The 72,089-nt window shown below is 44.1% G+C and overlaps 1 long non-coding RNA gene across 1 annotated transcript; it reads left to right on the top strand.

Annotated features, from left to right (window-relative positions):
* Positions 1–37,855: 37,855 nt before the first annotated feature.
* Positions 37,856–59,267, top strand: LOC103891395 (uncharacterized). The gene is made up of 4 exons (XR_002916049.2): positions 37,856–37,953; positions 38,634–38,712; positions 58,047–58,320; positions 59,094–59,267. It is a non-coding gene; the product is annotated as an uncharacterized LOC103891395 (long non-coding RNA).
* Positions 59,268–72,089: the final 12,822 nt, after the last annotated feature.

The following is a 72,089-nucleotide window of genomic DNA, read 5'->3' as shown; positions in this document are numbered from 1 at the left end:
TCTGATGGCACTTTCCCCTGCAGACATTCCACTGCCTGGCCGGCAAGTGTATTAGTCTGCTCTCATGCTGCTCATAAAGACATACTTGACACTGGGTAATTTATAAAGGAAAGAGGTTTAATGGACTCATGTTTCCACATGGCTAGGGAGGCCTCACAATCATGGCAGAAGATGAGGGAAGAGCAAAGTCACATCTTACATGGTGGCAGGCAAGAGAGCTTATGCAAGGGAACTCCCCTTTATAAAACCATCAGATCTCATGAGACTTATTCACGATCACGAGAACAGCATGGGGAAGACCTGCTCCCATAATTCAATTACCTCTCACCGGGCTCCTCCCATGACACATGGGAACTGTGGGAGCTACGATTCAAGATGAGATTTGGGTGGGGATGCAGCCAAACCATATCAGCAAGCAACTGCACAGTGCTGAAGGGAAAGAAAACAATGAAAACAGGAAAAAGAGAGGGGAAAATAAACAGGGTGGGGGGTAGTTTAAGTTATGGCTGCCCACCTCTTCCTTTCCCATAAAACTCCAAGATTGTCAAAATTAAGGTTATAATAAACTTTGGTTTCATGCGAAATGGCCTGGGGACAGAATAAATCTATCTTTCCTGCCCCCGCACCCATCGCTCCTCCTCAGCGAGAATCCCTGAATGCTCCAACAAAAAGAGACTTATATTTGATATCAAGCCCAGTAGTTAACAGTCACAATTCTGGGATCAGGTATGATTCGGCTCAGGAGACAGAAGCCTGGGTTTCAGGGCCAGCTCTGCTCTGATTAACCTTGTGACCTCGAATGAGACCCTCGGAATCACTGAGAATCAGTTGTTCCACGTAAAAGGGGCTCAATTGAGGCAGTGAACATGTCCTTATTCTATTTCATTGATTCTCTGACAGACTTTTACTGTTTTGAACACTTTAACATCTCCAAAAATAGGATGAGTCATACAATCCCCAGAGTCTCAGAATAATTAAAATTCAGTATTAAAGAAACAATTCATGCTCAGGACACATGGGTGATGCAGAGCCCCCGGCTCTAGAGCTTATGAGCTGGTTGATAACTGACTTAGAAATCCCAGAAGGTGTTTTATATCACACCTGATAAAATCTCTGTAAAAGTCTATTGGGAAAAAATTGTAAAACAGAATAAAGATTTGGCAAAGAATCATGCTGTGAGAACACAGGCTATGGGGTGACTCTTGAAGTCAGAGATCTGGGCTGTAGTCAGGGCCAGGACTGGGGTGAGGCTTAAGTGCTGCAGCCACAATTTAAATCCCAGTGTCTCATGGCCAAAGGTAAAAAGTTAAGGAGGCACTTGTTCTCAGAGTTGCACAAGTGCATGGGCAGCACCTGCAGCGGGGGGAGCCTCCTTTCCTTCAGCCCTCTACGCTCCTCTCTTGACTCAGCCTTGTCCCATCCTCAGATGTAGCTTGGCCCTTTTGGGACCCACCAACTGTGGGTCTTGGGCAGCTTGGCTCCTCCTTCTTGGCTGCAGGTACCTGACCTATAAAATGAGGAGGTGTTTTGATTATGTTTTTACGTTGTCTGTCTTTGCCACTAGACAGAAAAATTCCTGGGAACCCTAACCACTGCTGGTTCACCTGAGGTGTCTGCCATACTCACAGTGAGTAATAATAATAATAATAAAAGAAAAAAAAATAAAAAAAAATAAATGCTAATGACCATATTTGTTGAGTGGTTGTAGTGATGACTGGTATCAGCTTGGTTACCTATGGCATAACCAACAGTGTCTTCGAACTGGCTTTGGAATTAAAGACACCTAAGTTCATATCTCAGCTTCCTAACTTACCAGCTAAAAAACTTTAAGTTACTGAACCTCTCCATATGCTTCAATTTCCTCATCTCTAAAGTGGGAACAATACGAGTCCCTACTTCAAAGCATTGTTGTAAGGATTCTATAAGGTCATGGAAGGAAAGTTCTTAGAAAGGCACTTACTGTGGAGTAAACGCACAATCAAGTTTAGTTGTGGCTTTAATTATTAGTGTCACTGTCACCTCTCTCAGCCTCAGTGTCCTACTCCATGAAGAACACAGAATATTTTGGATAATGCAGTCTGAACAATGCTATATCCTCAGTTCCAAAGTATTTTTCAAGAAAAATGTTTTGTTTTTTTTTCTATCTGGGATTCTGGACCAGTTTTCATAAAGCCTCCCCTTAAAGCCTTCTTAATTCCTTGCTAAACATTCTCCTCTAATCCTGAAGAAACAAAAGCCTTGGAGAGACATCTTTCAAGAGCCACAGGGACCAGATCCACTTCAGCCCACTTCTCTGTACTAGAAAGCACCCAGTATATACTGATATCCTATGTGACTCTGGATTGAGGCAATGACATTCAAAAAAAACAGTCAAAAAACTGATAGTAATTTGGTATTATGATTTTGTTCTTTCATCTCTTAAATAGCATTAAAGTGGATCCAATTGGCAAGGGAGACCAATGTTCTTAAATTCCATTTTAATCACTGTTGAGATTCAAGAGTGACAACTCATCACTCCTGTACACCTCCTCCAAGTTTAGGACCAATTAAGAAATATGCACAATGGCCAGAAAGGTGGAGATTAGATCAATAACAACTCTGCTAAAACAAGACCAGAAGACATAGCTGGGATTTGTAGGCATAATCAGGTGATCTAAGATCTTCTGTCTTCCCAAGGACTTAGGAAAGCCTGCAAAGCAGATATTCATACTCACCTGCAGTGGGGAGAGAGAATCCCTACTTTATGTCTGTTAAGAGGCAATAAGAAGACAGAGGGAAAGAGAGAGAGAAAGAAAGAGGAAAAGAGAGGGGCCCAATACAATAAATGTCACCCAGATCAACAGCCTGGACTAAAGTATAAACAGATGTCAGCCTTTAGCCACTCTCCCAATCAAATGCATTTTTCTACCATCTCTCTTTGGCAGCCAGGAAGGAAAGGGGACTGGGGAAAAGAGGGGCAGAGCAGAGAGGGGCTGGAAATGTTCCTTTAGGTGAAGTCCCTCTGTGATGTCATGAGGACAGGGTATGGGGCATGTATAGCAATGCGCTCCCATTTTATCACACTCAGCCCTGCTTAATGCCTGTCATTCCTGGCAGCCCCTCCGGCTCACCCCTCTGTCACACACTCACTCCTTCCCATTTTAGCTGATGTTTTGTATTCATCAGCTTCCCCATTCCTGTCGCTCCACAGCTGTCCTTCAGTAGCAAAAAAAAACCCAAAAACCAGTGAACTTGCCTCCACTCCACAAAGAGCAGTATTTCAGTCCAGCAATGCTGTCCCATGGAATCTTCTACGATGATGGGAATGTTCTGTATCTGCATGCTCCAGTGCATGAGGCAGCAGCCGCACGTGGCTATCAAACCCTTGAAATTCAGCTAGTGCAACTGAGGAACTGAATTTTCAATTTTATAATCATAATTAATTTAAACTTAAATGGCCACATATGCTGAGTGGCTAGTATATTGGACAGCCCAGTCCCACAGAGTCAAGCACTTTGAGGAGACAAACATAAACTTTTTGGTCCATTTTCCTTCCAGGCTCTTAAAATCCTTCACGGCCCTGATTCTGCCATCAGGGAGCCCTGGTGTGGTGAGAAGAAGGGTGGACCAGGAGCCTAAGAGCATGAATTGGAGTTGTGGTCCTCACTCATTGTCTATATGACTTTAAACAAATGGCTTGATTTTGGTTTCTTCATCTGTAATAATAGAATGTAATTTTTTTAAGATTAAATAAGACAATGCGAATGAAATTGTCTTGTACCATTGAAAGTTTTCATTTCATTTTTCTAGCCTCTTTTGGGGATTATGTAGCAAATCAGCCCTCACTTTCAGCTTTCAGTAGTAACATCTTCAGATGTGCCCAGTCTGCCTTCTGCATCGTTATCCAGGAAACATAGATCATTGCTGAATAGGATAGGACTGAGAACCAAGCCACCTTTCTCTTTGGCATGAATTTGCCTACATTTTGAGATAAATTGTTCTACAATGCCATTGCTAAGTGTACTCTTATTCATCCCATATTTTATAATCATATCTGCAAAAATATCGAGAGGAATTTTGTCAAAATTCTAAATAATACTGAGATATGCTTTATAGCCTTAGCCATTAGAGTATTTCAAAGGCTCTAACAAACATTAGAAACAAACATTAGAGACAACAAACATTAGAAACAACAAACATTAGAAACATTAACAAACATTAGAAACAAACATTAGAAACATAACAAACATTAGAAACAAACATTAGAAACAAACATTAGAAAACAAACATTAGAGTGTTTGTTTTCAATTGCTGTATAACAAATTATCTAATACTTAGATATGTAAGGCAGCACTTATTATCTCATCGTTTCTGTGGGTCAGGAATCCAAGTGTGGCTGAGCTGAGTGGTTCTGGTTATCTCTTAAGGCTGTCCTCAATAAGTGACCTGGGGCTACAGTCAACTGTCAGCTCAAGGCTTGACTGGAGATGACGTGCTTCCAGGCCATGAACAGGCCTCAGTTCCTCATCACATGGGCCTCTTTATGGGCTGCTTAAATATCCTCACACATTGCTGTCTGGCTTCCCTGTCTCTTGGACTATCTCACGATATAGCAGCTGACTGAGTGACTCAAGAGAGAAGGTGAGATTGCACCCAGTGTGCAATCATTTTATAACCTAGTCCCATTGCCATAGCCTAGTCCTATAGCCATGCAACCTAGCCACAGTCATTTTACGACCTCGTTTCATACTTAACTTCTTGTTACTCCTCCCATATTTAAGTCACTAGAAACTAAGTCCATCCCACAATGAAGGGGAGGGATACTATACCTCTTAAGGGGAGAAATATCAATGCATTTTGGATACACCTTGAAAATCAACACAACACCTCAAACTCAAATGGCCAAAACTTAACTAATGATCTTCTTGTGCAAACTTAGTGTTTCCTATTTTGGCTGATGACACTTTTGTCCACCCATCTTGCATTGGAACCACTGAGCCATGGGTAATATCTCTTCCTCTTACACCAACTCCATACATCCAATCCACTACTATGCCCCACATATCTTAACTCTTAGTTGGCTTTCAACAGTTTTTACCTATTTCCAACTCTACCAAGATTATTATGGTCCAAGCAACACTCCTGTCTCACCTAGAATCATGGTATAGCCTCATGGCTGGTCTATCCATATTACTGTACTTCACTTTAATTGACTCTCCATGATGCAGCCAGAGAGGACTTTTTGAAATGCAAATAATATCCTGTCACTACTATCACCTCTTTCTTAGCATATTCAAAGAGATCTTAGATTGATGACCAAAATACTTAACTACATTTAGGAGTCCTGTATGTTCACTGACTTCCAACCTCATCTGCACTATCTAACACCTGGCCACTCTTTACTGTCTTTGGCTGAGCCTTTGCCCTTTGGGTTTCCTCTGCCTGAAACACTCTAAGTCCCCTTGCCTTGTTAATGTCTTACCTTTCAATTCTCAGCTCAGCCTCTATTGCTTTAAAACAGAGTTGCTCCACCTTAGCACTATCCACATTTTGAGACAGATAATTCTTTGTCATAGGAGGTTACGCTGTGTATTGTAGGATATTTAGCAGAATCCCTAGTCTCTGCTCCCTAGATGCCAGTGGCATCACCTCTCTCCAAATATGGCAACCAAAAATATCTCCACACACTGCCAAGTATCCTCTGGGAGAGCAAAATCACCCCGGCTGAGTACCTTGCCTTAGAGAGACCCACCTGACTGAGTCAAACCCCCTGGTAAATGATCCTCTGACATCTCTCCTCCTAAGTACCAGACACAGCTGTGATTGTATGTGTATCCTGCATATCATCTCTATTCCTTATCAGAGCAAGGCCCCAGAGGGCAATGGACATCTCTGTTTAGCCATCATCATGTCCCCAGGGTCCAGCACAATCACTGGTACACAGATAGTCTGTCAGATGAGAATATATTTATGTTATTCTGCTCATCTGCATCCATACCAGTGAAAGCAAGAAAGGAAAGAGACTTTGGGAGGCCGAGGAGGGTGGATCACAAGGTCAGGAGATCGATCGAGACCATCCTGGTTAACATGGTGAAACCCCGTCTCTACTAAAAACACAAAAAATTAGCCAGGTGTGGTGGCGGGCACCTGTAGTCCCAGCTACTCGAGAGGCTGAGGCAGCAGAATGGCATGAACCTGGGAGGCGGAGCTTGCAGTGAGCCGAGATCATGCCACTGCACTCCAGCCTGGGTGACAGAGCGAGACTCTGTCTCAAAAAAAGAAAAAAAAAAAAAAAAAAAAGAAAGGAAGGAGGGAAGGAAGCAAGGAAGAAAGGGAGAAAAGGATGAAATGGAGGGAGGAAGGGAGGGAGGGAGGAAGGAAGGAAGGAAAGAAGGAGAAAAGGGAGGAGGAAAGGAGAAAAGGGAGGAGGAAAGAAGAAAAGGGAGAGGGGGAGAGAGGGTGGGAGGGAAGGAGGAAGGAAGGAGAAAAGGGAGGAGGAAAGGAGAAGAGGGAGGTAGGGAAGGAGGAAGGAAGGAGAAAAGGGAGGAGGAAAGGAGAAGAGGGAGGTAGGGAAGGAGGAAGGAAGAGAGGGAAGAAAAGAGAAAAGGGAGGAAGGAAGGAAAAGGAAGAGGGAAGAAAGGAAGGAAGGAGGGAGGGAAAGGAGAGAAGATGGAAGGAAGGAAAGAAGGAAGGAAAGAAGGGGAAGAGGAAAGGAAGGAAGGAGAGAGGGAAGGGAGAGAGGAAGGAAGGAAGGAGAGAGGAAGGGAGGGAGGGAGGAAGGAGACAGAGATAGGGAGAAAGGGAGAGACGGAGGGAGGGAGGGAAGAAGGAAGGAAGGAAGGGAGGAAGGGAGGAAGGAAGGGAGGAAGGAAGGAAGGAAGGAAGGAAGGAAGGAAGGAAAAGAAAATAAGTCAGCCTCACTGGCTCACCCCAGATCTCAAGCACTGTTTCCCAGACTCAGTCTCATTTTCCCCATGTTGCTTCTGCCTTCTATGTTTGTTCCATTCTCAGGTTTTCACCTTATGGTAGCAAGATGGCTGCTCACAACTCTAAGCCTACTCCCAATGTTTCCAACAAACTCCAGAGTGGTGGGTCCTATTTTCTCTGATTGGCCTGAGTCAGGCCATGTGCCCATAGTCAAAGCATCACTTACAACCAGAAGGATATTATGCCCTGACGGGCCAGGCTCAGGTCACAAGCTCAGCCTCCAAAGCCAGGAGTGTTATTCACCCCATCCACAAAACATGTTCTGAGAGTAGGGGAAGAAGGTTTCAGGAGTGAACCACCAGTGAACTATTGCCAGAAAAAGAGGAAATGGATGCAGGAAAGGCAAAAACTAGGATGCATGGCCATGGCTGGCATGTGGCAGGAGTTCAGTGATACTGCAATTGAGTCCACATAGCTGCTTATAAGCCATCTCTTAATTGGAGTTCACAATCAGGCTAGAGAAGGATGCCAAACGGGCAATAACCCTAATAGCATGTGTGTGTTGTCAGCATGAAGAGATGATGAAGGAATGAAGGAATGAATGAATGAACACACTGTGGCAGCTTCTCCAGGCTTGGTACAATGGAAAGAGCATGACAATAAGAATACAAAGCTGTCATCCTGCCCAGGCCCTGGTGCATCCATAATCACAATGGCCCAGACTTCTGATCTCACCAAGTTGATGAGGGATGACAGGAAAGAAAATAGCTTTCAGTACAAAGCATGCCAAGGAAAGAATAAATGCACTAAAGGCTCATGGAATATAGCTGAAAGATGCCCAGGACTCCATTTTCAGGGAGAGAACAGAGGTTGTAAGGATGAGTAAGAATGCAATTTACATAGGGTTTGCTGAGCATATACTAAGTATCAGGCCATCTACCCAATCCTGGAGAAATACAGATGGCACAATGCCTGAGAAAATGCAAAGCCAGGCATTCTGGGGTCCCGGTTCTTCAGAGATTTGTCTGGGACCCAAGGCTCAGAAAAGCCAACTTCTTCACCCAGTCCAACCAACAGGGAAAAATGGAGTGAGGCTCTTTCTGTGAAAGACCAGCTGGCCGGTCTTCTGAGCAGATGGATTCCTATGGGACCAGTGGGGAGAGGATTACACAGTACCTCTGTTCCCTCAGCACAAAATAATATCTCTTCTATTGTTGGTTAGTTTCACTATCTGCTTCATTCTTTTAAACTTTCAAGTGTTTTCTCTTGAGGGAACCTTCTGAATCACTTTGCCTGCACAATACCTAATTCTTACTACAATGCTGTGAAGTTTGAATTATTACCCTTGTTCAACCCAAATGGAAAACCAAAGCTCAAAGAGGTGAATGACTGCCCAGCTCATGCAGCTGATAGAATCAAGATTTCGTTTCAGGTGTGCCTGGATCCTGCACTTACTTGCTCTCTTCTCACCATGGCCTCCTAAAGATCCAGAAGGAAGCCTGCCACCAGCAACTATCAGCCCACTCACCCCCCACCTCGGTCTCACCTTGCCATTCAAACAGGCTCCAGTTTCAAATCTCAGTTCTGCCATTCACGTGATGCTGGACAAGTCAGCCTCTCTGAGATTCAATTTTCTCATATGCCTAATGGAAAAAGAGCATCTACCTTATAAATTGCATATTTACTCTTCCTTCCCACTGCCTCAATAGGAGTATATTTCCTCACTCCCACAGATGCTGGCCTTAGACTCGTGACTTGCATTGGCCAATGAGATGAGACATACACCAATCAAAAGAGAGGCATTAAATGTGCATGACTGGTTTAGCTTGGCCTCTTATGCTCCTGCCATGCGTGATTAGATCATGCCCGAGTAGCCACTGCTCCTTCAGCCTGAGTTCTGGAGTGAGAAGCAGGTGGAGCAGTCCTGGACTCCATCCACAGCCCAGAGCAGAGCGCCATGGCCCACCCGTAGGGCTGTGAGTGAGAAAGAAATGTCTATTGTTATAAACCAGTGGTTTTCAAGGCATGGTCCCTCAGCATCAACGTCACTTAGAAATTTGGAGAAATGCACATTCTCAGTCCTCATCCAAACCTACTTAATCAGAAACTCTGGGGGTTGGGCCCAGCAATCTGTGTTTTAAAAAGGCCTCTAGGTAATTCTGATGCAGACTCAGGCTTGGAATCCACTATTATAAATCACTGACATTTGGGGATTATTTGTTGCTGTGTGAAAGCTGACTAATACATCTACCCTTTGAGGTTGCTATGAGGACACAGTAAGATAAGATGTGAAAAGCTCCTGGAATGAGGTTCCTCCGGATAGTCCTAAGCCTGGCAACCAAAATTCTTCATAATCTGATCCTTGAGACCTCTTCAGCCTCATCCACCTGCACTGCCCTATAAAGATCCATTCTTTTTGTATTCCAGAGCTAGAAAGAAATTCAGAGGACGGGCGCAGTGGCTCATGCCTGTAATCCCAGCTCTTTGGGAAGTGGAGACAGGTGGATCACCTGAGGTTAGGAGTTCAAGACTAGCCTGACCAATATAGCGAAACACTGTATCTACTAAAAATACAAACAATTAGACGGGCATATTGGCAGGTGCTTGTAATTCCAGCTACTCGGGAGGCTGAGGCATGAGAATTGCTTGAATCTGGGAGGCAGACGTTGCAGTGAGCCGAGATCGCACCACTATACTCCAGACTAGGGATAGAGAGAGACTCTGTATTCCAAAAAAAAAAGTTCAGAGATGAGTATATACAGCCCCCAATATCCAAAATGAGCCCTGGAAAGGCCACAGAGATTAAGTCCTCATTTCCTAACTCCAGGCCCCTACACAGCACCTGGGGCATCCTGGAGGTAAAGAATGAACACAGGTGTATTTACAGACAGCTAAAGAATGAACACAGATGTATTTACAGACAGCATCAGCCACTTCATGCTGTCCAAGGCAGAGATCCCTGTATTGCCATTCCTAACGTTAATCCCCAGCTTCTGAACCAGCTGTCCTAGAAGGGCTGCTGGGTCAAGAAGTGTGTGCTACCCAACATTTCAGCTCTTCCATCAACAAATATCTCAGGATACCAGATGTGCGGATGCAGCCCTCTCTGCCTCAGTGCTTCCCCCTAAGGCTGCCCTCAGCTCAGATGCCCTGGAGACAGATAGGGATGGTCATTCCTTCCAGCTTTTACATGAGGACCTTGCGTGGCCACAGAGATACTTCGCCTCGGTGTTTATGAGAAAATTGGAGGTGCTTTAGCAGAAACAAAGTGTGCAATCTACCTCATCTTATAGTGAAGATGAAGTAGTCACCCCCTTTTTAAGATGGTTGGTGGGAAATTAATGAGATCCTGTGTGTAAACGGCTGAATAAGGAGCCTGATGCACAGCAGGTGCCAACCATGGCTGCCTGTCATTCTCATCATTTCTTGCATGGTTCTGGAGGTTTCAATGAGATAACTCACAAAAGAGGGTGATCTTTACCTGGCACGATGCTGGCCTTCAACACATGGTAGGTATTATTACCATTAGTTCTGTGGGTTGGCAGCATTACATGTCTGATGGAAATAGCCATACCATCCTGTGTCAATGTCTAAGTTAAAAGTTGTGGATGGCCGGGCGCAGTGGCTCACGCCTGTAATCCCAACACTTTGGGAGGCCTAGATGGGCACATCACAAGGTCAGGAGTTCAAGACCAGCCTGGCCAACATAGTGAAACCCTGTCTCTACCAAAAATACAAAAAAAAATGGCAGGGCATGGTGGTGGGCGCTGTAATCTTAGCTACTCGGGAGGCTGAGGAGAATCGCTTGAACCTGGGAGGTGGAGGTTGCAGTGAGCCGAGATTGCGCCACTGCACTACAGCCCAAGTGACAGACAGTGCAAGACTCCATCTCAAAAAAAGAAAAAAAAAAAGAAAGAAAAGTTGTGATGTCTCTATGGAATAATTTTTATCTAACCCTCAGCAGATGTGTGCCACTGCTCTCTTTCTATGACTAGGGATGGAAGACATTCTCAAACTAGTTTAAGCACAGCACAAAAGGAAATGTAACTATATAGGCAAAAAGTCTAGGCTTGGACTCACTCAGGCCCCACGGATTGGTCACTAGAATCTGATGACTCTTGTTCTTTCCCTAAACTCTGCTTCCCTCCACTGGCATCACCCCGATGCTGGCTCACTTTCTGCACATCGTGACTCCTGGGAACTCCTACACTGGCAGGGACCTCATGGGAGATAGCAGTGCTTGCAAAAAGAATAGGTGCCCCTTTCCAAGCAGGTCCAGCAGGGGTCCTAGAGAAAATCCCATTGGCCTGCCTGGGGCTATAGAAAATAGGACATGCAACATGACCAGAGCCCATGCCGACTCATCCTAGACCTTACCTAAACTACATGAACTGAGAGTGGTAAGTTTCCTCAGAGAAATTGGCGATGCATTTTACTGAAGAGGGGAGAGTCCACGGCAGGAAGAAAGCATCCTACTCTGCAGAACGTGAATTCTGCTCTGGCTGCAGCATTTCCAGTGGGACATCAGCAGGCTGTGCAACGTTTGGCAAAGGGGCTGCCTGAGGGAGCTGGAAGCCACTCCCTGGTGAGGGAGAGATGAAGGCACTGAGGATGCTGGAACTGGGTTTAGGAGATCAAGTGCTGTTTCTTCTGTCATCTGGGATTCTGTTGTCTCTAGTGTTCACTTAATGTTTTGCATCTCTAATTGTTTCCCATAAGGGCACTTAGCCTAATAGAAGGTTATTTTATTTATTTATATTTTTCTAGAAATGGGGTCTTGCTCTGTCACCCAGGCTGGAGTGCAGAGGCACTAGCAGAGATTACTGCAGCCTTGAACTACTGGGCTTAAATGATCTTCCTGACTCGCTGTGGAGTAGCTAGGACTACAGGTGTACACTACCACACCTGGCTGCATTTTATTTTTTGTAGAGATGAGGTCCTGCTATGTTGCCCAGGCTTCTCTCAAACTCCTGGGTTCGAACAATCCTCACTTCAGCTTGCCAAAGAGCTGGGATTACAGGTGTGAGCCACTATACCCAGCCTAGAAGGATATTTTAAATAATAACTATTAGGATGATGATAACAAGAATAAAATAAATAAAAACCATAACTGTATTAGTTATCTATTGCTGTGTAACAACTTTACTGCAAACTTAGTAGCTTAAAACAACACACACTTACTATCTTCACAGTTTTTCAGGGTCAGGAGGTCAAGCACAGCTGCAAGGCTGCAATCAAAGTATTGTTCAGGGCTGAGTTTCCATCTGGAGACTCAACCCGGGAAAAGCCACTTCAAGGTTCGCTTGGATGTCAGCAGCATTCAGTTCCCTGCAGCTGTAAGACTGAGAGTCTCCATCCCTTGTGGCAGCTATCAACTGGGGGCCACACTCAGCTCCTAAAAGTTGTCTTCAGTTCCTTGCCATGTGGACCTCCGATATAACCACTTGCTTCACCAAGCCTGCAAGAGAGAGAAAAACTCCAACAAGATAAGCTTGACAGTCATATACAGTGTGCATTCTTTGCCATATTCTCTTGGTTAGAAGCAAGTCATAGGTCCTGCCTACACTGAACACCAGGAGTGCCTAGTTCACTAGGCACTGAACACCAGGAGGCAGTTATTATGGAAAGCCACATTAGAATCTGTCCACCACTTTAACAGATCACTGTGTCAGACTAACTACATAAATAGTTACGGTGGAATTAAATTTTCAGCTCAGTTTTTAGACCAGGTCTGTATGAAATATGATAAAACTTCCAGTGTTCTTATTTATCACTTATGAACTTTTTGACCTTGAGTCAGTTGTTCAGTCTGTCTGAGATTGGATTTCTTCACTAGTAAATTGAAGGAAAATAAAAACACCTTCTTTGGCTGGGCACGGTGGCTCATGCCTGTAATCCCAGCATTTTGGGAGGCTGAGGTGGGTGGATCATCTGAGGACAGAAATTTGAGACCAGCCTGGCCAACATGGTGAAACCCCATCTCTACCAAAAATACACAAATTAGCTGGGCGTGGTGGTGGGCACCTGTAGCCCCAGCTACTCGGGAGGCTAAGGCAGGAGAATCGCTTGAACCCAGGAGGCAGAGGTTGCAGTGAGCCGAGATCACACCACTGCACTCCAGCCTGGGTGACAAGAGCTAAACTCCACATTTAAAAAAAAAAAAACACCTTCTTCATAGTGTTGTCAGAATTAAATGTGTAGAGTGCTTTAAGTAGTCCCAGCATGTATTTAAAGCTGTGTAAATGTCAGCATTTCCAGCATTTATACACACACTAAACACATGTAGGTCTGAACAACATGCTGGCTTTTTCCTTTATCAGAACCCTCCAAATACAATATGAAAGCCTCACTTTACAGATGAGAAAAACAGAGACTTGACACAGCTATAGGACCTACTTGAGCTCTCAGAGTTTCTGAGTGGCTGAACTAGGTTAGAGACTCAAATCTTCTATGATTCCCCAAGCTAGAAGGTATCAGACTATCTAACCCTAAGAATTCCACTTGTTCCCCACAGCCTGATTTCCCAAGGGCTTCTAAGGGAGTAATGGGCTGACCAGGAGGATAGAACTCTAAGCCCAGAGCTGCCACAGGCTTGTCCATCTCCCAACTTTACAGAAAAACAGAGTAAGTCTCAGGAAAGAGAGGTGCTGGCCCAGGCTCAGCGTTGTTTGAAGTCAAGGAGAGCATGAGAAATCAGGTCTGCTAACTGCCGTCTCTCCAGGTCCTCTCAGTCCATGCAGTTCCGTAGAGTGTTTTACCCTGAGTTTGACTGGGCCACTTTAAATTATACAACTGACTCTACTCACTGTGTCTTTGTTTAAAACAACCGTGAAGACAACTGGAAATACCAAGCTAATGACATCTCAGGCTGGCACAATTCTATGAGTGGATACATGCCATTTTAAACATGGACTGCATTTCTAAGCAGTGCAATGCTAATAAAATGTGGGCAATAAATTGCATTTTAAAAGCATCCTGGGAGACTGAGATTGCTCTTTTAAGAAACCCTATGAGGAATACTTTGATAGAGTAAGAAGGAAAAAAAAAAGCCTTGAACAGTGGAATAACAATCACTCATTTGAGTCTTATAAATCCAGACTTTGGTATATGAGGCTTCCTTTGAGCACACTGCTTTTTATGTGTGTAACATATGCCTGCATATTCATAAATAAATCAGCGAAGTAACTACGGCTGAAAAGCAACAGCCCTGCTCACTACCAGTCCTCTCACTTTGCTGCTACCGCCTCCTCAAAATCTACGTCCACCCGTAAAATATCTAAGTGACTGAGGTCAGAAATTTAGAGAGAGAACAGATTGGCTGTTTGGACACTTGAGAAAATTGATTTTAAAGTAACCCATTCTGTCACCTCTCTGAGACTCAGTTTCTTCATCTGTAAAGTCAAAATAAATTCACTCAAACTAAATTAGAAGACTATTTTGAGGATTAAATTAGGTGACAATGCAAAAGCCTTTACCCAAAGAAAACTAGCTAAGTGAGTGGAAAGAACACAGGCTTTGGAGTGAGACCACTCTCTTTCTTCTCCTGCATTCTTATATACAGTCAGTCACCAAGTCCTGCAGGTTCCATCCCGTTGAGTTCTCAGTCTGCGTGTCCCTGCTCCTCCATCCCTATGCCATGAGCCTCATGCAGGCTCCCTTCTCCTTGGACCCGTAGGGTTAAAACAGGCTCCTCCTGAGTTTCCTTGCATTGAGGTTCATTCTCCCCAGATCCATTCTCCGCATTGCAGCTAGGGTGATTTTTTTTTTCAGAATGCAGTTTTGAATTTTTTTTCAAAATGCAATCTTAATGTCTCCCCATTGCTCACAGGAAAATAAGAACAAACAGCTCCTCTGTAAAGCATAACAGAACCTCCAGATTCTGCCCTGTCACGTCTCCATTTTCCTGTGTCATACTTTATACAATAGCCATATTAAGCTTTTAGAGTTTTTCATATCCAAGAGGCTATTTCTCACCTCCACATATTTTCTTGTGCTCTTTCTTCTTTTATTTGTATTTTATTTATTTATTTATTTATTTATTTATTTATTTTTGAGACAGAATCTCACTCTGTCACCCAGGCTGGAGTGTGGTGGTGTGATCTCAGCTCGCTGCAACCTCTGCCTCCAGGGTTCAAGCAATTCTCCTGCCTCAGCCTCCCAAGTAGCTGGGATTATATGCACCCACCACCAGGCCCAGCTAATTTTTGTATTTTCAGTAGAGAGGGGTTTCAACTTGTTGGCCAGGCTGGTCTTGAACTCCCGACCCCAGGTGATCCACCTGCCTTGGCCTCCCGAAGTGCTGGGATTACAGGTGTGAGCCACTGTGCCCAGCCTTCCTGTGCTATTTCTACTGCCCTTGGTGATGCCTTCATGTTTTAGTTAGGGTGAGCTAAGTTATGCTGCAGAAACAAACATCCCCTTAATTTTATTCTACATGCCCAAAGTTGTAACTGGGAGCAGGAGTTGTGGGGGGAATATCTGCTCATTTAGTCACTCTATGACTCAAACTGATAAAGCTTTCTTCTGTCATCACAGCAAGAAGAAAAGACCATGGCAAATCATTTTCTATCTCTTAATCTTTTCATTCAACTTTCCACTGACCAAAGCACATTGGGAGAGGCATGGGAATGCAATCATACCCTAGCTTAGAGAGTAGGGAGGGACAGCAATATTTGGATCAAGAGATCTAATGATTTTTACATTTTAATGATTTTTTTCAGGCACTCTTTCTGCCTGGTAAATAAATCTATACTTTTTGGCATATCCCAAGTGCCTCCTTCAGGAAGACTTCTTTACACATGCTTCCCTCATGGACCACACTGTATCTGCACTGGTTTAATCAGGCTCTTTCTCCTTTGCTACATAGAACACTTCTCTGGGGCAGGCACCACATTTCACTGATGTCTGTATTTCTTGGGTCTAGCATAGTGTCTGGAGAGAGGTAGAAACCAGATATCTCTACATTGAAGGAATGAGGTTTTTGGTATATGGCTCCACATATGGCTTGCCAAGTCCATGTACCCAAAAGTTTCCTGGATGCTGGTGGGTATGGAAGGAGAGGTGAGAGTGCTCCAAGGGTTCTGGAGTCTGCTGAGCTCCCCCTCAGATGTCGGCAACTCCAAAGACAACTCAGATGTGAGGCTGTAGACACAAGGCAGTCAACTGCATTTTCCCCTAATCACCAGCCTTTCCAATCTGAGTATCTTTTATTTATTTTTGTTTTTATTTAATTTTTCTTCTTTTGGCCTCATTACCCTGGCCAGAACCTCTAACATATCAGAGGTTAAATGGAAGTGGTGAGAGCAAATATCCTTCTTCCTGATCTTAAGGGAGAAACTTTCAGTTTTCAGAACCATTAAGTAGGGTATTATCTGTGGGGCTTTCATGGACAAACTTGATCGAGTTGAGAAAGTGCTATTTCTAATCTGTTGACGTTTTTCATAATGAAGAGATTACAGATTTTGTCAAATGCTTTCTCTGCATTTATTGAGATCATCATGTGGTTTTTGTTAATCAGCGTGTCTCTAGATATTGAAAAGTGTCCTCTGGGGGGCAAAATCACACCCAGTTGAGAGCTATTGCCTTTGAGGACTGAATTAAATGGTGCATGCAGAGTGCCCATTTCAGTGTCTGGGACTTAATGGACACATGAGAAAAAGTGGGCTATTTTGATTCTTAGCCTCCCCTTGGATACTGGTCAGGGCCTGAAGAAAAGTATGAGTTTGGGAAAGGGTGGAGCTGCCCATATTCCTTGGAGGTCTCCTACATGACCTCAGCTTCAGAAATTTCAGTGCTGGGCAGGGCCCAATGAAGACAAGCAGATTCAACCACCTAATGTATGTTCCATTAGGCTGAATCCTGCCAGCCCCTCCCCAAGGCCTATTCAGAAAAAAATCAGGCTGAACATTATGGCTTCTCTAGGATGTTGCCGGGTCAAGAGCCCATGGCTCAGGTCTGTCCTTGTCTTGGCTCAATGGGTCCCTGGCCAGGTCTAGCTCATAGGTTCAAACCTGAAGCTGTCAATGCCCTTCATTGGCATGGAATGAACCCCTGAGCATTGTAGCAGGTGAGTTGAGAAGTGGAATTAATCAAAACCTTAGATGTCAGGAGCTTTAAATGCAGTATATCTAATCCTCATAACAGTTTTCCAAGGGGACGCTTGTGCTCATGTTACTGATAAGGAAACTGAGGATCCAAGAGGTCAAGTGATGACATAGCAACAAATGACCATGTAGGTGATTAGAACTTACAGCCTGAATCCAAAGGTAGGAATATAACTTCCGCTAAAGCATGTTGAGTCACAAACACATGCATATATCATACACCACATGCACACACACTCACACCACATATACACACAACCCACACCTCCTGATTCACGGAGCACTCTAACTACACATTTTCTTGGAAGGCAGATGGACAGGGAGTGCAGGCGTCTAATATTCAAAGAGTGGCATTTGCAGAATTTTGTGTCTACCTGCAATTGCTGCCACTGAATTCTCTGTATCTAACTCAAAAGAGGTGTATCTTGGGCCAAGCTAGAAGAAATGAGAGATTCAATACATTTCTGAGCAGGAAAAGCAACAACAACAGTGAGAGGTGGGGCAGCAGGAGGAGTCTTCACACAAATGATTAAGAGATAGAAAAGAGACTATTCCTTTCTTTATTTAGTCTCCCACTGACAGTAATATTTCTTGAGTGTCCACTAAGCACTGAGGATGTAGAATAAGAGAAGACAAGGCCTCTGGCCTCAGGAAACTCTGGGGACAGGGCAGAAAACAAATGCTCACAAATAAGCAAGTGACTATCATTCAAGTGGCAACACGTTCAAGTGCTGCAGGACCCAACCCAGAGGCAGGTTCCCCATATCCATTTCTCCTAGTGCTGGTTGTTCCCCCTCTCCCTGGTATGCCCTGCAGAGCCTGGTCAACTTCTCCTAGTCATCAGCATTTAGCTCACATGGCAACTCCCAAGGCATGTTGTTATTTATCCCAACTAGACAGACGAGGTAAGCCTTCCCTATGTCCACACTCAGAGTGCCCCAATGTGTGAATGACGGAAATGGTCACAGCTGTGGACAATGAGCACAGACTAGCCACCAGCTCCATGAGGACACAGGCTGCATCTGTTTGCTCAATGCTTTCAGGTAGAAGCCAGTAGATAGAAGCCATCAAAGCATGGCAAATGGGGAATTGAGATGATCATATCTGGAAAGATTGCTCTGGCCACAGGATGGAGAATGGATTACGAGAGTCCATACCAAAGGCAGTGCTGGAAGGCAGGAAGAGAGGCCTGCTGCAGGAAACCAGTGGCTGGGTGGCAAGAGTGTACACACGTGAGGAAATGGGTATACCAGAGAGATATTTGAGAGGTCAATTTGAAAGAAGCCACTGAGAACAGGAATGGAGAAGAGTGAGTTTTAGGATGTGTAACCTGGCTTCTCCCTGAGACAAAGGATGGAGTATGTTCTATGCCCACATGACTAAACGTTCTCCATTTTCAGAGAGATGAAGGAAGAAAGGAGTAATTAAATGTTTAGCTTTGCCTCTCTTGAGGAAATAAACAGAAATGGATGCTCCCAACCATGGATGATTGAATGAATGTAGAAGGGAATTACAGATGCCTTCAATGTCAGAGCTAAAAGAAATATGAAAGGGCTCATGATCCCAGGTTTCTCCACTCCAACCCCTCCCTTCTCATACCAAGCTGCTTGGCATTTATCTGTCCCACTGGAGCCTGTTGTGTGAATGACTTGCTCAGGAAGGACTTAGTTAATGCACAGGTCCTATGAATGTCTACGCCACAAAGAGGTAACAGTATCCAAAGCATCCCAGGCTATATTCAGATCAACCTATTTCAATTAAGCACCTCCACCTGGACTCTGTGCTGAGCACTAAGCTCTGAGATGCAAGAAGACAATGGTGAATAAGACATCACCCCCTGCAAAAGATCTGCAGCATGAGCACTCACAGCTGTGGCTCAGGTAGAGGTTTTAAATAAAACCAACGCGGCAAGAGGTTTTAAATAAAAACCAATGCTCATAATGCATTTAAAATGTTCCAGGCTCTGTTCTAATACTTTCCCTATGCTAGCTTGATAAATCCTCTCAAAAACTTTCAGATGTAGAATTTTCTTGTTTCTGTCTTTTGCTAATGAGGACAATGGAACTCTTGTCCAGGATTTTGTACATCTTAGCAATGGAGCTGGGGTAGAACCCAGATAACCCAGTCCCAGAACTTGTTTATGTGACCATCACACTATCTCACTGACATAATAAGCTGATGTTTGTGGACTGCTGCTTATGTGCTAGCCACACTTTTGCACGCAGTTGACATCTGTTGAATCCTCACAGTACCTCTAGGAGGAGAAATAGTGGTACTGGACCGTGAGTTCTGCAATACAATTTTATGGGATCAGCTTCCAATTCCAGCATTCACTAGCCATGTGACATGGCCAAGTTTTTAACTCCCCTGTACTTCAATTTTCTCTTCTGTAATAGGAGATAATTATATGTCGACTTTGAAGGCTATTGAGAAGATTTAATGAGTTCACACATTTAAAACAATGGAAGTGTAGCTGTCACAAAAGAAATGCTTTTGTTACAGAAGAGAAAGTGAAACCTACTAAGGTTACTTGCACTGCCCACCACTTCACATCTGGTAGGTGATGGAGAATGACTCCTACCAGAGTGTTCAAGTTCACTACCAGGGTGTTCACATGCTGCATCTTGCAGACCCAGAAGTTGATATAAGGGATGAGTGAAGAGTGAATAAATGAATGAACTAAACATAGGGTTTTGGTACCTATTATACTGTACCTGGACAATTTCACATTTGTTATTTCCTTTGACAATAAATTACCTGGAGTTTAAGGACTATTACCCCTTTTAGAGAATAAAAAAACAACTAAGACTCAGGAGAAAAAAAAATCAATCTATGCCATGACACCTCCCCCTCTCCCCATCATCACCTCAATAGACAGACTAGGATTCAATCCCAGGTTCTTGACATTAAGGTTAATGTTGTTTCTCCTTTACCACCAGAACAAGCCAAGAACTGGTGCAAATCTAAAACAGATGCTTCCCTTTGCAAAACTTCTCTTAGAGAAGTGTAACCAGGGAGAATTGCAGAGGTGATATCCTACCTCTGCTGATTTCCAATCAGAATGTGGGCCTTTGGGCACATTAATGAATGATCTCAACCTTGGGTTCTTTCTTGTAAAATATGCATAGCAAAACTCACCTTCTTGGGTTGTTGGGAGGATCAATGAGAGAATGCAGCACAACATGTAGCATCAGACCAGACACACAGGGGACATTTAGTAGACTGTAGTTAATTAATGTCACCATATATTAATAACTATAAGTGTATTAATTAATAATGATCTCAGCTTGGAAGCTGAGCAAAGTAATGAGGAAATTGGGGCCTGATGGAAACACAGGTAGGTCTGCCCTTCACAGGGCAAACCATCTCGAAATACTGTGAAAGCTCCAGGGGGTCAAAGTCAGCTTGGACAACGGTGTCTTTTTCCATTACTCTCCATGCAGCCTGTTAAGATAGTACCATGCCACTGGGATGAGGGTGAGCTCACTATCCGGATCACAGCTGTAAACTCAGAAGTGAAGGGAAATATCCTTAGAGAGGCAGAACCGCTATGACGAAACCCGTGCACTAAGGTTTTTCCACCTAGACTATCAAAATATACTGCCACAATCTGCTCATGACTCTAGCAGACCTTTCATGTCAGTTAGAATGCTTGGGGCTGCAAGCAAAAGAACCTTTAACTAAAAATGGCATAAACAATCAGTGGTATAACCTCATAGGACAAGGAACTTGGGGAAAGAAGGCTCCTGTGTTAATTCGCCAGTTCACAATCTTGTCTGAGCCCTGAGACTTCACCTTTCCACGTGCCATCTTCAGCAGGTGGGCCATGCCGCCCTCATGGTTTTGAGATGGCTGTCAGAGCTGTCCTTGCACAACCTGTCCAAAAGCAAAGAGAGGAGTGTTACTATCTTATTTTTTGGAAAACCAGGAATGCCTTCACAGAAGCATCCAAGCAGAATTCCCTTCATGTCTCCTCCTCTGGTGCAGTGTCACATGGTCCTACCTAACTCAAGACCCAACAAGGGAAAATAAATTACCATGAGTACCATGGAAGGAGAGTCACCCCTTCCAAAGGTGGGGTTAACACTTGAGCACAATCAAGCCCCGTCCACAAGGAATAAGCAGGATGATGGACCTCTACAGTGGAAGCTATAATGATTCACTCTCTCATTCCAGCCCTCCAGGACCCTGTAAGGTAGGAAGAATCAGGTATTTGTTTGTCCACTTCATCTGTAATGGAGCTGAGACTGATATTTTAGTGGTGTCCTTGGCAGCTGATGCACCTCACTTCAAGTCCAATGTAAATTTTTTCCCAGGTGGTTTCCAACAGGCAGATGCCTACACAACACAAGTTCAAGTTGGATTCATGTGCAAACACGAGGGCAACAGGTATGAGACTCTTATTTGAAATCATGTTATCCAGTTCCTCTTTAAAGCTTAACATCTGGGCCAGGTGCAGTGGCTCCCACCTGTAATCCCAACACTTTGGGAGGCTGAGGAGGCAGGATCACTTGAGTCCAGGAGTTTGAGACCAGCCTATGGTCTCACTATGTTAAGGCAACATAGTAAGACCCTCCTCTCTACAAAAACGAAAATAAATTAGCCAGGTATGGTGGCGTGAACCTGTAGTCCTAGCTACAAGGGAGGGTGAAGTGGGAGGATCACTTGAGCCTGGGAGGTTGAGGCTGCAGTGAGCTTTGAATGCACTACTGCACTCCAGCCTGGGTGGCAGAGTGAGATCTTGTCTCAAAAAATGAAATAAAATAAAAATAAAATACAAAGCTTAGCATCTGTATCATCAAAATATGTCAGGCTGAGCAATAAACTCTGGGTAGATAGACATAGGTCTTGAGAGTCATCTAATCTGTTTTGCAGGCAAGATAGCAATGCTGACCTGGTATAGGTCTGGCTTTAACATAATTCTCACAGTTAATGGAGAGACGAGTCATGACAGCTGCAGACAGCTGGGAAGTGAGCAGAAGCCAGCGGTGCCCTCTAGCCCAGGGTATGAAATATTTATCACCCACTTTAATGGGCCATGGCTGCCTGAGCCACCGTGCCCTGGAGTGGCTCACTCTTATGAGGCTTTAACAAGAACAATTCTGTGTTCTGCAAAGCTGGTTCAGCCTTGACTTGCCCCTGGACTATGGGAAGCAGCTTTTCACGGAACAAGCTGCAGGTGTTCTCTGTGGGTTCTTTCCTTGAACAGTAGCGATGTCTTGCTGGCCCATTACACACACTGTCCTTCATGTGTGTCTTCATTTGGTGACTGTTCACCAGCCAGCTATGGATGCTGGGGCTTCAAAGTGGAATTGCTTCTCTTCTTTGTGGATCCCAAAGCGCTTTCCATATGATCTGCCACCCTGTGCTCTGTCAACATCATGGGATGACAGGAAACACCTTTGAGAGATGCAAAGAATCATAGCATTGAACATTTCCTCTCCCGAAGCCCAGCCCTCTGCTCTGGGTCTCAGTACTTACCGCAGAGAGAGAGCTCATTTTCTTGCCTTTGATAGTGTTACTACTGATCAAAAACAAACAAACAAACAAAAATAATAAACTATATGATCAAAAAAAAAAAAAAGCCCAACCTGTGAAGGTTAAAAAAAACAAACTCAAAACACCTCTGAGACCCTCCATCCAGATGCTCTTAGCCTCCTCTGGCTTTCCCAAAACATCCGTGGTTCCCTTTGCAGAATAATGTTTGTAAATGCATAAAACAAAATACACGGGATGAGAGAGCTACCAATTAAGTTGCAATATGGTCATCAAAATAGTTTATTTATTTTTAGTTTATTTTACTTTTCCTTTTTTTGAGACAGGGCCTCACTCTGTGGCCCAGGCTGGAGTGCAGTGGCATGATCCTAGTTCACTGCAGCCTCAAACTCCTGGGCTCAAGTGATCCTCCAACTCAGCCTCCCAAGTAGCTGGGACTACAGGCACACACCATCGTGTTCAGCTAACTTTCCAAATTTTTTTGTAGGGCAGGGTCTTGCTATGTTGCTCAGGCTGGACTCAAACTCCCGGCCTCAAGTGATCCACCTACTTAGGCTTTCCAAAGTGCTCAGATTACGGGCAGGAGCCACCATGCCCAACCTTTCAAACTGGTTTAAAAACAAATTGGTAAAAGAACGACATATGAGCTCTCTAGTATCAGATTCTATAACAAGAACTAATGCGGAGTCTGATAAGGGCTGTGTTTATGAAAATGATGAGCATCTTTTTCTCCTATGGCAAAAATCTCTGTGATATCAACTAATGATAAATTGATAGACATCGCTGAGGGGACTGCGCTCTGTGCCTGTATTCGTGATTGAAGCAAATCCTAAATATTGGTTAAAAGTTAGGCAAAATGAAGATGGATTTTTATTCCTGCCTCTTAATAGGTTGAACAGTGGCTCCACAAACAGTATGTCCATGTCCTAATCTCTGGAATCAATGAATGTAAACTTCTTGGGGGAAAAAAATGTGGTCTTTGCAGACATGTAAGTTGAGGATCTAGAGATGAGAGCATCCTGGATTACCCAGGTGGGCCCTAAATCCAATGACAAGTGTTATTATGAGAGATGAAAGGGAAGACATAGAGAACAGGAAAAGCCCATGTGAAGATGGAGACAATGTGACCAGCAAGACAGAAATTGGAATGATGTGTCCGGGCGCAATGGCTCATGCCTGTAATCCCAGCACTCTGGGAGGCCGAAGGGGGTATATCACGAGGTCAGGAGTTTGAGACCAGCCTGGCCAACATGGTGAAACCCCATCTCTACTAAAAATACAAAAAAAAACAAATTAGTCAGGTGTGGTGGCAGGCGCCTGTAATCCCAGCTACTCAGGAGGCTGAGGCAGAATTGCTTGAACCCGGGAGGGGGAGGTTATCGTGAGCCGAGATCATGCCACTGCACTCCAGCCTGGGCGGCAGAGCAAGACTCCCTCTCAAAAAAAAGAAAAAAAGGAATGATGTGTCCAAGGAAGCCAAGGAACGCCTGCAGCCACCAGAAGCTGGGCAAAGCAAGGAGGTATTCTTCCTGCAAGCCTTCGGGGAGAGCACAGCCCTGCCAACGCCTTCATTTAGGACTCTGGCCACCAGAACAGTGTGATGATAAGTCCCTGTTGCTTTAAGCCACACAACTTGCAGCCATCTGTTACACTTAATGCACCATCCAAGTGCGTGGATGTCCCAAATCCTAGGATAAGGACCCTGTCTGGTACCACCTTGTCTCCCATTCACTCTACACATATTCGTCAAGGGCTTACCTTGTTCCAGGTTCACTTGTTAGCACTGCGGATGGGGCAGCAGCCAAGCTGCAGATCCTGTGCTCAGGGAACTTTCATTTCAAAGGGTGACAGAAAATAAACAACTGCACAATTAACAAACCTAATATCAGGGAGTGATAAAGGCCTTGAAAAAAAATAAAACAGTGATGTATTCAGATTAATTGAGGGAGGAACCCTAGATGGGGTGGTCAGGACCTTGCTGAGGACATGACCATTTCGCTGAGATTTAAATGGTAGGAAGCCACCTACAAAGGTGGGGGGAAGAGTTTTCTACAGAAGGAAGGTGCAAAGGCCCTGAGGCTTGAGTGTGCTTTGATGAAGAGAAGGGCTGCACAGCCCTCAGCAGAGTGAAGGACAGTGGAGGAGGGGCCATCACAGAGGTGCAGACCACTGGGGTGTTGGTCTGGGATCTCCTGAGATGGAAGTCTACAGGCAGGGGCTGCTCTTGGGACTGTGCCTTTGAAAAGGAGTGAAAGGGAAGCAGAAGTCTAGCAGAGAAGCCGGGCTGCTCTGCATTCACAAGAAAGGTCTCTGCCGGCGCCGCAGGGAGCATGGAGCTGGGATGGCCTGCAGAGGTATTAGGCCGGGGGCTGGGCCTGACACCTGCATGGGTGTGTCCCCAGCTGGCTGCTCCCTAGGGATGGGAGTGTGACCTTGGATGAAGGACTTTTCGTTTCTGAGGAGCACAAGTTGCCCACACTCCCGCAGCTGGGAGACATGGGGCTCAGTCCTGAAGGAGAGTCACGCACCGCAGCGCCCACTACAGGCCTGGAACACCTTGGCAAGGAGTTTGGATTTTACAGCTTCACATGTGGGGAAAACCAGGCTCAGGAGGTTAATGAGTCTCCTGAAGTCGCCCAGCAGCCTGGGAGCAGAGACAGGGCTTAGTCCCTTGCTTTCTAAATCGGTATTCCTTCCATTACTCCGCATCCTTTCCTGGAGTCATTATGTAAAATTCTGCTTCACAATCTGATGCTCTGAGCTTCCCAGGGCCAGGCCACTTCCATAAAGGCCTTGCTAGTAGTTGTTTCTAAGGAACTGTCTCGATCTGTCCCTCTGTGAGACCTCTATAGGGCTGGAGATGCACATGTGTGTACATCAATGCACTCGTGCACACACAAATGCACACATGTGTGCACACAGGCGCATGCAAAGCATGTAAATTCACATATGCGTGCACACACACTTCAATATCTGTGCATTCCCTCCACTTCTGTATCTCGGGTGAAGCAAATTCTCCAGCCTTCTCCCACCAGTGCGTGATTCATTACACCCCCACCCCAGCAGTCATCAAGGGAGGTGCGGCCACACTTCGAAGAAATCACCTAAAGACGGATAACCTGGCATGTGTGATTTCTTCTCAGCAGATAACATCCTCCAGGGGCCTGAGGCACTCAGATGAGATGTCACCTTCTCCAAAGAGAAAATGCATTTTGCACACGTTTCAGATTTTAGTTTACCAGCACTGGCCAATGAATGACTTTGGATTCTAATAACACTCTCATCTTCATACACTCTGAGGGCAGCCAGTCAAAGCAAGCTTGGTGCCTTGCAGGGCCTGGAAACGGACCAGACAAGATTTTAATGACCTCTCGGAATATCAGAAAAGGCCCTGCTAGACCTCACCCCCACTTTCCAGTGCATTGTGAATCTTTACACTTACCCTTTAAGTTATGTTTTAAAGAAAGCACGCACAGGCTTAGGGCCAATTTCACAGTCTTGCCAATGCTCTTAATGAGGTGAGTGGATAATGAAGGCAGTTCATGCAGTCAATGCCCCCTCGACTTCGAAGCCAAGAACTGGACCTAGCTGCTCCATCTACCAGCTGCATCTCCTTGGGTTTATCGCTTACCCCCCAAACCACATCCACAAAACGGAAATCACAATCCAGTTTTCACATTTGTCCTGAAGACAAAGTGACACTTTATATAAATGTACCTTTCAAACTCTAACTCCAATGTCCCTTTCAGGAACTGTTGTGATGAGGCACAGGTAGGCTAGAGCATGAGCTGCTCAAACACCCCACAGGCAGAAGCAACAAGTGTGTCCTGGGACTCCAGCTTTGTATCTGGGGCTACACCTTCCCTCCAGGTCCACAACCGGGAGCCAGTGAATCCTTAGAATCTGGTTCTGCCACAAGTTTGCTGAGTGACTCTAGGCAAGTGACCCACCGTTGACCTCAGTTTCTTCATCTTCTATAAAATGCTATCTGCCCTACCTATCTGTCCTTCCAATTTCTGTGGTTGGAATGAAAGACTCCAGCCTGGAAAAGTGTCAGCCTACTGGATAAGGTCTCTCATGGCTCACACTTGCCTCCATTCCGGCTGCTGCTGCACTGGTTTGAGGCCTCTGCCTGGGCTTCGTGTCCGGACTACCCCCCTCAGCCTCCCACCCTCACCCAATCATCCCTCAGGAATGGTGAAGCAGTCCATCAGAGGTCTAGATTCTTGTGTGTCACTTCCGAACTCAAAAAATGCTACAGGCCCTCAAAAATGTGAGGAAAAACCTCATTGGTATTAGAACCACATCGTATAATGGGGAAAAGTGCAGAATCTTGAGGCTGCCTGGGTTCAAATCCCATTTTCATCACTTACCAGCTGTGTGACTTTGGGCAAGTTCATTATCATCTCTGTACCTTACTTTCTTTACCTATAAAGTGAAGATGATGCTGATGAAGGCAAGAGTACCTACTTAATGGGAGATTTTGTGAAGATTATATGAAGTGCTGATCAGTGGCCCATTGCGAATCCTCAGTAAGTGGTATTCTCATCGTGATAGAATCTTTCATGTCACGCTTTCTAGTGCCAAAGACAACACTGCATCCAAGATGAAATAAACAAACGACATTTATCCATAAAATTGCAGCAAGAGAGGTAGCCTGCTGTTGCCTTCATTTCAGCAGGGGTTCAAAGGTGTTAGAAAGGAGAGTCAGTTTTATAGAATGAAAACAGGAAATGCTGAGACAATCTTGGACTGACAAGTATACTATTAAGGTGGGATTTTTAGCTGTGAGGAAACACCCTAATAGGTCCTCAGGTAGATTCAGCTGCCCTTAGCTGCAAGGGCAGACAAGCAGCTCCTCAGTTTCAAAAGAGGAAGGATTGTTCAATATTAGGGCTAAGGGTTTCTGTGGCTAACCGTTTCCTGAAACAGGTCGGCGGTAGATGGGGTGCTTTTTTTTTTGTGGTCAAACTGTCATAATGCATAATCACTGGTGTGGGGGTCACCAAGACAGGCACTTTTCACCCTCCCCCAGGCCCTCTGTCCCAAAAGAGTACCTGCAATGTGGCCACAGGGCCCCCAGTAGCTGCCCGCCACTTTCCAGCTCTCCCTGTCACCCATATCTCTCCACTACTGCCCATTCTGCTCTTCCGCCTACCTGGATTCCCAGGCTTCCCTGAAACCCCATGAGCCGTCCCACACTGACGGCTTCCACAGCACCAGCCCCACTCCACCCTGACCCAGTTATCCCTTGGGGATGCCTTTCCTGACATTCTGCCCTGGGGAGACCTCCTCTAAGGATGCCTCTGCCCTTGGTCTGGGATTGGCCAATCTACACTCCTAGCACTGGTTCTGCTTCTCACCTTGCCCCCATGACACCATGTGTGTACATCTTTACCTATCACCTCTTATCTTCTGCACTTCAGCTTCTGGGAGAAAGACTTTCTCACACCTCTGCAAGGTTCACTGTCTAGCGTGGTAGGTTTTTAAGAGATGTTGATGGAATATAGGAATGTGTTCATGCCTGAATGACTGATGTGGTTTCCACGGTGGGTCTCAAAGGTGAGTAGAGCTTTACCAAGGAGAGGTGGACAGTAGAAAATAAGCCCCAGTGCATAGGGATTTAGTCTGCTTTGCTCATCTCCTATTCCAGGGCCTAGAATGACTTCAGCATATTTAACTCTCGACAAGTATGTATTGGATTGGACAAATGGCAGGAAGCCACTCTTCTCCGCCTTTCTCAGTTACTGAGTAAATGAAGAGGCTTAGCCTACAGATAGATTTCAGCAGTGATGCTTGTCACAGGGTAGTGTTTCTTCTCTGCATCCGTGAAAGCCTCCCAATCACCAAAGCTTGGAGCCCCAGGCAACTCTAAGAGCATGCCAAGACTTCATCCAGACTAGAACCTGGGTTATCAAAGCATCAACCATGTTTATAACATTCCCAGATTCTTTCTGAAATTCCCAAGCAAATGGCCCTTGGATTCACTTCAACCTGATGCTCCTCCCACTTTATCTGAATTTCATGAATTCAGGCTGAGTCCTCTCACTTCCCAAGGCATGAATCCTGGGAGCCCTGGGTACTAGGGAGCATGTATGTCTGTGTGAGAGAGATGGGGTTGGTATGGAGAGAGAGAGAACAAAATGAGTCACTATTGAGGAATGAAACACTGTGGTTATTAGTGTAAAATATTCAAATCTCACACTCTTAATTTGTCATGAACCTTTCTCCTTGAGGTCTGACATTTTGAAAGATACATATTTTTTCCATTTGTTAAGTTGGCCCTTTGGCATAGTAGCTTTTAAGTTTTACTTTAATGGGATCACCCCAAAATCTGCTTCTACAACTGTGGACACTTCCCCTCTTACATCTTCCCAGTATGCTCATCTAATGTCCACTTAAGTATTCACATTTGTCAGCCCATGGCCTTTGGATGTTTTGCTTTTGGTTCAGAAATGTGATTCCTGTCACTGTAACCAGTTTCTCAGTCTTGCCCACTGGCCACCTTACCAAGTAAATTGTCCTCTTGTCATTCCTTTAGAACCACTTCTGCTAGATTTCATCGTATTTTGTAAAATTCTCTTTTATAGTCATGCAATATGCAAACTACGCATGGTTCTGGGTAATCCAACTTCTTTGTAATGATGACAATGAAGATGAAGATAGTAATGATGTGTGTGTTAGGCAGAATGACCCCCAAAGATGTCCACTTTCTAATCATTTGATCCTGTGAATATGTTACGGACCTGACAAAAGTAACTTTGCAGATATGATTAAGGTTAACGGCCATGAGATTGGAGGATTAGCCTAGATTATCCAGGTGGACCCACTCTAACCTCATGAATCCTTAAAAGCAGAGAACTTTTCCCAGCTGTGGTCAGAGAAAGAGGCATGACAACAGAAGCCAAGTCAGAGAGGTGCAACATTGCTGGCTTTAAGAGGGAAAAAAGGAACCTAAGCAGGGGAACATGGGTAGCCTCCAGAAGGTGGAAAATACAAGAAAATTGATTTTTCCCTAGAGCCTCCAGGAGGAACCCAGCCCTGCTGATACCTTATTTTTAGCCCAGTGGGACCCATTAGGACTTCTGAACAACAGAACTATAAGACAATGCATTTGTGTTGTCTTAAGCCACTGCCTTGGTATTCATTTGTTACAGCAGCAAGAGGAAACTAATACAATGATGATGGTAATAGCATGCCTGATGGATTAAGAATTGTTTCCAGCCGGGCAGGGTGGCTCATGCCTGTAATCCCAGCACTTTGGGAGGCCGAGGTGGGTGGATCACGAGGTCAGGAGATCGAGACCATCCTGGCTAACACAGCGAAACCCCGTCTCTACCAAAAATACAAAAAATTAGCTGGACGTGGTAGTGGGCACCTGTAGTCCCAGCTACTCGGGAGGCTGAGGCAGGAGAATGGCGTGAGCCTGGGAGGTGGAGCTTGCAGTGAGCCGAGATGGCACCACTGCTCTCCAGCCTGGGCGACAGAGCAAGACTCCATCTCAAAAAAAAAAAAAAATTGTTTCCATGGGTTATGCAATGTGCCAAGCACTTCACACATAGTTTCTCATTTAATCCTCACAATCACCCTGGCAAGGTAAGGACTCTTATCATCCACACTTTACAGAGGGGGATATTTAACCTTGGGGAGATTAAGGGACCTACCTAAAGTCTCATGGCTTGAGTATGAGAAAGTCAGGATTCATACTAATTTCTTTTAGACTCCAAGACTTAGATTCTGTCTATCAGAGAGCTCTGGCTGGGATGGGTTTCTGGTGTGTATCTTCTCTTATTTTAACTGAAAGTCATGGGAGGGTGCCTGTTGGTGCCAAGGTATTTTAACCCCATGCTAACACCAGTCAGGAAACCATTGAGTAAGGTTGCTTCCCAGATGAGCCAAGATTTTAGAGATGCACTTGTTATGGGATGGCAATTATTATTTCCATGACACAGGATCAAATCTCCACCCAAGCTGACAAAGCTCAAGTTTCATTTATTATTCAGGATTCTTTGAGTACAAGCAACAGAAACTGATCTTAGCTAACATACAAAAATATTGGAATTGGAATTGGAATATATTGGAAAGTACGATCAACTATGACTAACTTAAAAGGAGAAGGAATATATTGGAAAGTACAATGAGCTTTTTTTTTTTTTTTTTTCTGAGACAGAGTTTCACTCCATCGCCCAGGCTGGGGTGCAGTGGCACAACCTTGGCTCACTGAAACCTCCGCCTCCCAGGCTCAAGCAATTCTTGTGCCTCAGCCACCCAAGTAGCTAGGATTACAGGCATGTGCCACCGTGCTTGGCTAATTTTTATATTTTTAGTAGAGACGGGGTTTTGCCATGTTGGCCAGGCTGGTCTCAAACTCCTGGTCTCAAGCCATCCTCCTGCTTCAGCCTCCCAAAATGCTGGGATTGTAGATGAGCCACCTGCCCAGGCTACAATGGACTTTTGTTGATTTTTTTGGCTACCTGTTGTCATCCTCTCACACTAATGATTCCAGCAGCCCTCAACTGTCACTTGTGGATCCATCAACCCACTATTCTCCATCCACATGATTCTGGTGGTGCTGACTTTACCCCCATGCCTGAGCTGGAGCATGAGCCCTCTGTCTAAAAAAAATGGTACATTCCTTCTTCCTGGCTTTAGTGATGGGTTCAGGGAAGAGTGGTTGACTCAAGACAGAGGGCAGGCAATTTAACCTCAGTCCAGCTAACCCTGCATTTGCCCTTTTCCACCAGGTCTGACGCTGCAGGGATGCAGGAAGGAGCTACTGCAACCATTTTGCCACCATGAACACAATACCTGTGTAGATAACGGAGCCAATGTCACAGGGGGTGGAGCCAATGTCACAGGAGGCCCAGCCAAGAGATGATGGAAGGAAAAAAACCAAACCCCAAGTCAACACCTATGTCTGGACTTTTTAGTTATTTGAGCCAATACATTTATGTTTCAAGCCAGGTAAGAGCTGCATTTTCTGTTCACTGCAGTCCTTTAAGAGCTCTCAGGTAGCAGGGGATTTCTTCTAAGATGCATGCAACCAGCTGTGGTTGATTGTCTGCTCGTTCTTTCAGTTTTTGTCTTATTTTGTCAAGATGCAAAGCCCCAAGAGATTCCCTACAAGGTCTAATTTCAAATCTGAGCCTGCCCTTTACATGTGGAGGATAAGCACCTTCACGCATTATCCCCCAATGGGAAACCATTTTCCAAAAAGAAATTAAGTTTGCTGTTGATTCCATAAAAAGTGGCAGCTGAAAATATAATTATTACAATAGCTAGAAGAAACATTGCTACAACTCCTGCCCCTTCCAAATTGCCCTCTCTTGGAGTTAGTTTGGCCAATCTTTGCCTCCCATCCCAACTTGGATGCTGGAGTGCCTTGTCCACATATCTCTGTGTGTAGGGTCTGTTTTATATCTGGGCCCCCTGTCAACTTCCTCGACCTCATCCTGCCAGGCCAAGCACATTCTTTCTTCCCAGAAATGTGCCTCTTATCGCTACCCCTGTCCATCACTCGAGGCTGCCAGGAGCTGCTTTATGCAATAGCCAGAGTCTTGCACAATCCAGAAGACAAGATTGATGGAGGGGAGTTATGGGCCTTGAGTCCATTTGTTCCTGTGCTCGGGGCTCTTTGTCTCTGTAAATCCAGGGTTTCTATGACAAATGTTTATGGTTCACACAGCCCAGCCTGCAAAAGGGAATTCCAACCCCCTACTGCCTAACAATGTCCACCCCCCACTTTGCAAATCTGAGGCCTTGGTCTGGGAGAGGAAACGCTAGGTAGAATATGCAAAGCTGTTAATTCAAGTGGTGACTCAGGCCAAGAGTGACCTGCATGTCACTTTCCTCCATGTTCATGATGCCTCTAAGACTCTGCAGACAGAGATCTGGTCCTGCCCTCAATGCACCATGGACCTTCTGGACAGTTCCTTCCTCTCTCTGGGCTTCACTTTACCTGCTCAGCTACCTCCTATCCGGGGCAGGAGTCTCCTTTATAATTTCTTTGATAAGCATGCATCCCTGCATACCTCCAGTGCCAGGGACTCACTTGCTCACAGGCAGCCTATTCCAACATTAGAGACCTCTCAAGCTTTGCATGCATAGGTAGGGACTGGACCGAGGTCAGCCCAATGCCACTTCTAGTCTCTTGGTGGCCACCCACTCACCAACTGCTCTTAGTGTGGCTTTGAGGATCTGGGTCACACCATCATGTGGTCAAATAAAGCCTCAGTTACTAGACACATGATCTGTCTCTAAGCTACTTCTCTTCCATCTATTTTAAAGCCAAAGGGTTTTACAAGACTGAATCTGGGGTTTTACACTGATCCCTGTGAAATCCCAGAAACATTTTTGCTCACAGAGTTTGTTTCTTTGTTTGTTTTCCAGAGTGAAGTCTCTGGAGTCAGGTAGACCTGGTTTGCATTTTGATTCCAGCTTACTTGCTGTGTGACTTAGAGAAGGTTTCATAAACTATCTGACCCTCCACTTCCTCAGCTAGCAGATAGGGATGATAAAATCCACGTGTTTTGTGAATGCTGGAAGGAAGATTCAGCAAATGAAAACAGAATATAAAAGACTTTCTCATTACCTGGCCCAGGGTGAGTGTCCAGTGAAAAGCTGTTATTATCCCATGCGTACCTGCCCAGGGAGGATTCCAGGTGTATGAATGTACTTTGTGAACTCTGGGGGCACCTCCTAAGAAGCCCTGCACATCTGGGTGCCATTTCTCTGGTTACCATCCTGCCAGGGATGGTAGCTGAGCAGGAGGAAGGAGAGGAACATGAACCTTAGACCCTGGATGAGTCACTCCATAACTGTGATTCCGTGGTACTGCTTGAGGATAAGAGGGCACTGTGTTTGGGGAAGGAAGGGTCTAGTCTTTGGGTTGCAGTCATTCCTGAAGGTGGAGAGATTTTGAATGTTAAGTGTTAGATGTCCCGGCTCTATCTTGCCCTGAGAAGGGCCCTCGCCCCCAAACCAGCATGGCCTTTAGCCCAGAAGGCTATGAGTTGAAATCCCACTCTACCATCACACACACACAAGTTCTTTTCCCACTGAGACTGGCTTCCTCTCCCTCCTCTTTCCTGACTCTTTTTTGACAAGCTGTATTCTCTTTTCTCCTTAAAATTTAGTTCAAGCAGCACCTTTCCCAGAAACTCTTGGAAGCCCCCGAAAAGACTCAGGGATTTTTTTCCCCTGTTGCCCCCAGCCTGCCCTGTGTTCTGACACCAGCCACACAGAATTGAAATTGCCTGTTCAGTGTCAGTCTCCCTGACCACCTGGGAGCAATTTGAGAGGAGAGACAGAGTCCTGTTCATCTGTGTCTCCAGTGCCCAGAATGATGCCTGGCACCATGAAATGCACCACAAATATTGGCTGAGCTAATTAATTTAAAATAAAAACAGAACCAAAACCAACTGGCTGGATGCTGGAAACCATCACAGGCTGGAGAAGAAAGAGGAAAGGGAACAGGAATGGACTGTTTCCTGAACCCAGAAGAAACCTGGACCAGGTGTGACCCAGATTCTAGTCCAGGCTCAGCCACGAACTGCTTTAGCCTTGAAAAAAGGCAACTCCAGTCTCTGGATCCAGCCTCTCTTCCTACAAATTCAAACCTCTCTAAGTTCCCTTTCATTTCTAAAGCACTTTGTAGAAGGAGGCCATTGATTCAGGTCAGGGTTCTAGTCCTCCCATCTTCCTTTCAGCTCAGGACCAAGCCTTTCTAGGAAAAAATACAGCTCCAGGAGAGGGCAGGTTGTTATCTCCCCAGACAAGCCTCTAGTGGGCTGCACAGTTTAAGACAAAGAAGAGAACAATTGTTTTAGGCATGCATGCCTCATGATCCAGCCTTATTACCAGCAGGTTTTCCATCCTATTTGTTTCCTTCTGAGTGATTTGAGACATTCATTCTGCATCAGCAACACTTAGAAGAAATATGAGCGGAAATAAATTTGCCACAGACACTATACACCATGCTGCAGTAATTACAAACTGCTGTCCTGAAAGCAGCCTGGGGTAGTTGAAGCATATGAATGCATAATGCTGGGGAGGAGGAAAGATAAAAAAGAGAGAAAGAAGGAAGAGGAGGAGAAGGAGGGAAAATGGGAGGGAAAGAAAATAGACCCCACCGATTATCAATGATCTATATGGCAAGCACAATGCCAGGCTTCTCACCGGTGCAATCTCATGTAATTCTTTCAGGATTCATATGAAATAAGATGATTGTTGACTTCAGGTTATGGAAGAGAAAGGGAGATGAAAAGTAGAAAAACAGATACAGCAACAGTAGAATAGAACAATGAGAAATGAGTCAAATCACCCTGCAGAAGCTCCAAAAGACCCTCATGCAGAGCGCCGGGTACTTAGGAAGGTAGGAGCAAGGCTGAGGGTGGAATTGGCTGGAAATCCATATGCAAAGCAGGTAGACACCCATCCACCGAATTCCTACTGATCCTGTCCAGCCAGGCAGCCAGCCACACCAGTGCGTGCACATGGGCATACACAGATCAGAGGCTTATCTTCCACACAAATTGAAGGGTTCTCAGACTCAACACACCAGGACATTGGAAAGGAGTGATAAGGGATCAAACAGAATTAGGAGGATCTGATGAGACCACTCCTGCCTCGTTCTCAGAATACCAGCAACCAAGTTTATACCACCCAGTAGCGTACTGAAGGATTTATTTTAGTAAGAAACAACACTGCAACAAGAATGATGATGATGACGATGATGATGAAAAATATTCATATGCAATAATCCCTCTTTGTCTATGGGGGTTACATTCCAAGTCCCCCAGGGTATGCCTGAAACTACAGTTGCTACCAAACCCTAACCAAGGAACACCAGTGTTAACTTTTTACTTAAAAGTCACCTTACTGGCTAACACAGTGAAACCCCGTCTCTACTAAAAATGCAAAAAAAATTAGCCGGGCATGGTGGCAGGTGCCTGTAGTCCCAGCTACTCGGGAGGCTGAGGCAGGAGAATGGCGTGAACCCAGGAGGCGGAGCTTACAGTGAGCCAAGATCGTGCTACTGCATTCCAGCCTGGGCAACAGAGTGAGACTCTGTCTCAAAAAAAAAAAAAAAAAAAAAGAAAAAAATCATTTTACAATTTCTCTTTGGCATATCTGAATTGCGAGCATCACTACTCTTGCAATCTGAGGCAATTCTTAAGTAATGTGGTGGTGACTTGAACACAAGCATTGGCGATACTACGACAGTTAATCCGGTAACTGAGACAGCTCCAAAGTGACTCAGTGATGGGCAGTGTCTAATGTAATGGTGACTTGAACACAAGCATTGGCGATACTACGACAGTTAATCTGGTAACTGAGACAGCTCCAAAGTGACTCAATGACGGGCAGTGTCTACAGTGTGGAGACACAGGGCAGAATGACTCATGTCCAAGGTGGGATGGAGACAGGCAGTGGGAGACTTCCTCACTCTACTCAGCATGGCGCACAGTTTAAAACAGGAATTGTTTATTTCTGGAATTTTCCATTTAATATTTTCTGACCACAGTTGACCAAAGGTAACTGAGACCACAGAAAGTGAAGCCTCAGAGAAGGGGCAACTACTGTAGTGCTTGACTCTGTGCCAAGCATTTTTCTAAGCATTTTACATTCATTCATTCATTCATTTTATCCTCATCTTAAAAGATAAGTACTATTATTACTACCATTGTTTCTTTGAGCAAACTGAGGCATTGAAGAGTTAATAATCCTAATACTTAGTTCTGTTACTAAGAAACTAGTAATTGTCAGATACTGGTGTTTCAGTTTCACTCACTAAAAAAGTCAACTCACACATAGTCCTCCTGAAAAGAAATCAATAATCCATAAGTTCTGTCTACCCGTAAACAGCTCACAATAATCTTTTTTATGATTCACTCACTTCGTATTGGGACATGGAAACCAGAAATTATAAATCATTAAAGAAAGCTTCCAAACTAGAAAAGACAGACAAAAACAAGCAGTGGAAGGAGAGAGTCAGAAGAAATGAAGCTAATGCAGGAGATGGAAGAAAACTTTTCTAAAATTCATTTCTATCTCCAAAAGAGTAAGAAAAGATATGATATCTGTCCAAAAAGAATAGTTAGCAACAAAAAAGAAACAAATGAGAAACAAAATAAAAAAAAGTCTTCAACAATTAAACAAGAAAAGAAGAAAAAATAAAATCTAGAGAAAAACATAGACAGCCTGAAATTTTAAAAAATAAAAAACTTTCAGAAATATAACAAGAAGAAAGAGAAAAAAGACTAAAATAAATCAAAATTAAAAGAATAAACCAAGATGTTCGACATATGGTCTTCCAAAATGAGCTAAAAGAAAAATAAGGTGAAATTGTCAAAGATATAAGACAGGGAAGTTTCTGTACCTGAAAGGCATGCACATCCAGTAACAAGTATAATAAATGAAGGGGCCCACTGAGCACTCACATAATGAATAAGAAGTTGCCTTATCAGGAAATTTCAAAACTACAAGTAATAACGACATGATTCTAAAAGTTTTTATAGGGGGAAACAAAGAACCTGGAGAAAAAAAAACAACAGTGGTCTTTTCAACAGCAACATTGGTACCTAGAAAATAAGAGGAAAATTTCTTAAATATGTATATGAGAAAAAAATAGATTTCTACCTGCATTTTGGCTAAGGTTCCATTGAAGACAACAGAAACCATGCAAGCTGCTAGAACAGAGATTTACTTCTAGGGTATTGTGTAGATTTTAAAAATATGATATAACATCTTGAAAACAAGCTCTAGGCTGAGCTTCCAGAACAACTCTTGGCCCTCAGAAAGACTCTGGTCTTGCTAAGACAGAAAAGTTGCTGCCATCACTATAAGGAATTGTCAAATAGGGGAGCTTTTGACCAAAATAGCCTCCCTATCTCTGCCATCCGTCCTATTAAAAATGAATTATCGTACAGTTAACTTCCGTCCTGTTCTAAGGTTCACATGAGTAATTCTAATCAATAAAACCCGAATTACTCAGGAACCCTAGCTACAAGGAAGTGCTTCTTCTTGTTGTATTATGACTTTTAACTTTTTATTATTGTGAAAATTTGAAACCATACTAAAGTTGAAAGAGTGAGATAATGCACATCTATATAGTCCTCAATTAGAGTCACTGATTTTGCCAGTTGAAAGGACACTAATGATGAGACTGAGTTAGGATGCCAGAGGAGAGTTTATGAGACATCAAGGGAATTGAAGCAGCACTGGCAGGGAGTGTCTCAGACTATGATAAGGATCTGACAAGGTCTCAGCCGACCTAACACGGAGCTCCAGAGCAAAGATTTCCCACTGCACAGCTGGTATCGTGCACTGATCAGTCACTGGCTGGGCACTGCTTGGGAAGAGTGTGGCCTCAGCTCAAAAGCAGAATCGGATCCTGAAGGACCCAATGACTAGAAACTTCCAGCTGACTACACTCTGCAACTGACTGGTAACTGCTTTCTTAAAGGGAAATTGGAGCAGGGAGCTTCTATGGCTGTGACAGCAATTTCTGATATTTTACTTTTTTTTCCCCCTAAACCATTTGAAGGCAAGTTGTAATCACCAGTCATGGCATTTTGACCACTAATTATACAGCAATATGACCCTCTTAACAACTAAACATTTTCCTACATAACCACAATACAATGATCACACTGGATAATTATTTGAAACAATAATATTACCTGACACGTTGTCCATATTCAAATCAAGTTCCATTAATCATCCCAATTAAGTCTTGTTTTTTCCGGGTGTGCATGCACATGTCCACTTGTGTGTATCTGTGTGTTTGAGCCATAATCCAATTCAGGGTTATGAGTTGCATTTGATTCTCATGTCTTTTTAGTCTCCTTTAATGAAAAATAGTTCTCTTACCTTTTTGCATTTTCAAGACATTGGTCTTTCTGAAAATTCCACGTCATTTGTCTTTTAGGATGAACATCAGAATTTGTCTTCTTATTACTTCATGACTAAATTCAGGATATAATTGTAATACCTCACTTTTTAGTGTTTTTGTTTGTGCTTTAAATAGTCAGTTGTGTTTTATGTGAGTTACAAGAAACAAGAAAACAGTCTTTTATATTTACCTACTTATTTAATATATCTAGTGCTTTTTATTTTCTCTCGTAGATTTGAAAGTCTATAGAATATTACATCTCTGACCTGAAGGACTTGCTTTAGCATTTCTTGTACTACAAGTCTGATGGAGGTAAAATCACTAAATTTTAATTTAACTGAAAATGCCTATATTGCACCTTGTTCAAAGGATATTTTTGTTGAGTACAGAATTCTGTACCGACAGTTTGGTTTGGTTATTGCTTTTCTCATTCAGCACTTCAAAGATGTTATTCCATTATCTTCTGGCCTCCATTGTTTCTGATAACAAGTCAGTAATAATTCTTATGCTTGTCCCCTACATATAATGTGTCTGTTTGCTCTGGCTTCTTTCATGATGTTCTCCTTATCTCTGTTTCTCAATCATTTGACTATCATACTACTGGAGAATAACTTCTTGTATTTATCAGGTTTTGGTGTTTGTTTAACTTCTTGGACCTATAAATCATCAAATTTGGAGAATTAGAGACTATAGTTTCTTCAATTTTTTTTTTTTTGAGACAGAATCTCACTCTGTCGCCCATGCTGGAATGCAGTGGTGCAATCTCAGCTCACCGCTACCTCTGCCTCCCAAGTTCAAGTGATTCTCCTGCCTCAGACTCTCGAGTAGCTGGCCACCATGCCTGGCTAAGTTTTTTGTATTTTAAGTAGAGATGGGGTTTCACCAAGCTGGTCAGGCTGGTCTTGAACTCTTGACCTCAAATGATCCACCCGCCTTGGCCTCCCAAAGTGCTGGGATTACAGGTGTGAGCCACTGTGCCAGGCCAAATATTTTCTTTGCATTTTGTTCACTAGCTTGTCTCCTAATGCTTATGTATTAGACTATTTGCTATTTTCACACAGAGCCCTGGGGTTCTTTTAAACTTTATTCAATCTTTTATCCTTCTTTCCTTCAAATTGGGCAATTTTTATTATCTATGATCAAGTTCACTGACTTTTTCTTCTGCCATTTCCAATCTTCTATTAGACCTGTTCAGTAAACTTTTTATTTCTGTTCATTTGTTTCAGTTCCAGAAATTCTATTTAATTCTTTTTCTGTTTTTTTAGATAGAGTTTTGTTCTTATTGCCCAGGCTGGAGTACAATGGTGCAATCTCAGCTCACTACAACCTCTGCATCCCAGGTTCAAGCAATTCTCCTGCCTCAGCCTCCTAAGTAGCTGGGATTACAGGCACCCACCACCACGCCTGGCTAATTTTTGTATTTTTAGTAGAGGTGGGGTTTCACCATGTTTGCTAGGATGGTCTTGATCTCTTGACCTCATGATCCACCTGCCTCAGCCTCCCAAAGTGCTAGGATTACAGGCACGAGCTTCTGCAACTGGCCACTATTTAATTTTATAGTCTACATTTTTTTCTATTGAATTTTTTTATCTGCTCACCAATTCAAATCAAATTTTTCTTTAAGTAAGCATCTTTACAAGAGTAATTTTCAAGTCTTTTCTTAGTACAACATGTGCATTATCTTAGATTTGGTCCCTGTTGATGGTTTTGTTTTGTTTTGTTTTGTTTTTTACTATGAATCATATGTTTCTCTTTCTTTGTATATCTACCGAAATTTGCATTGAATGCTGAATGTTGTAGAAAAGACATTGAAGAGACTCTGGCTTCAGTATTGTCCTCTCAAATTAACAAGTCGTTCAGTTACTGGTTAATCACCTGAACTTTTAAATGCTTGGTTTAACACTTTGTTCATTCAAGTCTGTGAAACGCTCAAGGTGTTTTCCAAACCTCTCTAATCTCGAGGGACCAAACACTAAACTCAGTATTTTCTAGTGATCTTTTCTGTGACCTTGGTTAGGCCAGGTCCATGCTATGATCCCTATTGTTAAGACACAAGCTTTCTGGGGTCTCGGCTAGGTGCTAGGGTATTAATGATGGATTAAGAAGATGTCTCCACTCTGACAGGGCAAGAACTCCAACTTCCCTTGCACTTCTCCTTCCAAGAACTGCTTGACTTCTCGTATCTGTGTTCTGCTCTTAACAGCATAGTATGTGCTATATGGTAAGGCTGGATGGCTTATCCTGTACATGTATAACGAAAATTCAGCCACAGAACCTCAGGGATTCTCCATCAATTTATGGAATCTCCTTTCCACAGAGGTTCCTCTACTCAAGACCCACCTTGAGGATTCCATCTGCCTCAAGCCCATAACTCTTAATTGTGATCTCTGTTTGGTCAGCTCACTGGGGCCATGCTTTCTGTTTGGACTCCAGCTTATTGTGCTGCAACCAGGAAATTGTTCTAAGCACAGAGCTGGATACTTACAAGAGTCATCTCAGAAGTTTCCCTTCTCTCAAGAATTGCAGATTTGCATTACCTACTGCCCACTGACTGAAAATAGTTATCTCATATTTTTATCCAGTTTTATATTTGTTTACAGCAGGAGGGATAATCCAGTCCCAGCTACTGCATCATGACCAGAAGCCTGTGAAATATATTTTTAATTTCTCAGACTCTAAATTATAGGAAAGCACAGAAAAGGCAAGATGAAATGGCTGTTGGGTGAACCAATCCATGGTATGATTTACCAACCTGGAAATATATTATCAATCAACTCCAAGGAAATGAGAGCAGTTTCAGACTTGCCAACACTATAATAATGATAATGATAATAATAATAATAAATGTAAAATGGCCTTCTATATTTCCTTTCTTAGGAAGTACTGAAGGAGGCACTTACTGAGATGAAGGAATAGAAAAGGGAGACCCAAGATCCAAGAGACAGAGGATCCAACTGAGAAGAGCAACATTAGCAAAAGAATGGCCACTGTATATCAGATTGAAAAAGTGATCTATGCAGACTGAAAGAAAAACATGATGCAAAAGGCAATACCATAAAAATAAAACTGAGCCGGGCGTAGTGATTCATGCCTGTAATCCCAGCACCTTGAGAGGCCAAGACGGGTGGATCACCTGAGGTCAGGAGTTCAAGACCAGGCTGGTCAACATGTCGAAACCTCATCTCTACTAAAAATACAAAAATTAGCCAGGCGTGGTGGCAAGTGCCTGTAATCCCAGCTACTCAGGAGGCTGAGGCAGGGCAATCACTTGAACCTGGGAGGTAGAGTTTGCAGTGAGCCGATATCATGCCACTGCACTCCAGCCTGGGCAATAGAGCAAGACTCTGCCTTAAAATAAATAAATAAATACATAAATACAACTGAAAGCTTATAACTGTGGTTAAATATTTGAAGAGCTATTTACAGGCATATGACGGAGGGTGGAAACACTAAAAATGATAATAATAGGCAAGTAGAAAATAAAAAATAGAAAATCAAGGCAATTATTAACTCCAAGTAAAACAAAAATTTTAAGGAGAAAGTTGATCTAACTGTGCACTACTTAGGTTAGCAGGGACCTATATTTACATAGTTATAATTCCATAAACATTGTTACTGGTTTAACCAAAAATTGTGTACATATCTCATTCAGGGATATGGGTGAAAAGACACAGGCAAGGGAGTGATTGTGTAAAAAAAAGTGGAAGTTCTTTCATTCAGATAGGCCTGTCTAAAATCCCGGCTCTACTTACTGCCACTTACCTGGGTCTACTTGGGCAGCTTCTTTTAACTTTCTGAGCCTCAATTTCCCCTTCTACAAAATGTATAATCTCTCATAAGACTGTTGTATTAAGTAAAATAATATATACAAAGACTCCCACACAAGTCGACACTAAATATGTATTTCTTTCCAAGGTTTTCTTACTTATGCACCCAGACAACTCTTGTGCAAAAGAAAGTGGTAAAATTGGATCTAACCCAGCCCCAGCTCCCACAGCTTCCTCATCCAACTCCAGCCCCAGGCATCGGAGAAGTCTGTGCTGTGATCACACAGAACTGCTCACCAGTCCTCAGAATACATTGCACTGCAAGTTATACTGCTGTACCGTGATGTTTTGTCTGCCAAGAGTTCCTTCTTTAAACATCATGTCCATTTGTTAAGAACATCAATATTCTATTATACTTCCAAAGCTTCCAATTATAATGAATTATTCTTTTAGTGTTTGGCACATTCTTAGTTGTATTGTGATCTATTTATGTATCTATGTCTTTCACCAGATTGTATAAGCAAGGACTTTGCTTTAAATTAGTCTAACCGATACTTATTTTTTGAGTAACTATTGTGTGCCAAGTACTGTGCACATTACAAATTGAGGATCTAGGATAATTTAGACACATGTATTCATTCAAAAATGAACCTACTAAGTGCCAAGAATTCTAATAGGCATTGAGATCCACGTGACCGTGAGAAATAAGGTCTCCTGCCTCATCGTATTTGCAGTGTGGAGAGAAGGGGCAGGCACATAGAGAGGGAATTACAAAGCTAAGTAATGTCTATATCAGGGGAAGTATGTGGGTCAATGAGAGACAAAGAAGGGACATCTGCACAGACATGAGAATTCAGGGAAGGCTTTTTGGAAAAAGGAACTTCTAAACTAAAAATAAAATGAGTAGTAGCTCACTAAGGGATTGGAGAAGAGAGTTCAAGATGAGGAAAAACATAAAAATATGTACACAATACAATAGAAGCAAGAGTAATAGGTATTCATCTCTACCTAGAGGAATCAGGGAAAGCTGTGGGGGCATTTGAGCAGAAACTTCAAGGATAAGTAGATAATTATTGGTAATACTCTCATTCTTTTTGTTGAACAACTATATTAATGCATTAATTAATAGTCATCCTTAGTTCAGAAAGAATAATCTAATTGCTACTATAATAATTTTAATTCAGTAATGTTATGTTTGCTACCTAAATGGTAGGAATTTTTATTATCAAAAAAGCACGGACTTACTTCATTTTGAAATATATACTACAAACTGAAAATTAATTTATATTTTTGAATCTTGCTTATTTTTGACTCCATTCTAGTATCCAATTTAATTAGCATTTTAAAATAAATTCAGGTTGCTTTGTAGAGGAAAACACAGAAAACTAGAAGAAAAGATTGGCAAGTATATGTCATGACGTTTACTATAAAGCAAGACTTCAAAACAAACCATTGCATTTCAAAATTAATAATTTTGGTTGTATTATCATTATCTATAAATATAGGGCCAACATGACTTCAAGAAGAAGTGAGTGTCTAGTTAAACTGAGTGGTACAGGCTGGGCGCAGTGGCTCATGCCTGTAATCCCAGCACTTTGGGAGGCCGAGACGGGTGGATCACCTGAGGTCGGGAGTTTGAGACCAGCCTAACCAACATGGAAAAACCCCATCTCTACTAAAAATACAAAATTAGCCAAGCATGGTGGCACATGCCTGTAATCCCAGCTACTCAGGAAGGCTGAGGCAGGAGAATCGCTTGAACCTGGGAGGCGGAGGTTGCGGTGAACCAAGATTGCACCTTGCACTCCAGCTTGAGCAACAAGAGCAAAACTCTGTCTCAAAAACAAACAAACAAACAAACAAAACTGAGAGATATAGACAAGAGTCAGCACAAAGAACGGCGACTAGAATCGAAATGATATTTTCTAAGAGCCACCAGTGTGCTTATTCTATGTCCTGAGGAATCAGAGATGAAGAAGTCACAACTTCTGCTATTGAAAATGTGCATTGAAGGAAGAGTAATATTTCCTAGGCAAACAACAGTCTATATCTCTCCAACTCATCTCTCTCTTTATTCCTACAATAACTGTAGGAATAACTTAGGCTCTCATAATCTGATATCGAGATCCTTAAAATATTCTCTTCCCTTGAGTCTTTCCTACCCATGTATTCATTACCCTGTGAACAGAGTGACCCTTCTAAAATGTATATCTAAACACATATCTCTTCTTATTTACCTGCATTTGGCCTTCATTTTTGAAAGATACTTTTGCTGAGTATAGAATTCTAAGTATTTTGTCTTTTTGTTAAGTATTTTAAAGATGTTGCCCCATCATCTTCTGGTTTGTGTTGCCAACAAAGTTTGTTGTCATTCTCATTGTTGTTTCCCTGCACATAATGCATTTACTTTTCCTGGATACTTTTATGATATTCTTTTTATATCAGTTTTAAGAAAATTGATTACAATGTGCACTGGTGTCATTTTCTTCAAGCTTCTTCAGCTTGAAGAGTTCTCTGGGTTTCTTGGATTTAGGGGTTTATAGTTTTTATCAAATTTGGAAAAATTTTGAACAGACTTCTTTGAATATCCTTGTCTTCCCCTTTTTCTCTGGGACTCCAATTACACATATCTTAGACTTTGTGAAACTACCCCATGGCACACTGATGGGATAATGCACATTGATGTTCACTTTATTTTCCATATTTTTTCTGTTTTATTTTAAATGTTTTCTACTGCTTTTTTTTCAAGCTCACTAATCTTTTCCTCTGTAGCCTCTAATTAGCTATTAGTGGCATCTCATGTATTTTACATCTCAGGTATTTTTTATCTCTAGAAGTCTGATTTGGATCTTTGTCATATCTTTTACATGTCCATTTAACATGCTCATGTTTTCTCTATCTTCTTAAATATACAGAATGTATTTATAATAGCTTTTTTAATTTCCACATGTACTAATTATATTATCTGTGTCATTTAATTAATGTCTGTTTCTACGGATTGATTTTTAAATCTTTATTATGGGTTATATTTTTCTTTGACTATCTAGTGCTGTTTGGTAGGATGCTAGATATTGGTAACTTTTAATTTTGGGGTATTACATTTTTTCTGTATTCCTATAAGTATTATTCAGATTTGTTCTTGGGTTCAGTTAAGGTAGTTGGGAACAAACTCATCCTCTCAAGTCCTGTTTCTATGCTTTGCTAGGCAGAGACACAAACTAATCTGTCCCCATCAATGAGACAATCCCCTTTTGAATACTCAACCTGATGCCCTGTGCCATATGAGGTATCTTATAATGGCTGTCAGGAACATGAATTATTCCCAGTCCTGTATGGCTCCAGAAATTTTTCTATCTACTCCTTCCGGGTGTTTTTTTGGTTTGTTTGTTTGTTTTTTCCTCCCTGGCCTCAGGTAGTTTTCTTTAGTGCATGTGCTGATTAGTACTCAGTTAAGACTCAAAAAGGACTCTTCCACAAAACTCCAAAGCTCTTTTTCTGTGAAGCTCGCTCCTTTCAGGAACACTGCTGAAAGAATCCCAGCCACAATGGCCTCCCTAAATTCTCAGTCCTGCCTCCTAAACTTAGGAAGACCACTGGACTCAGTTTGAGCTGCTGCTTCTTGCACTGCAGCCTGGAAAATCTCTCCAGGCAAAACAGAGAAATATTCCTAGAACTCGCCCTATTTGTTCTTTTTTCTCAAGGATTCCTGTCCTGTACTGCCTGTTTTCTAGTGTATGAATACTGTTATTTCATATATTTTATCCATGTGATTAGCTATCTAAAGTGGGAGGATAAGTTCAGTCCCTGTTACTTCATCATGGCTGGAAGTGAAAGCTGACCATTATTTAAACAGTTGGTAGCTTCTAAATGCTTTCAGAAAAACACGCCAACTGAAAGGCTACAACCTTAAGTCCAGGCCTGGAGCCTCGCCTTCTCTTTCATTTCCTGCTCCCATGCTTGCCCCATGGGGTCTTGTTTGACCTTCATCCACTTCAATGGTGGTGTTGAGGGTCTTGAGATCCCTCTTGGGACCTGGCCAAGGGCATGTGGGCTCCAGGGTTAGGTACCAGGGGAAGTCGAAGAATCTCCATAGGACCCAAGCCTCCATCCCACTCTCCAGCTCCATTTTCCCAGAAATCTCAGCAGTAAACAATACACATTGCTTTCCCAGTGATTCTATGAATGAAATGTGTTTGCTTCCCCCTGTATGGCTTTCTTTTTTTTTTTTTTTTTTTTTTTTGAGACAGAGTCTCGCACTGTCGCCCAGGGTGGAGTGCAGTGGCACGATCTTGGCTCACTGCAACCTCTGCCTCCCAGGTTCAGGTGATTCTCCTGCCTCAGCCTCCCGAGTAGCTGGGATTACAGGCGCCTGCCACCATGCCCAGCTAATTTTTTATATTTTTAGTAGAGACAGGGTTTTACTGTGTTGATCAGGCTGGTCTCCAACTCCTGACCCTGTGATCTACCTGCCTCGGCCTCCCAAGTGCTGGGATTCCAGGCATGAGCCACTGCGCCCAGCCTTGGCTTTCATTCTTGTATGTACAGTTCTCTTGCTCTGGATCTCCAGAGAACAGAAGTGAGTTTTGGGATCAGCATGCTGCGTCCCCACCCTAAATTCCTAATAAGACAAAGAAACTCACTGTATAGTCCAGAAGAAAGACATTTAAACAAATATAACAGAATGCTTCATGTAAATCCCTCATGAATGCTTGTCACATTAAATAAAATATAAGCACAAAGATACGCACTCAGTTCTTAAAGAACCCAGGAGAGAAGCCTGTCACTTGGCCTGGGGCTATCTAGGAAGGCTTTCAGAAGGAAGTGACTAGCCCCTTCCCTGACATTTACCCAGAACATGTATTTCCATAATGACTTTCCAATGACAGTGACTCAATAGAACAACTCTGGCACTTTAGAAACATTTTGACAACATCCTAGTTTGGAGAGCTCGGCGGTTATTAAGATAGAAGAAGCCAGCCAGCGGCTCTGTCAAGCAGCCAGGAAGGTTCCTGCTGAGGCCGTTATAGAAGGAAGCAGTGGGGGAAGGCATTAGGAGAGTTGAGGATTGGGTAAAGACCCCAGACTGGGTCTCCCCGAGCCTTTGATTAAGATGGGCCAAGTTGTCCTCACCACTCTCAAAAACGTGCTTTCCGTGAATCCAGGGCACAGAGTTCTAAACAAGGAGGCTGTTAAAAGATAGATTAAAAGGCATAAAAATAGTATTAGATTTCACGGCACAGTGAGGCCTGTCAAGTCCAGGCTCACAGAGTGAATTGCTTAAAGGCGATGATCAAAATGAGTCACCAGTGTCTGCTCCGATTGTGCTGATGCCTCTTGGAAAAGCAAAAGCCGGGACTATTGTTTGTGTCAAAAATACTTCTGAAGAGGCTACAGAAATCAAAAGGCGCTGATGTGCCAAAGTCTGAAGGGAGAGGAAGGGGAGAGAAGAGAGGAGAGTCAGGGGCTCGAAAATGCAGGGGAAGCAGATGAGCAAGAGACAGCATCTCAGGGCAGGGTAGAAGGGAGGGGCTGATGGTGGAAAGGGGCTGAGTTGTGCAAGCAGAGTGGAGTTGAGTCCTTGGAGACCCTCGCTTTATCAAGCTCCTACTGTGTGCTAGACCTTGTGCTGGGCACCTTAGGTGTGATAACTCAGAAAACAACAAACAGTTACTTGAGGGAGTGGTGTGGCCTTAAAGGTATCACTGAGCCTCTCTGAACTTACGCGTCTTCTTCTGGAAAGTGAAGTTAAACAGCCATACCTCTCAAGGTGGTTGAGGATTTTATGTAAGATAACAGGGGCAAAAATGTCAAGCATCCAAAAAGGGTTCAATATACAAAGTTGAATCTGAAGACAAATCACTGGGCAATCCTAATCACAAGAACATTCACTGAGAAGAGGTTCTACTCCAGGCACTGAGATAAGCAGTCTATATTCAGGCATTATCTAATTTAAACTCTGCAGACCTCTGAGTTAGGTAATATTTCCATCCCCATTTGACTTATAAAGAGACAGAGTCTTTATGTAAAGACTGGGACAGTAAGTTGCCCAATGTCACACAAGAGAGAAGCCACAATCTAAAAATCCATCTGCCTAGTTCCAAAAACCTGTGATGCTTATCATTTTGCTGGCTGGTTGTCTCGAATGATAGAAGGCTAACATTGGCGTCATCTTCAAGGTGACTCAGTATCAAGCCATCCACCTCCCTGCAGGCCTCCTTTTCATGTGTGAACCCCTCTGAAACATCCTGCCAACTAGCCGGCCTGCTCCTGTTTGCACTCTTTCCGTGACGGGGTGCTCACTTCCTGCTGAGGCAGCCTGACCAATTTCCCGACAATTCGACTGGTTTGAAAGTACTTCTTTCTCCAGTCCATTGGATTGATTACAGATTCAAGATCAGCACCAAGTAGACGCATTCTCAATTGTCACTTCCAGGGAGGAAATCTTTGACAAGTTCCCGCTGCTTTTTTGAAGTAAAATAGTCATAACTTGTTCTTCTTAAAAACTGCCAACAGCATGAAGAGAATCAAGACTGGAGACCAAAATTGCTTTTCTCTCCTCTCGATAACACTGTCAGCGTGGAGCAGGCCGACTGTGGAGGAACTTCAATCGGGGCTAAATTTATATTCATTCAGGTGTCACCGGACTCTGCTTTCTTGCGTCTCTTTTCTGATCAATGCACTCATTAAAGGGCTCAAGCTTGGCAATAGATTCACCTTAATGCTCGTCACCCTGGGGTTTCAATAACACAGGCTCTGAGACTCTAACAAGCTGCTGAAGAATGAAAAGAAAAAAAGAAAGAAAAGCTTTATCTTTCCCTTCTTGTATAGAGTCCTGAAATTGTTTCTCTTTGTCTTTTACAAACAGTTCTGTCAACTGTATTAATTTTATGGAGGAGCTTTGAGGGGCATATATGGGAAGAGGGAAATTTGGAAAATATTTATGTGGAGCAGGCGTACAGAACGAATATACATCTATTTATTCCAAAACAGTGAGAAATTTGGATCACATTTATTTCTGTTTTTCCTAACTTGGAAGATTTGTTTGGAAACTCAAAAGGTTTGTTTAACTTTTACCAAATTACGTTTTATTTGTCTTAACAGAAGGATGCTTTCACTTCTACACATTCCATTGTAGAATCTGTCTACATGCTCATGTATTTTCACAGTCCCAAGCATGGTATGCAGGTTGATATGTGGTTTGGATCTGTGTCCCCAACCAAATCTCATGTCAAATTGTAATCCTCAGAGGGGCATGGTGGCTCACACCTGTATCCCGGCACTTTGGGGGGCCGAGGCAGGCAGATGACTTGAGGTCAGGAGGTTGAGACCAGCCTGGCCAACATGGTGAAACCCCGTCTCCACTAAAAATACAAAAATTAGCTGGGCATGGTGATGCGTGCCTGTAATCTCAGCTAAACAGTAGGCTGAGGCAGGAGAATTGCTTGAACCTGGAAGACAGAGGTTACAGTGAGCTGAGATTGCACTACTGCACTCCAGCCTGGGCAACAGAGCAAGAGTCTGTCTCAAATAAATAAATAAACAAACAAATAAAATTGTAATCCTCAATGTTGGAGCAGGGGACTGGTGGGAAGTGATTGGATCATGGGGGCGGATTTCCCCTTTGGTGCTGTTCTCATGACAACGAGTGAGTTATTATAAGATCTGGTCATTTATAAGTGTGTAGCACTTCCCAGTCCCCCTCTTCCTCCTGGTCTGGCCATGGAAGACATGCCTGCTTCCCCTTCACCTTCTGCCACGATTGTTAGTTTCCTGAGGCCTCCCCAGTCATGCTTCCTGTATAGTTAGCAGAACCGTCAGCCAATTAAACCTCTTTTCTTTGTAAATTACTCAGGTTTTTCTTTATAGCAGTTCAAGTATGAACTAATACACGTCATGTCCTTATTATTGTCTACACTAAACAATTTATCGTGAGTGTTCCCTATGTTGCTTCACTTCTTATTAGCCAATTGTTACTGAATAACTTGTAAAATAGAGGCTCTTAACCATTCTCATTAGATAATTTCCTTTATTTTCCATTAATTACCTAACATTAGTCACCTTTGCACTTTTATTTTTTCACAGGGAAATGATAATCACCTTTGAAGTCCCTCATTGTCTGTTTCTACGATGCATACCGACTATGTTATCTGAAATCAAACCACTGTCATAACCTCATCCACTTTGGGTGTCATGAGACTTTGCACCTGTAGGGTAAACATATCTGACAGCAATCATTTAAGCATACCTTACAGTGATCCTGTATGGCAGATGCACTTGAATGGGTGCTCCAAGCTAGGGAATCCGGGAGTGACTAACCTGGAGATTCATTTGTTCCTTATCTGTGGTAAATGTCTGAGCCCCCACACTGCCCCAGCTCATGGAACACAGTTCCATACAGAAGATTAAAGCCCTGAGTTTGGGGTTAAATGAAGGTTGCCAAGCAAAGGCCATTATGGAGAGGATATTAGTCTGTTTTCACACTGCTGATAAAGACACACCCACGACTGGGCAATTTACAAAAGAAAGAGGTTTAATGGACTTACAGTTCCACGTGGCTAGAGAGGGCTCACAATCATGGAGGAAGGTGAAAGGCACTTCTTCTATGGTGGTGGCAAGAGAGAGAATGAGAGCTAAGAGAAATGGGTTTCCCCTTATCAAACCATCAGTTCTCCTGAGACTCATTCCCTACCACGAGAACAGTATAGGAGAAACTGCCCCCATAATTCAATGATCTCCCGCTGTGTCCCTCTCACAACACGTAGGAATTATGGGAGTACAATTCAAAATGAGATTTGGATGGGGACACAGACCCAAACCATATCAGATGTTAAGTGAAAATCATATATGAACTGCATAATATTTGTAGGTGGTTGTGGTTTTCCTGCTCAGCCCACCACCACTGGGCCGTGAGGTTATCTTTTCCCACCCACTGCCACTAGATCTTTTCTGTACATAAGGCAGTTCTCCTGCCCAGCCCACCACCACTGGACTCCCTCCCCCTATACATAAGCCTCCTGTACATAAGCCCCTTGTCTCATTTGCTGGCTCTGGGTCCTTCTTTGGCCTCTTGAACTTGGTACTTCTCCCACTGAGGCTAACAGGGGCTCAGCACAACACTGCCTTCTGACAGTTAATGGCTGTGTGCCCATCTATTCTTTTGCAATAAGCAGTTTGTGATGGGTGGGCCAGCTATTGAGCTCAGGAATGAATCTTCACCAGGTGGTGGTCACTGTGCTAGGAGCTACAATAGTCATGCTTATTTGACAGATGAAGAAACTGAGGCACAGATGAAAATGTTCTGCTGCTCAGTGGTTGGGCTGACTCAAAGCCATGTTTTCCACCTGACATTCAAGATGGGCTCTGTTGACTTTGCCAAAACTGTAATTGTGTAAAAGTCAGAAGTTAAGCTAGGGTTGGTGTTGTGATGTTACTACTATAGATACCACGTTTCAGCAAGGCTGGAAAAAGTCCTAAAATACCTTTCAATATCATAAGAAGAGAAATAATTCTATACATTCATCGGATACCATTAAACACTGCTTTCGACTAGTGTATAACTGAGCTGCTATTCGATCAAAATAACAGCTGGAACTTGTGCGTCCCTACACACAAAGTTCTGTGCTAAATGCGTTACAGGTGATATCTCAGTATCAGTTTCATTCCATTTTATAGACAAGGCACCTGAATGTTATAGAGTTTAAGAAACTTATCTAAAGGCATGTGTGCAAGTGGTGGACCTGAAACCTAAAGCTTCATCTTTCTAATTTCAGAATCTGTCACCCTAACAACAGGTTAAGCACTGGGCATTCAGGCTGGCCACACCATGGAATGCATCTTTGTGCAACTTCTCTTTTTTAGAAGAAAAATCTTAGTTAGACTAAGAGAGGTTGAGTTATGGGCCCAAAATCACATACTGACAGATCCATCTTTAAGGCCAGGCTCCCCAAATCTTCCTTTCAGAAGAATTCCAAATAATGTATCACATACATATCCATGAGGCAGAGCTCAATTCCTTTCCTCTTGATTCTGGGCTAGACTTAGTAACTTGTTTCCAAAGAAAGAGGTATAGAAGTGAAAATATAGAAACCAGGTGGACACTACGTTGATCAAGGTTAACATCACCAGTCATAAGTTATCTTGCTTGCTATCACATACCCCTTAACATGTAACCAGAAGAACACTTCACCTCCGTGATATTTTTCTCAAAAATCTATAACCCCAATCTAATCAGACAAGTTCAAACAGGAGAACATTCTACAAACTACTTGACTAATAGTCTTCAAAATTCTTTAGAGAATCAAAGAAAAAGATTAAGAAGCCCTTGAATCAGAAAAGACTACATAGATATGACAACTAAATGCAATGTGCAATTCTGGATTGAATTGGATCCCTTTGAGGAAGAGGACATCAGTGAAATAATAGGTACCAACAAAATGAAGTCTGCTAGCGCAGGGTACTAGACCAGTATTAATTTCTTAGTTGTCATAGTTACACCACGGTTATGTAAAATGTTAGTATTAGGGTAAGTTAGGTAAAGGGTATGTTTGCAACTTTGCTATAAATCTAAAAATATTACAAAATACAGTTTCAGGTAACATAAAAATAAAAATAAACAGGTCACCAAAACTGTAGCTGCCTGTTTCATGGCCATTTCCTTATAGCTTGTAATTCACTCACTCCTTTTGTTTTGTTTTGTTTTGAGATGGAGTCTCACTCTGTTGCCCAGGCTGGAGTGCAGTTGCACGATCTCTGCTCACTGCAACCTCCACCTCCTAGGTTTAAGCAGTTCTTCTGCCTCAGCCTCCTGAGTAGCTGGGATTACAGGCACCTGCCACCACACCTGGCTAATTTTTGTACTTTTAGTAGAGATGGGGTTTCGCCATGTTGGCCAGGCTGGTCTCAAACTCCTGACCTCAGGTGATCTGCCCACCTTGGCCTTCTAAAGTGCTGGGATTACAGGCATGAGCCACTGTGCCCAGCCTCTCTCACTCCTTACAAAAATTAAAAAAAAAAAAAAAAAAAAACGAAAAACAGGGGCCCAAGAGGATATGTGTGAAGACCACTATTCACTGAAAACAACCTAGAGCAATTATTCTTGGAAGGTGTGTGGCCTCACAAACACCATGCCCTACACATACACACTGCACACTGCTAAGACTGGTTCCAAACACACAGCTACATTATTTTCCCTTCAGGCTGAGAGCCTGGGGTTTCACTTGGCCACTGGCTAGGGCAGGATTGTTCCGGGTTGTTTTTTTTTTTTTTTTCTTTTCCTTTATTGGGGCAACAATGCTGCAGCTGAGCCTCTGTAAAAAGAGAATGACATTCTTTCCATTTTCTTTTAAGAGGAGCAGTTAAAAATACACATTGGTACATACTGCAATTATCATTCAGAATAAATGCAGGAACGGTGACATTAACTAATGGGAGTGCAGCAGCTGCTGGCTTGTTGAAAGCTGTACTCAGCGTCGTGTGGAGGTGTCCAATGCTAACTGTTCCTTTAGTCTATCTGTCTGATGTCAGGAGGGAATCCACTTGGTAAACCCAAGGCTGCTTTTTACCTCAGCATGGCCCAGAGTTGGCTTGTCCTCAATAAGGTGTTTGTTGGCAAGCGGGTAAAAAGCTACAATATGATCATGGTTTCATTAACTTAACCTTTAGCAGTGCCTTTGATTAGCTGGAATTGCCCAACAGAAGGTTCAAGGAAAACCCATAACAGACTATTAAAGAGGCACTAATGTTAACTGAAAACCAACCAAATGCCAGATAGCACCAGGTGCTTGACCAGGTCTTTAATCCTCTGACCAATCTGCTGAGAAGCAGTGCCGTGCAACTTGTAGAAATGGGCTTGGAGCTGGGAAATGACCACCAGGTTGACACTTTGGCAAGCGGCAGGCACGGACTTCTCTACAGCCCAGCCCAGAGTGTCAGCGTCATGCCTTGCACTCTGGGTGCCTAGATGACTGTTTTACTCGTTTATTGATTCTATCATACCCCCCCCATTCTAAAAAGGAATGAGGATGTCTTACAGAAACTCCATAAAACTGGAGAGAAAATTATATGAATTCCCAGCTGGGCGCGGTGGCTCACGCCTATAATCCCAACAGTTTGGAATGCCGAGGTAGGCAAATTGCTTGAGCTCAGGAGTTCGAGAGTAGCCTGGACAACATGGTAAACCCTTGTGTCTACCAAAACTACAAAATCTTAGCTGGGCATGGGGATGCACATCTGTGGTCCCAGCTACTTAGGATGCTGAGGAGAGAGGATCGCTTGAGCTCAGGGCAGAGGTTGCAGTGAGCCAAGATCGCACCACTGCACTTCAGCCTGAGCAACAGAGTGAGGCCCTATCTCATTAAAAAAAAAAAAAAAAAAAAAAAAAAAAAATGCATTCCCAAAAGTATCTAGTGCAGAAGTTGGGGCTGGAGGTTTCTGATGAGAATCTAGCAGTCAAAGCTGCAAGATCCATGATGTGAGTGAGGAAAACGCAAACAGCAGAGAAGGTGGGGAGGGCACAGCAGGATACATGCTTAAGTCATGCCCCCCTTCTTAGAATCTGCCTTAGACTGTGGGGGGCTTTTGTAGCACTCCGTTGGGCTATGTGTCCTTTAAGAGCAGTAGACCATGTGTTAAATCATTTTTTTCCATTCTCCACAGTGCCTTGCACCTACTGAATCACAGGTGATGCAATTTGCTCATCTATAAATAATAATATCCACTTCAAAGGAATACCGTGAATGTGATTAGGCAACACATGTCAGCATGTCAATGGCTCAGCACACGCCTGTCATATGGGAGGGTTCAACATAAACGTAATGCAAGGTTATTAACTTGGGTTAAAATTGTTCAAAGCAGACAAAACTGCTAAAGGTTACATAGTAGCGGGGTGACATGTTTCAGCACTGCCCACCTGAGAGGTTGAAGAGGAAAAGGAGACTAGAAGAGGGAAAGGAAAAGGGGAAGAAGGCATGAAATAAGAAGAGAGGTGAAAAACAAAGGGAAGGGAATGGGAAATGGGAAAAGCAGAGGAGGACAGGGAGAAGGGAGAGGTGGAGTGGAGAGAAAGAAGAGGGAAATGAGAAGTGGGGAAGAAGAGAAGATGAAAGGGAGGGAAGAGGAGGGGAGGAGACCAAAGAGATTATCAATCTGACCAGAAAGAGGAGCCTCTGCTCCTGAAGATTCCAGAGTGGGAGGAGGAGGAAGAGGGAGTTCCCCCCATCTTACTGGGCCTCTCCCCAGGCACAGAAGCCACATCTCTGTCTATTTCAGTATCATCCTGTCACCTCATCCCGTGGAGAACAACTGAGCTCCTCTGTGCTTTGGTGATATGGAAACGGTCCTTCCCTCTGCCTCTCGGAAGCTGGGCAGGACCAACCCCCATCCGCTCACCCTTTCATTTACTCAAAAAATGCCTGTGGGTACCACAGCAAGCAAACAGATGAACCCCGCCCTAGTGGAGATGGTGGACTACTGGAGGACGCAGGCAGAGAACTGGAAGTTACAACGTGGGGTATAAAATCTTTGACAAGAAAATCCCAAGGCAGGAGCCAAGTCTGGAGGAACATGGGAAGTTCCCCAGAGAAAGAAAGCAATGTCCCCAGAGGGACTGAGGTTCCCTTGGAGTCTACCCACAAAGAGAGAGCTGAGAGCAAAACAGAGGGAGGAAGCAGAATGTGCAAATCTCAGAGTTCAGCAGGAACACGGCAGATCCTGGAAACGGAGAGACAATGACCAAAGCTGGAACACAGGGCTGTGCTGGACAGGGTTGGGGGAAATCCCTAGGAAGGAGGAGAGACCAGGCAGGGATGGCCTCAGAGAGAACAATGAGAAGCTAGGCTTCTAAACTGTGTCTCATCAAAGTCTCTTGTAATGAGACAAGAAGATCCTCTTGGTTGTTTTGTTTTGTTTTGTTTTTCCAGGAAGAGCCTCTGATGGCAGTACGAGAGGGGACCAGGCTGGAGAAGGAGCCAGAAGATATTGTGAAGGCTGTCACAGGCAGCTAGAGAGGACCCAGGGAGAGTGCCAGGGTGCTGGGGAAGATATCCAAGGGCTACTCAGAAGACTGGATTTGTTGGACTGGATGTAGTATTGGGTATTGGGTTGTAGGGAGATGTGGAGAAAGTCAAAGACAACTCTAGGGCTTCAGGTCTGGACAAATGGTGGAGGGAGATGTGGAGAAAGTCAAAGACAACTCTAGGGCTTCACGTCTGGACAAATGGTGGAGGGAGATGCTGTCCCTGAGACACAGAAAGAAAAAGAAGGTAGTTGGTCTTATACAGAAGAAGGTTTGTGGTCTCATGGGAAGGCCATGTAAATTGCGCAGAGAAGTTGGATATTTGGGTCTAGAGCAGAGGTCAGCAAACTCTGAAAATGGCCAAGGAGAGGATGTTTTTTGTCTTGCGGGTTGTATAATCCTTACTACAACTACTCACCTCCACTGTTGCAGCTGGAAAGCAGTCACAGTTGATGTGTAAATCATTGGATGTGGCTGTATTCCAGTAAAACTGATTTACCAAGGTAATGACAGGCTGGATTTGGCTAGAGAGCCACAGCGTGCTGACCCCTGATTGAGAGCATCAGATAGATGTCTGGGCTGGAAATAAATATTCAGGGAAAGTGATTTGAAGTAATGAGTGTGGATTATATAGAGAGACATAGATTTAGATATATCTATTAAGACATATAGTCTATTTTTCTATGTATAGATATACAGATATTGAGAGATTTATTTTAAGGAATTGGCTCACATGACTGTGGGCCTGGCAAATCTGAAGTCTGCAGGGCTTGGTAGCAGGCTAGGAACTCAGGCAGGAGTTGATGCTGCAGTCTTGAGGCAGACTTTCTTTCTTTCTGGGAAACCTCAGTGTTTGCTCTTACAGCTTACAACGAATTGGATGAGGCCCACCCTCATTATCGAGGCTAATCTGTATTCCTTAAGGTCAACCGCATCTGCAAAATACCTGCCCAGTGCACCTGGATTAGGTTTCAATTAAATGACTGGGTACTATAGCCTAGCTGAGTGGACACATGAAAGTCACCATCACAGAGGTCATCTTAGAATTCTGCTACTCCACTTTTGTAAGCAGCCACATCATGCTAATAACCCATGTTGTGGTTACGGTCAATGAAGACCCCAATATGTTAGGGTATCATTTCTGTTTTGATCCCAGATGCCCCAAGTGCCCATATCAATATATATATATATATAGAGAGAGAGAGAGAGAGAGAGAGAGACAGAGTTTCATTCCTGTTGCTGAGGCTGGAGTGCAGTGGCATGATCTCGGCCCACTGCAACCTCTGCCTCCCAGGTTCAAGCGATTCTCCTGCCTCAGCCTCCCAAGTAGCTGGGATTACAGGCATGTGGCACCACACCCAGCTAATTTTTGTATTTTTAGTAGAGATGAGGTTTCACAATGTTGGTCAGGCTGGTCTCGAACCCCTGATCTCAAGTGATCTTCCTGCCTCAGACTCCCAAGCTGCTGGGATTACAGGCATGAGCCACTGCACCCAGCCCAGTGCCATATCAATATCAATGTTTCAGGTTATGGCTGCCTTTGCCCAAGAGCAGAACAGCATTCACTGCTCTTTTCCCGCCTGGAAAAGCCCCATTAAATGCCTCTCAGGTAAGATGGTCACCCAGGGCCCTCACTTCTCTGAGGCTCATGGGTTCAGAAGGTTGTGAAAGGGATCACAAACTTCCTGCCTCCTTCCTCATGCAAACCCCAGTCATGACTGCCTGCGTATCAGCAGCAGAGGAGCCCCGTGTACTGGCAATTCTTCAGTGGGAGAAAGGCATTTGCAAAGCCTAATAATGGCACCATACATATATATATATTTTACACAAAGTCTGTTCATTTTAAAAAATCAATTTCTCTCCTACAGATGGCACATTGCACAAAGAAACACGAACCCAGCAGCACCCCTGCCAGTGGCAATTCTGAGCGCACATTTCCACTTTGCCAAGACATTACATGGGAAGGCATGTGCGTTTAAGGGCATCCAATTGTTTCTGTACCAGAACAGCAGCAACATCCCTAGCAGGCCTTTCCTCTGGAGTTCACATGTAGGTCGTACTGACACACAATACAGCCTAAAGGGACCATGGAGGAGGAAGGGACCCCAAATCCAGGCCAAATGGGGGCAGGGTTGTCCTCAGGTAAGTGCCAAGAACATAGTGTCTGGAAAGTTTATTGCATTCCCTCAGTTTCCCCAGTCAGAAACATTCAGGATCTGATGACTTCCTTATGAAAGGTAAGGTGGATTTGCCACCTTCTAGAGAGCATGCGCTACCCCACCCACATCCCACATCACCTTACCCACATCCACGTACATTGGCAACAGAACTGACAGTCAGTTTGCCTTTCCAGGAACACAAGCATGTTCAATACTACTGGGCACACACGTTTTATTGCAAATCACATCATAATATGGAAGCAGACATGACTGTCACTGTCACTGTGACTGTCATTCTCTGCCTCACCTTTGACGATGGCTGCCACTGGTGTGGATGTTTCCATCCAGGGGACTTCTGTTCCCCTGGTGCTAGCAGCATCCTGCCTCAAACACGCACAGCATGGCCCTGCTTTCTGTGCCATTGGAAGAGCACCACTCCTACAGTGATATTCCTCCAGCCTATATGTACAAGCATAGGTCAGACGTAAAAGGGTGTGAGCAGCCCTGGGGGTGCCCTCAATTAAGAAGGCAAGGTGGGAACCAAAAGCCTCCTTCCCTCCCTGCTGACACTTCTCAGCAGCATCCTGAGTGTTTCGCAGACAGCCCTGGAGAAACCGTGCTCCACAGCCCACAGCAGCATCCTCAGTAACACACCTGGCACTGGTATTCCCTTCTTCCCTACTTCCTCAGCCCTTGATAACCTGCCAAATAAACCATCTAGGTAGAAGTCCTCGTCCCAGCTCCTTCTGATTTCAGGAGGACTCCAGCTAGAAGACTTTCTCTGGAACCCATGGTGCCCTCTCACTAAAGTGCCCCAATGTTGGCACAACACCTACCGAATTGTTGGTGCTGACTCTCTATACCCATGATTCAACCAGAACAATGTTGATTGTTAAAAAAGTGCATTAATAAACTTGACTCTGGAAACAACAACAGGTCCCCAAAAAATTTATGTCTCTAGGAAATTAAGATGCTACGGGAATCCCGGGAGGCCGAGGCGGGTGGATCACGAGGTCAGGAGATTGAGACCATCCTGGCTAACACAGTGAAACCCCGTCTGTACTGAAAATACAAAAAATTAGCTGAGCGTGGTGGTGGGCACCTGTAGTCCCAGCTATGAAGGAGGCTGAGGCAGGAGAATGGCGTGAACCCGGGAGGCAGAGCTTGCAGTGAGCTGAGATCGCGCCACTGCACTCCAGCCTGGGTGACAGAGCGAGACTCCGTCTCAAAAAAAAAAAAAAGAAAAGAAAAGTAAAGAAACTATGGTAATCCCTTCACAACCTCAAACTCCCATCCAGGGAAATTATAATCCATTCACCTTTACTTCTCCATAGTTACTTTCAACAATGCTGTGGGTCAAGGGTGTAGAGGGGAGAACACTCACAAAACATACTGACACGATAGCAGTGAGGGGATCGGGGTCAGGGCCAGAGTAGAGATTTTTTGCAATGAGATCTTGGGATGGAAAGGAAGCAAAACACACTCTCATCCTGGGGCCTGCTTTCTCTGAAATGCTGCAGAAAGAAGGAAAATTTTTGTTGAGGGCCTTCAGACCGTGAATGGCCATTGCTCTCTAGAAGGTAGAGCGGTAGGAAATCAAAAAGGTAACAAGTATATGGTCAAGAGCCAGACACACAAAATAAGAGTCATGTGTCTACACAAACATCATAGTGTTTTGTATCAGTCCGAATAAACTAGGTTGTGTTGTGTAAGAAATAATGCAACATCTCAGTGACCTAAAGCCACCGACTTTTACTTCCCTCTTAGGTTGGCTGCCCATTGAGGGCTATGCTCCATGCTGTCTTCCCTCCAGGGCCAGGCTGATAGGGCAGCCCCTGTCAGATTCATGACCATGATTGCAGGGGGAAGAGTTGGCAAATTGCTCACTGGCCCTCAAAGCTCCCACCCAGGTGTAACATGTCACTGTTGCTTACTTGTCTTTGGCAAACACCCATCACATGGCCACACCTAAAGGTTAGAAAATACAATCTGGTCTGGCATGGTGGCTCATGCCTGTAATTCCAGCACTTTGGGAGGCCAAGGCAGGCAGATCACTTCCCCATACTTACTTTCAACAAGCAGAGCCCAGGAGGTGGAGATCAGCCTGGGCAACATGGAGAAACCCCGTGTCTACAACATATACAAAAATTAGCCAGGTGTGGTGGCATGCACCTGTAGTCCCAGCTACTTGGGGCACTGAGACAGTAGGATCGCTTAAACCTGGAGGTCAAGGCTGCAGTGAGCCAAGATGACACCACTGCCCTCCAGCCTGGGCAACAAAGTGAGTCCCTATTTCAAAAAAAGAAAAGAAAATACAGCCTTACCAGAGGGCTGAGAGCTAGAAATACTTGGTAAAGAACAATGTTAATTACTACAAACCACATTTGTGAACACCTCCTTCAGGCTTCAGAAGAGGAAGCTCTTGGACTTTCAGGGCACAAAGGATGCTAAATGGGTATTCCGTGTGTAATTGGTTTTTATTTTTCTTGCAATTTTCAGGTACAGAAAATGCTATTCACACTTTGTTACCTGTAGTCTATCTCTATTGTCTTAATAATTTTCATTAATATACATACATGAATTTTAAAATAGTCACATTTTAGTTATATAGAAATGTATACATTTTAAGATTACTTTATTTTTAATGTAATTTAATTTATATATGAAGGCATTCATCTTTGCACTCAAGGACTTCAGCCACCCTCGTTCTTTTTTTCCCATAAAGCCCTACATTCTAGAATCACACATTTGCCTCTTCTGAGTAACTTTATGATCTCTTTTTTGGTGCTTGGGGAACCCCATCACAGAAAACCAATTCCATGGTCCTAATATTGAGAAGCACTCCATATTAAGGGCAAAAATAAGCATGAAAAGGAGAGGGAGAGAAACAAAAATTAAATAACCAAGAAGGTCAGAATGAAGACAGAGAGGGACAGGGGTTGATGAGAGGGTGTAGAGGGCCCACCTGTCCCACGCCCCTGCCACATGAGGTGGCTGATCACTGGGACAGTCTTGCAAGGGATTGCAGCTGCAGAAGAGCCGTTCAGAATGGCAGAGCTGTTCTTCCAGGCAGCCCTAGTCCTTCCCACGCAGCTTGAGCCTTAATTAGGAATGTGGTCCTTAGGCCTCAGGGCGACCACCTCTGCACACTGTGGTGCCAGGGCCCCAAAGCCTATGGTGCTGATGGTGAAGGAGGAATCTGAGGTTCAGCCTGGGGACCAGGAGGGTCATCTCAGCCCCAGGATCCACCCTGCAAAGTGGCCCAGAGACTTGTCCTCCTCACCCGGCCAAGCATGATCACCCACAACACACACACTCCAAACCATGTGTCTCCCTCCAACCTGACCACGGCAACGCCCCCTCTCAGAACCCATCCACTGAGAATTCACAACCAAATTTGAGAATTAAAGCAGATAGGGCCTTCGTGGAAGAAGAAAGTCTTTCTGTTTGTCTGTCTCTTGCTCAGTAACCAAATGCATCTCGATAATAAAATAACCCAGAGGGAAGGAGCGTCAGGAAAATGGGTTTATTTATGGTTTCTAGCCAGGACTGCACTTAAGTTTTTCTGATATTCATAATTAGTTGGGGAGGGAAAGATCACTGACTTTTCAAGCACTGTGTCTTCATTAGGCATATGGTCTTTAGGCCTTGTGGGAACTGCCTCTGCACCCTGTGGTGCCGGTGCCCTAAAGCCCGTGGGGTTGGTAAAAGAGGAGGAAAAATCCGAGGTTCAGCTCAAGAATCGTGTGCTCTGGGAGAGGAGGTACCCAGGGCCCACGTGCTGCCTGTGACCACTCACAGGCTTTGTGTCTCTGCACAAGTCTCTTAGCACCTCTGAGTCTATCTCCTCAGCTCTAAAATAGAAAACAAGAAGAGGCTGGATCAAAGGCCGGCAAAGGTCCCTTCCCACTCTAAATAACATACTGTTATGAATGCCAGGATTTGGGCCCTATTTTATACCACTCTAGAGTATAGTAAAAAACTTCAACACCTCATCCTCTCCACCTGGGCTACACTTGACCCTTCTTCTCATGCAGGCAAAGTCCCTGGAGGCAGACTCCATGTTCCCCCTTGATATGGTTTGGTTGTGTCCCCACCCAAAATCTCATCTTGAATTATAATCCCCATAACCTCCATAATTCCTGTAATTCCCGTGTGTTAAGGGAAAGACCAGGTGGAGGTAATAGAATCATGAGGGCGGTTTCCCCCATGCTGTTCTCATGATAGTGAGTGAGTTATCATGAGATCTGATGTTTTTATAAGGGGCCCTTCCCCGCTTTGCTTAGCACTTCTCCTTCATGCCGCCTTATGAAGAAGGTGCCTTGCTTCCCCTTCCCCTTAGAACATGATTGTGAGTTTCCTGAGGCCTCCCCAGCCATGCTGAACTGTGACTCAATTAAACCTCTCTTTTCTGTATAAATTACCCAGCCGTGGTCAGTTCTTTACAGCATTATGGAAACAGAATAATACACCCCTTCCTACATCTTCCCTCTGACTGTCCAGAAGTGGAGATGCATCATAGATATTCTTTCAAGAGTCATCTTGAGACTACACAAATGACAAACCCTTCTAGGCCTCAGTGTTCTTAGCTCTTGTCAGCTTTACTTAGATATGTTAATTCACTTGTAATAAGAGTTCACATTTTCTTAACACTTGCTATATGCCAGGCATTGCTCTAAACAGGTTCCTTTTTCTAAACTTTCTCATATTCAGTCCTAAGTAATGTGATGAGTCAGGTGCTATTATCATTACCCGCATTTCACAGATGAGTTCACTGAGACACAGAAAGGTAAGTACCTTTCCCAAGGTCATACCTCTAGGGAGGTGAGGAGCAGGACCCAAACCTGCAAGTCCAGCTTGAGAGCCTATGTCCTTCAATTTCTATTGATCTGTCCACCCATCCACTTCTAGAGGCTTCTCTCTGCTCATGCCTCTTCCCTTCTTCTAAAGGTCAGCCACCATTTCTCTGCTCAGGATTATACAGTGTCTCTGTTTCAAGACAGTTGCTATCTTTGTACAACTATTTGCCTCCTATCATCTCTCAAAACAAAAGCCTGAGAATAGAAGAGATGAAAATACAACCTTCGTAAGATTGTATGTGTGTGTGTGTGTGTGTGTGTGTGGCAAGGAGGCCAAGGGCGCTGTGCCAATGCCAGTTGTGAATGGAGTTAGGGGTCTCTACCGTGCCTCTTCCTCATCCACATCCACTAAACCCCAGCATTGCCCAAACAGCAGGCCAGCTCTACTGCAAGAAACTCCACTCTGGCCCAGAAGATATTTTCTAATTTCACCTCCTTGGAGTTTTCATTTCAGCAATGAATCTTATCAAATAGCTATTGCTCCAGAAACATTTTCAAAGAAGAAATGAAAACCACGATCACCAGGGTGAGGAAACAGATGCATTTTATTCAGTTGTAGAAGTGAGGAGACCAAAATCACTCTCCCACCTGGAAAATGTGCACCTGTTGGCTCCTGATCCAGGCTTCTCTGTGTTTCTGACATCAGACAAACAGCAGCAAAGGACTTTACCCAGCGATCCCTGTCTGCAGTTTCCCCAGGCCCCGTCTCTACCCTCACTCATCTCTGGAAGACCAGGCCTGGTGGAATGAGCATCTGTCCATGGCTCCGTTTCCTCCCTTGTCAGATAATAAGACTAACACCTGACCCACCGGCAGTCACCAGCGTTAAATCCACGTGGCATGAAAAGTCTACCAAACAGCCCTGAGAACCGGAGGGTGTCTGTGAATGACAGTTGAATTCAAATGGAAAAGGATCTTGAGAATGAATGTGTTTGATGAGCTCAAATTGGGCAAATTCTGGCTACCAGGTGGTTGTTTAGATGCTATCTGAGAAAGAAATCCGTCTCTTCACTCAGAGTTTGCAGAAATTTAAAATGGCAAATATGCATATAACCCATGCTAACTCAGATACAGGGAGATTGTCTTGTTATTTCAGACACAACCAGAGTAGTTTCTGCTGTGGCCGTTGAACACTTTGCTTGTAGAGGCTCAGATGAATGGCAAAATACAGAACATCCGTGAGACCAACAAACATAATTATGCAATCATAACTTTCATCTATGGAGCACCTTCCATGTGTCACGCATTGTGCTCATATTAGCTTCATTCATTCCAAGAGCCCTTTCATGCTTCCCATTGCAGAGATGAGGAAATTGACCTAATTTGCTCAAAAACAGAAAACATGGTTGGATCCAGTGTCCCTAAGATTCACTAGAGATGGGGATCACTATTCCCTCTTTCTAGGTGAGGAAGTTGAAGTGGTTTGTCCATCTCAGCCAGTCAGGAGTGGAATCTGGTCTACATTTTAGGTCTTGCTGACTCCAGACCCCACGGCATCAAGTACTACTCACCAGCAAACTCAGCACCTGATGAAGTCCATGATGCAGCAAACCGGGACCCTAACACGGGGGTCAGGTGAACCTCCCACAGCCCAGCAGCTTGGTAGGAGAAACCTGCCAGAGGATGTGAATACAGATGTTGAGGACAGTCCTGGAGCACTCTTTCTGTATCAGCCGTTCAGAATCCCAGTGTTGCTGAAGGGAGAGGTACCATAGCAGAGATAAGATTTGAGGTACCATGGGGATACAGACAAATGAGTCAGAAGTGGGGGCATCAGGAGGGAAGCAGAGGTTAAGCCATGGCGACCTTGACTTTGCCCAGGACTGCAGACTCTGTGCTGCCCATGATGGGAAGCCTTTGAAGCAAGGATCTGGCAGAGTCAGGTTTGTGGGTTAGAATGAGCTCTCTGCAGGAATTGCTGAGGGTGCAGGAAGCTGGGTCTGCATGGAAGAGGATTGGTGGCCCCAGTTGCAAGGAGACCTTGGGAAACAAAGAACTGTTTGGCTTTTTTCTTTTCATTTTTTCTTTCTTTTATTTTCTTTTTCTTTTTTCTTTTTTTGTGCCTTTTTCATCGGCCTCCATTTCCTGGTGATGAGAGGGACTAAGAACTTCTAAGTGGGGGCTGTCACTGATACGTGTGCTCATTCCACACACTTATTATTCACCTGGTTTGTTCACTGATGTATCTCTAGAAGAGTACCTAGTACAGAGTAGGCACCCGGTGATCTCCATCGAATAAATATATGAATAAGTGAACAGTGGAAAGATGGCAAGAGCTGGGTGGGGTGGAGTATGAGAGTACCCAGCCCCCAAGTTTTAAATTGGAGCCCTCAGAGGATTCACCTCATGGCTTGTGCCTAACTCCAGCCTGGTGGGAGTCTGAGCACCTGGTATGTGCCAGGTGCAGTTTTGGTCCTGGGGTTGGAGAGGACACAGAGATGAAGACCGTGCGGCTCTCTGCCCTGCAAAAACCGAGCATCTCCCAGGCGTGTGGGTTTCCACCTCAGTGAGCAAAAGAATGAACAAGGCTTCTTTGTCTCTGAGACTCATTTGAGAGACATGGAGGCCAGGGATGGAAGCAAGATGTGAGGAAGTGAGATCCCCGTTAGTGCAGATCAGCCTGAGACCTTCCACTTTAATGCTGAGAGAAGCTTCTCTGGGCCAGGCTACCTGCCCAAGCCTACCTCGCCCTGGGGCTGTCTGGAAACAATGCCCTGCGGGAGGCTGAATAAAGGCCACCTGAAGATGTACATGTCCTAATCCCTCATCAGAACCTGTGACTATGTGGCCCTCCATGGTGTCTTAGTCTTCTCAGGCTGCCTTAAAAACATACCATGGACTGGGTGGCTTAAAAACAAATTTGTTTTTTCTTAGTCCTGGAGCCTGGAAAGTCCAGGGTCAAGGTGCCAGCTGACTCAGTTTCTGGCAGCAACAGTTCAAGGTTGATGTTATTAAGATGCCCACTTTAGAGATGGGAACAGTGAGGCTCTTCCAAGATTACACAAGGGGTTAGTGACTTGAATTAGACTAGATCGGTTGGCTCCATTTAATGCAATGCTGTCTGGGCACCTGGTACGTGCCAGGCACAGTTCTGGTCCCACGTAGGGGGACAGATATAAAGACCATGTGGCTCTCTGCTCTGCACAGACTGCGTGTGTATCTCCCAGCCCTATGAGGTCCTGCTTCTTTGTTGCTCTGAGCAGAGTGAACTGTCCATCTCTCAGCAGCTCCAAGAGGGCAGGTTTCCCTGTAACTGACCACCCACCAGAGCCCTCTGTTCCTGGCTTGTAGATGGCTGGCTCTCCTCTTGCTGCATCCTTACATGGCCTTTTTCTGTGATCGCTGTTGCAAGGCCACTAATCCCATTGTGAGGGCCCACTCTCATGATCCAGTGTAAACCCTAACCTTCCCAAAGGCCCCATCTCCAAAGACCATCACATCAAGGGTTAGGGCTTCAACATATGGATATTGAGGGAGCACAAGCATTCAGTACCTAACACAAAGGGACTTTGCAAATAGGATATTACCCTGGATTATCTGGATAGGCCCAGTGTCATCACAAAGGACCTTATAAGAAGGAAGCAGGAAGGCCGAAGTCAAAGAAGCAGAAACAAGGTCAGAGTGATGTGGCCATGAGCCAAGGAAGACAGGCTGCCTCTAGAGGCTGGAAAAGGGAAGGAAGCAGATTTGCCCTTAGAGCTTCCAGGAGGAAGGTAGCTCTGCCCACACCTTGATTTTAGACTTCCCCTGCAGAACTGTAAAAAGATGAATTTGTGTCTTTCAAACCACTAAGTTCATGGTCATTTGTTACAGCAGCAAGAGGAAGCTGCAATATACCCTCTGACCCCCTCCTTAGCCACCTGCATTTCAGCCTCAGGAGAGCCTAAAACTAGAGCCCTGTTTCCGTCAAGTATTGCTGGGACATACTGGAGATTTGAAAATGTTGTTAGCCAATAACTAAGGAGAATACCAGGGAAGTAAACAGTCTGACTTGCAAAGAACAAATTCTGCTCCCTCCCCACCAGCTTGTTCCCTTTCCATACGTTGTCTCCAGATACTGACATTCTAATACATTCAGAACAACCTATATTAACACAAAAGCCACTTCAGGAAAAATTAAAATACTTACAAGCTCTAACTTTTTTCGTTCAAAATGAAAATAGCTTTACCAGGCCCTAGGCAGATAATGTATGTTTGTACAGCATAGAAAACTATTAGAATTGAGCAATTCCCATGGGGAAACTGGCATGTTCAGACTCTAACATTTGGACGAGTTGCACAGTAGGAACTGAGAGGCAGCTTTCTAATCTTTTGTTAAAGTTCATAAAGAGTGTCTATGTCCATTTCTCATTTAAACTTTAAAACAGTCCAAGGTTAATGTTATTGAGATCCCTGCTTCACAGCTGGGAACACTGAGGCTCTTCCAAGATTACACAAGGGGTTAGTGACTTGGATTAGACTAGATCAGTTGGGTCTGTTTAGTGCAATGTTGTCATGTCGTCTGAGCACCTGCTATGTGCCAGGAACAGTTTTGGTCCCAGGTAGGCAGACAGATATGGGGGCCATATTGCCCTCTGCCCTGCACAGACTGTGTGGGTATCTCCCAGGCCTATGGGGTCCCCCACTTTGTTACTCTGAGCAGAGTAAACTGTGCAGCTCTCAGCAGCTCCAAGGGGGCAGTTTCCCTGGAACAGACCTCCCACTAGAACCCTCATGGAGCCCCCGGCACGGACCTTAGACCTACCTCACCCACCCACAGGAGCACTGGGACTTTGGGATAAGGAAGGGGACTTTTCCTCTAAGCCTGTGGGATCTCCTTGAGGAATCCACCTGCACTCATCCTAACCCATCTACGAAATAAAAATCAAAAGTGGCGTTTCAAGTAGATGGGGCCCATTCACAACTGGGGGCCATGAGGAGGAGTCATGCATTACCTTCTTTTTATAACCACAGATATCTTCATGTTAAAAAGAGAAAAATCAAAGCAGAGTAAATCCAGTCCCTTCTGCCTGCTGGGCTCCTTCCAGGGACCCGCCTTTCCCCCCCAGTGACAGGTGACACCTGCCCCGGCCCCCAGTTGATGTGACCTCTGCCCTAGTTGGTGTGACCTTCTTGGGCTGAGATCAAACCACCCTGGTGTGATGTCATTGCCAGAGCATATGGAAAACAAGAACAACTCTCAGGAAGCAATGGGGAAGGGTCGCCCTGCAGCCTTCTGGGTGGAAACAGATGGGAGGCAGATAGAGAACCTAAAATAGCAACTCTGTGGCCCCAAGCAGAGGATGAATACACAGCAGGCTGTGATGGCAACTCTCAAGCCCTCCATCATGAGGCAACCTTATCTCACAGTTCACACAAGGAAGTGGAAATCTTCACCAGCATCCAGACTGGAGATTTGGAATCTGCTCAGCCCCACGGTATTGGTTTGTTCTCAATTGCTATACCTACAATTGGGTAATTTATGAAGAAAATAAGTTTAATTGGTTCATGGCTCTGCAGGCTGTACAGGAAGCATGGTGCTGGCATCTGTTCAGTTTCTGGTGAAACCTCATGGAGTTTTCAATCATGGTGGAAGACAAAGGGGGAACGGGCATGTCACAAGACGAAAGCAGGAGCAAGCAAGACAGAGTGCGGGGGAAGGTGACACAGACTTAAACAACCAGATCTTATCTCAACTCAGAGCAAGAGCTCACTTATCACCAAAGGGATGGCCCAAGCCATTCATGAGGGATCCACCCCCATGACCCCAACGCCTCCCACCAGAATCCACCTCCAATATTGGAGATTACAATTCAACAAGAAATTTGGGCAGGGACAAATATTCAAACTATATCACCCTCCTCTGGCTTAATGGTCACCTACTAAGAGCCACGTGCTTTCCACTCATCAGTGGAGGTCATGCAGGTATCATGCGTGACACCACTGTCAGATGATGGCCAAAAGCATACCTATCCATCCCCTTGAAGCTCACTTGAAGTCCATCTGAGAAGGACAGCGGGATTCCCTTCCGTCTCTGGTTTTCCTTCTCCTATGATTGCAGTAATGTGAATTCATTCCCTTCTTCTCCCTGTGCCCTGCACCCACACCCCACCCCAGACCCCACCCTGGATGGGAGCACCTGATATTTGAGTTTCCATGACATGGGCCCTACCCTGCACCAAGTGAGCAACTGAGCTCTGTCTTTACTCAGGCCCAGCACTGTTCCATCCCATCTTGTCCTGTCCTGCCATCTACAGAGGAGCCCTGTGTCTGGAGCTTGGCTTGCCAATTGGCTATAGTCACCTGTGATGATATTATCTTCCTTTTCAACCTTCCTGTGCTTTCTTACCCCCTCTCCTCTTAGCTCCCAAGCATCGGTGAAGATCTCCTTTAAATTTGACTCCCTTTACCTTATCAAAATTACCTGCTTCAACATTTTTTATAACTGCTTCATAACTGGGGGTGATTTTGCCCCTTAGATGACATTTGGGATCTCTAACGGGCATTTCTGATAGTCACAACTGCAGGGTAGGGGGTTGGTTTCCTACTTCTGTTGAGTGGGTAGAGTGTTGGAATGCTGGTAAGCATCTTGTAGTGCCCAAAACAAACCCCCGTCCCTAACAAAGGATTCACTGATCCAAAATGTCAACTGTGCTAAGTTGAGAAACCCTGCTCTTGACTAGGTGTTGGTTGAGGGTAGAAATCTCAAGTTACTCATTTTTAAATCCCCAACGCCTAAACATAAAACTTGATACAGAGTAGTCATCCAATATACTTTTGCTGCTGGTAAATAAATGTATGAGTGAATGAATTCTCACCTTCCTGAATCCCTTGTGCTTGCAGAATCACCTACACGCAAGCCAGTCCTCAGGCCCCCAAGTATCTATGTAAGCATACCTGCACACACATGCATGGACACACAGAGATGTGCACACACCCAAAGACAGACCATGCACACACACTCCCACCTAATGCTGAAGTCCAGGGACCTGCCTGACTCTGAGACTTAATCACTCAATTCCTGTTCATCTGAGAATCGGGAGCTGCTTTTCTCTGCTACACTCAGAACGATCTCTGCACAAACACCTCGGCAGAGGCACTAAATGTTCTCCATAATAAGACGCATTTTCTTATTGTGACTCTAGGATTAAATAAGCAGTGAACTCAAAAGAAGGAAGATCTTTTTTTGCAATTACACATGCAGAAGGCAACTCAATAACTGGAAAAGTGAGATATCAATTTTGACAATGGCATAACAGCCCAGGAGTGTGGCAGGCAGGCCTGACTCATTACATCTAGCAATATTGGTGGGCGTTGAAAATAGGGTGGCGGGGTTGCGGGGAGGCAGGCTGGAGGAAACAGTGGGATTGATGCCAACCCTGTGGGCAGCACAAGCTGGAGCAGGCCCAGGAGAGCAGGGGGTGACAGTGACTATGAAGCAAAGGTGCTCCTCTTTCTTCCATGCCACTTCTTCTACTGGGGACTGAGGACACTGTAGAAATGGACAGCAAAGAGGAAGGCCAGTCCACAGGGGAGTTGGCACTGATGTCTTCATGCCAGTTTCATGGAAATATTGGAACAGCAAAAGACTGTGATATATATACTAGATATTGGCTCTGTGAGGCAACTACAATTACACCTTCCTCACTTCCTCATTGAAAACCCCTGCAGGTTCTTCAAGGGTTTGCATGGCTGCAAGCACCCTGGGCTTCCCTTTATCCTGGTATTTGTCACCTTGTAGATATTTCCTGATTACTCATTTTCCTTCCCTGTTAGGCTGTGAGCTTCTCAAGCAAAAAGAAATCTTACTCATTTCTGTATTTGCATTGCCTATCTTAATAAATGTGTGATGAATGAATAAGTAAATAAACAAATCAGTGAGCACACTTCAGTCAGATGAATCTGCCTAGAGTTTCAGAATGAAGCAGGGCATAAGACCAAGGTGACAAAAGACAATGTTTGCTGTGTCGAGGAGTTAGGATTTTAGCTGAGAGCAACAAAGAATTGGCCAGGGGAAGAGCGTGTTAAGTTCAGTGTGTTAAAGTGATCCCTTGGCATAAGCACAGGCACTGAGACTTTAAACTTATCACTGATGTACTGAGTTTTTACTTTGTGCTTTGGGTCTAGCTTGTAATTGGAAAAACAAATGAACCCCTTGGTGCTGAATAGCCTCTGACAATGAAACCCTCTTCATGTCATCTTCAGCCTAAGGCCTAGAATTTGTCTCTGCTAACTACACTTTAACTTAGTATATGCCATACAGTTTCAACGATGTAGTACAACTCTGTACTCCAAAAATATAATAGTCCAGAAACAGTGGCTCACGCCTGTAGTCCCAGCACTTTGGGAGGCTGAGGCAGGTGGATCATGAGGTCAGGAGTTCGAGACCAGCCTGACCAACATGGTGAAACCCCATCTCTACTAAAAATATAAAAATTAGCTGGGCGTGGTGGCAGGTGCCTGTAATCACTCCGGAGGCTGAGGCAGGATCGCTTGAACCTGGGAGGCAGAAGTTGCAGTGAGCCAAGATTGTGGCACTGCACTCCAGCCTGGGTGACAGAACAAGACTCAGCCTCAAATAATAATAATAATAATAATAATAAAGAAACGTACTAGGATATCCAGTTTGTTGCCTCTGGAAGATAGGATTCTTTGTGTTTGCTTCAAATTATTTTCTGTTTGGTCTAAATATTCTCTGGTGCACGTGCCAATTGAACCTTTATGGAGTTGCCCACCCCATCCTCAGCTGTTCATTTGGAACCTTCCACTTCATGAGTTCAGTAACATAAACACTGCCACGTGTGCAACATGACCACACGCCAGGATACTGTCCACCACTTAGATATGGACCCATGAATCAGATTGCACCACATCGAAGTCTTTTTCACAGGGTTTCTGGAAAAGAAACTGAGAC

The sequence above is a fragment of the Pongo abelii genome, chromosome 7, assembly GCF_028885655.2.
Source record: "Pongo abelii isolate AG06213 chromosome 7, NHGRI_mPonAbe1-v2.0_pri, whole genome shotgun sequence".
Lineage (NCBI taxonomy): Eukaryota > Metazoa > Chordata > Mammalia > Primates > Hominidae > Pongo > Pongo abelii.
The sequence above is the reverse complement of the archived record's forward strand: the minus strand, read 5'-3'. Positions and strand labels throughout refer to the sequence as shown.